The sequence below is a fragment of the Nelumbo lutea genome, chromosome 4, assembly GCF_056320005.1.
Source record: "Nelumbo lutea isolate HS-2025 chromosome 4, American lotus-T2T, whole genome shotgun sequence".
NCBI classification, from domain to species: Eukaryota; Viridiplantae; Streptophyta; class Magnoliopsida; order Proteales; family Nelumbonaceae; genus Nelumbo; species Nelumbo lutea.
Genome location: NC_142687.1, coordinates 64,158,251 through 64,230,339, shown reverse-complemented (window position 1 = coordinate 64,230,339; position 72,089 = coordinate 64,158,251). Strand labels below are relative to the sequence as shown.

The 72,089-nt window shown below is 40.6% G+C and overlaps 1 pseudogene; it reads left to right on the top strand.

Annotated features, from left to right (window-relative positions):
* The first annotated feature begins 70,371 nt into the window (after positions 1–70,371).
* LOC148860873 (uncharacterized) overlaps positions 70,372–72,089 on the top strand; it is a 5,295-nt pseudogene continuing 3,577 nt past the window's right edge.

Below are 72,089 nucleotides of genomic sequence, written 5' to 3'. Positions count from 1 at the left end.
CTGCCATCTGTATCTCGTCTAATTTCTTGCTAAGTGCACCAATTTGAGCGGATAGAGTCGTGTATGAGTCAACATTATGAACGCCATGCTGCTTTCTTACTTGTGTTCTTTCTGAATGCCAATCGTAATTATTGGCTGCCATCTCTTCTATGAGTGCATGGGCCACTTCAAGGGTCTTATTATTGATGGAGCCCCCGGATGCTGCATCTAGGATGGTCTTATTTGAATCGGTTAGACCATTGTAAAAGGTCTACACTTGTAGCCATATCGGAAGGCCATGATGAGGAACCCTCCTCAGCAGCTCCTTATAGCATTCCCATGACTCAGAGAGATTTTCCCTCTTGTTGGAAGAAAGTGGTAATGTCATTTCTCATTTTTGTTGTTTTCGAGGGAGGGAAGTATTTAGAAAGGAATCGGCTAGCCATCTCATCCCAAGTGGCTATAGATCCGACTGGTAATGAATTTAGCCAAGCCTTGGCTTTATCTTTCAATGAAAATGGGAATAACCTCAGCCTTATAGCATCATCACTTACCCCATTATGCTTGAAGGTGTCACAAATTTCCAAGAAATTGGCTATATGGGAATTTGGATCTTCGTGAGCCATACCATAGAACTGCACTGTATTTTGAATCATTTGAATTATGGCTGGCTTGATTTCAAAGTTGTTAGTAGCAATGGCCGGCCTCACAATGCTCGAAGCAGTCCCAGTTAGGGTGGGCTTGGAATAATCCATCATGGTTCTAGGTTCAACCATCTCTTCTATTTCTGGTCTGACTTGTCTAGCAGCTCTTAGGCAGATACGAAGAGTCCTTTCAATCTCCGGATCGTAAAGAATTTCCTCTAGTTCAAGTCTGCTTGTCATAAACTATAAAAGTTAAAGCAATAAAAAGACTAGTATCCACAAAAGAATATGAATAATTTAACCAATCAATGATCCTACTCTAACTGAATTGTACAAAGCAATTAAGAATACAAAATTCCAATCCAAACATCAATAAGCAGATCTGAAATCTACTGCAACCAGATCTGAAATAGGACTAGAATCAAGAGCTTTAAGCTGCTCTTCAAGTTCCAACTTGTATAAACCTTATGCAATCTTCAGCAATGAAAATTACTTTCACAGATCTGAAATCTTAGCTACTGAGAACAGCTGTATACAGATCTGAGATCAGATCTGAAATTTCAGCAGCTACTGCTATTTACAAATTTCTTTCTCCTTGTACCGATCTGTTCTTATTGCTGAAATCAGTAGCTACTGAAGCTATACTATTGCCATTCAATGTATAGGTCTGAAATCAATAGCTAGAACAGCTGTGCTCAGGTCTGAGATGTGATTTCAGCAGTGAGAGTCAGTGTACACAGACCTGAAATCAGTGGTTATACTATGCATGGTAGCAAAGTTTCAGATCTGAATATACTGAAATCAGATCTGTCACAACTTGCTTTGAATTCTGATTTAATCTGAAATCAGATCTGTATTCACCTCTGAAACCTACTTCAATTCAGAGATTTAGCAGGTCTTATTAAATCGGAATTGAAACCGAAATAACATTTGGTATGTGTTCAGATCTGATTGCAGAGGAGATAAGTAATGTAATCAGATCTTAACCACACCATTTTCATAAAGTATGCAGAACAAAAAGAGCAGCTACAGAAACTATAATGAGTTCAGATCTGATTTCTGATGAGTTCAGATCTACCAAATCATTTACACATTAAGATCTGCAATCTTACATTTCAGCAGCTTGTATGGCTGCCATCTACTATGATCAGGGCGAATTCAGCAAGGAGAATTGGCATATACAGATCTGAAATTAGTATTTCAGGTCTGAAATCATGCATATCAGATTTTAGATCGGAAATTTATGAGGGTATATGCATACACATTCAGATCTGAAATTTTAAATTTTAGCAGCTACTTGATGCTAGGACAGGGCTGATATAGAAATTCAGCAATGGGTGCAAGTGTATTCAGATCTGAAATCAGTGGATCAGGTCTGAAATCATGCATAACCTGAGATCAGATCAGTGTATCAGGTCTAAATCATGCATATCCACTGATTCCAAATTAGGTCTGTTCTAGCTTGCTTCCCATAAAACTTGTTTCCCATATACTGCAACCAGATCTGAATTAAGGCTGGAATCAAGAGCTTTAAGCTTCTTATTATTTATATAACTTGTATACATCAGTTAGTTGCAGAGACCTAAAATCGGGTCTGCAACCTATGCTACTGATAGCAGTCGAATTCAGATCTGAGTTAGATGAGTTCAGGTCTGAGTTTAGATGAACTCTAATCTGATTTCATCTAACTCAAATGATTTAAGATCTGCAATTTGAGTTCACACCACCATCCTAATAGGGTACAGATGTTGTACATGATTTCTACACCTTGGGATCTGAAGTTTAGGAGGGTATATGCAAGAATCCTTTACACCTTCAGATCTGTAATTTTGCAATTCAGCAGCTACTGATGTTAAGTTCAGTAGCTAGAACCACAGTTATCAGGGCTAATATGAGAATTTAGCAAGGTGTATTGGTGTATACAGATCTGAGATCAATATATCAGGTCTGAAATGATGCAATACCACTGATCTTAGGTCTGTACAATAGTTGTTCTAGCTTGCTTCTCATCAGTCCTGATGTATCTTTGAATGGGGGTGAGTTACAGATCTGAAATTAGACCTGTACTCACACCATTTTCAGATTTGAAGTTCAGATCTGATCTCAAATATGAAGCTCAGATTTGAAAGCAGACATACCATTTCTTTCTTTTTCTTTTAAGATGGAACAAAACTAAAACAAAAGAAAGTAAACTAACCAAAATCTTTTTAAGTGAGTGCAGATTTGATTGCTGAATTCAAGAAACAACAAGTAATGTAATCAGATCTGTACTCTTTTGAGATAATGAAGCTAAAAAAAGAAAAAGAGAGTGATCAGATCTACATAAACTAAACTAAAACTGAAATTAAAGATGGAGCAATCAAGTATTGAGAGAGGAAACCGGCTCCATCAATGAAGTCATTGCATTCAAAACTGAAATTTAAGATGTAGAATTGAAAACCAACAATGAATGCAAAGCTATAAATCAGATTAAGAATGGCCAATGGTTCCTAATATTGCTACAATAAATCCAGGGCAACGGCGCCAAAAACTTTGTGGGTCATTGTGACACTAGCAAGTGCACTAGTCACTCAAGTAATAAAGAGATGAGTAGAGTATCATTTCCACAAGGATTTAGGTAGCAACTACTAATACTAAACCAGCCAGCTCTTATCTGATTAACCGAATACTACAGTTTATTCAAATATGAAATTCTAAACTACAAACTATCTAATAGGCATTGGTTCAATCACCTTGCATTCAAGTTGAGAGAATAGGCTAAAATTACAAATTCATGATTCAACAATCAGCCCTCTTATATCATTCGAATAGAGTATGATTCAGCCTTGGTTTGGTGAAATCCCAAGGCAATGAACAGCCTCTTTCAAGTGCATGTTCATCCTATGCATGAATGATGATTCTTATATCTCTATCAAGAATCTAATCATTCAACAGCCTCTTTCAAGTGCATGTTCATCCTATGCATGAATGATGATTCTTATATCTCTATCAAGAATCTAATCATTCATGCATGCATTAGATCAAACAATTCAAGGGCATCAATTCAGATTGAATTGATCACCAACTGAATTGTGCAAGTTATCTCTAACCTTGCATTCAATTCAATTCTCGAGTAGCAGATCCGAATTTCTAGAGTCTCTCTCAAGCACTTTAGAAATTCTAAGAGGTTAGAACAGATCGGCCAAGCTGAATAATGAATGTCTGAATTCTTTCTCAAGCAATTCAGACATTACAAATCTCAGATATGAAATTTCAGATCTGGTTTTGTAAGAGAACGATTCAGCCCATTAGTTCTACAATCAATTCTCTAATTCAAGAAACATCAAATGCTGGATCTAATCCATTTGAATGATTGAAGACAACTTAATTACAAAATATGAATTTACAGCATTCAATCTCCATTACAGCAAGAAAGAAAGAAAGAAAGGAGTAGAAATTACATGATCTAAAGCTGAATTTTGAATTCAAAGAAAACAGAAAAACTAAGTAAGAAAGTAACTTAGACCTCTCAATCAAAATTCCCCTCCTTCGAACTCACCTTCTTCTCTCTTAGATTCTTGGATCTCTTCAGCTCCTTCTTCTTCTTGCGCCTAGCTCTCTCCTCGCTTCTTCTTGAATTTCAAAAGGGATTAGAGAGCCTTGAACTCAAGCAAATGAACAGCTCTCCCCCTTCAAGAGACCTCCTTATATAGGCTTTCAAGGAGTCTAGAAGCTAACCCTTCTAGGCTTTCTTGAAGCTTCTAGAATTGGGTGCACTTCACCCCTCTTGAACCTTCTAGAGTGCTGTCCCCTTTCTCCTTCTTGAAGCCACTAGAAGTTGCCACCCCTTGCTCCCTTTGGGATGCACTTTGGGCTGCAACTTAGCTGAGTTTTGAGCATATTTTGACTGCACTCTAGGTTGTTCTTGGGCTGAAATGGACCTCCTCTTTGTTGGGCCGAATTTAACATTCTTGCTAGGCTCTCTCTTTGGGTTCTCCCAAAGAGTGTAGCATGGGCTACATGGACCGATTGCTCTTCCATTGCTCTCTTGGCTAGGCTGGGCTAAATTAATTAAACTTTGGCTCTCTTTTCTTGCTTTATGCCTTTCTTTTCTTGAGTTGGTTTCCCCTGAACTCTTTCTTGAAATCAAGCTAAGATGGGGTGAAATTCAATCAAACTGGCATACAATTCATACAAAAACTGCATAAATTGTAAGTAAACCATGTACTCATAAGACTTCGGCTTATACCAGATTGGAGCTAAGTGCAAGTGGGAGCTGCTAAACAGTGTATGCCCTTAGCTCCAATCAGAATGATGTTCATTATGACATTTAATGTAAATGAATAAAGTACATATTTGGTTCATGTTATTATGGTGTGTTTCTGTGTAAGACCCTTAAACTGGACAGATATGAGACTCGTGTTAGTTCAGAATCTTTAGAGTCGTTAGATAGGTCTAGGGAGATTTATCCTGCCAAGGCTGACACTGATGTGCCGCCAAGTTGGTTGGGGTGGCTTGTCTCAGCTGCCAGGGTGAGACCTGAGGTACATGCAGTGTGGGTTTTCTTGAAACCCTGAACTGGACCAGAATTCCAGTATTGCCCTGGACCTTGGATATAGATGAGCAAAACTGGAATGTTACACCTAACCCCTGTTAGATAGTATGCCCTTAGCTCCAATCAGAATGATGTACATTATGACATTTAATGTAAATGAATAAAGTACATATTTCATTCTTGTTATTGTGGTGTGTTTCTGTGTAATACCCTTAAACTAGACACACAATGAGATTTGTGTTAGTTTAGAATGTTCACAGTCATTGTATAAGTTTGGGGAGATTTATCCTGCTATGGTTGACACTAGTGTGCCGCCAAGTGTTGGGGTGGCCTGTCTCAGCTGCCAGGATGAGACCCGAGGTACATGTAGTGTAGGTTTATTTGAAACCCTGAACCAAACCAGATTTCTAGTATTGCCCTAGACCTTGGTGATTAGTGGGCAAAACTAGAAAGTTACACCTAACCCCTAGACTCAATTATGATACTGCACTAGGTGTCGGATTGGGTTGTCTTTGATATGCCAATCAGTGAGATCCTTAGCGGGGATCTAAACCTGGGTATGTTGGGATAGTTCGAGAATTCATCTAAGTGGGTGATCATAGTGACAAGATCAAACCCTTTGTCGAACAAAGGTAATGATCGGGGATGCACTCTCCTGATGGAAACTAAGACTGCCGGCAATCGATTTCAATCGTTGAAATTTGTTTTGCAAAATATATTTTATATAGGGATATAAATATGTATATTATGATTTCAAAAATGTATGCAAAAGGTTTTAATTCCCAACATCCATATGAGTATAGAGTGCAACACTGTTCCTTGCAGCCGAGGGAGAGTTTCTCTCTTGTCGGGCAGTGTATGATCATTATGGGCTGAGAGGTTAAGTGTAAGACCATTGAGGATAATACCTGATAGGCTAATCTTGCATCTGCACACAGTCCTTGGGCTTTTATAAGGTGGCTTTTCCCAAGGACCACTTAGTGTAAGTGTTGGGCCCATTAAGAGCCCATGTGATGGGCTCAGAGGGTGCACTGTCCATAATAGTGTATTCGGTCAGGCCTTGTAACACAGGCTGGGCTGAACCCATGTGGCTGATGTATAGATCAATGTTTGGGCCCCATGCCATACAAAGGAAGCCCAATTGGGCAGCAGTTTGGAAGCATACTGAGCACTAACACTTCATGGGTCTAAAGCCCATTTTGAACTGGGCTGATTTGATAAGTTAAATAAAGGGGCAGATCTAAGATTAAATTAGCAGATAGGATAGGGTCTTAACCCCACTCAGAGGGTCTAGATCTAAATAAGATTTAGATTTGGAAACCTCCTAATAAGACTAGGAGAGGGCTGATCTAAACTACAGATAAGATAAGGGTCTATCTTTATCACTTAAAGGGAATTCAGATCCAAATATGATTTGGATCAGCAACTCCTAATGGGATTTGGAGATGATCCCTTTAAGGTTATAAAAGGAGGAGGGGGTGGCGGCCTCTTGTACGAACATTGCTGATTCTGCTCCAACATTCACTATGTCATCTTTAGAGGGAGCGGTCTTTGGAGTCTGTCTTTGGGCATCAACACCTTCATTGGGAGATATTGTTTCTCTGTATCAAGTATATCTCTCTCCTACTTCTAGTTTCAAATCTATTTCTGAAGGGATAGGAAATCCATCACATGGACGCCCAAGATTGCGGAATAAAGGGGGCGAATTTCAAAAATTTTTCTTTCCCTTCAACTGGGAATCGAATTCCCTATTTAAAAAATCATATTTTCAAGGATCATTCTTGAATCATAAACTGAACCAGATCTGAACCAAAAAGAGGAGAGAGAGATAGTACCCGATATAGAGAAATAATATCTCTCAATGGAGGTGTTCACGCCCAATGTAGAAACCAAAAACTGCTCCCACTGAAGATGGTGCAGTGCAGGGTGGAGCAGAATCAGCAGTGTCCTTCCTAAGAACTTGATTCTTCCTAAGAATCACCTAGACGGCTTGAGAATACAACTCCTACCAATCTTTTCTACGAAAGATTGGAATCAATATCCAATCTTGATTTCTCCCAAGCAATGGAGATCGAACTGCTATACGCGGCCACTGCAGGAAGGAGGCAGCTAGTGAGAATTTGCAGGGTGTAGAATTCTCTCCTTTGTGATCTCAGCTCTGAAGACAAGACTTGAGTATGTTGGATGATGTGTCTAAAGGCTGCCACCCCCTCTTCCTTTTATAGACTTAAAGCGATCAGCTCCTAATCCCATTAGGAGTTGCTAACCCAAATCACATCTGGATTAGAAGTCCCTTTAAGATAAGGGATAATCCTTATCTTATCTGCAGATTAGATCAGCTAGTTCCTAATCCAATTAGGAAGTTTCCAAATCTAAATCTCATTTAGATCTTGGACTCTCTGAGTGGATAGGGTGTGGGCCCAATCCTATCAGTTGATCTTATCTCAGAATTCGCCCCTTAAAGACTAATCAAATTAGCCCAGTTTGAAATGGGCTTAAGGCCCATTTAGGGTTATGTATTCATTAAGCCTTCCAAACTGCTACCTAGTTGGGCATCCTTGTATGGCACGGGACCCAAACATTGATCTACACATCAGCCACATGGGTTCAGCCCAACCTTTGTTAGAAGGCCTGGCCGAATACACTGTTATGGACAGTGCACCCCCTGAAACCCATCAGATGGGCACTATGGGCCCAACACTTACCCTAAGTGGTCCCTGGGCCAAGCCACCTTGTAACACCCAGGGACTGTAGGCAGATGCAAGATTAGCCCATCAGGTATTATCCTCAATGGCCTTACACTTAACCTCTCAGCCCATAATGATCATACACTGCCCGACAAGAGAGGACCTCTCCCTCGGCTGTAAGGAACAGTGTTGCACTCTCTTAAGTATGGATCCCGGGAATTAAAACCTTTTGCAAATCATTTCGAAACCATAATTTATATACTTTTATATCTCACATAAAATATATTTTGCAAAACAAATCTTAACGATTGAAATCGGCTACCGACAGTCTTGGTTTCCATCAGTGAGAGTGCATCCCCGATCATTACCTTTGTCCGACAAAGGGGCTGATCCTGTCACTATGATCACCCACTCAGATGAATTCTCAGACTATCCCAACATACCCAGGTTTTGACCCCCGCTAAGGATCTCACTGATTGGTACATCAAAAATAGCCCAATCTGACACCTAGTGCAGTATCATAATCGAGTCTAGGGGTCGGGTGTAACTTTCCAGTTTTGCCCATCAATCTCCAAGGTCCAAGGCAATACTGGAAATCTGGTCCAGTTCAAAGATTCAATTAATCCCACACTGTATGTGCCTAGGGTCTCACCTTGGTAGCTAAGACAAGCCACTCCAACCAACTTAGTGGCACCACAGTGTCAGCCTTGTCAGGATAGGTCTCCCCAGACCGACCCACTGGCTGTGAACATTCTAAACTAACACGAGTCTCATTAAGCGTCCAGTTTAAGTGTATTACACAGAAACATACCAAGGGAACATGAATTAAATATGCACTTTTATTCATTTACAATAAATTCATAAAGTACATCATTTTGATTGAAGCTAAGGGCATACAAAATTGTCTAACAGGTTTGATTTGGGTTCAAGATTGACCCTTGAAAATGTAGATTTTCTAAAACAAGGAATGTGATTCACAGATGAGGGGAAAGGAAATTTTTTGAAAATTTTCCCAACCTTCCTGCAGGGTTCGGCCATCCGTATGATGGATCTCTCATTCCTTCAGTGGTATCAGAGCCATGGTTCAAATCTTGAACCAAATTAAATCAGATTTGAACCTGCGCAAATGGGCAGAAGGCGTTCTACGTGATTTGCGCAGATTAGGTTTTTTTCTGGAAATTTGTTTCCTAGATAAAGGGCGATTGATCTGAAATTAATTTTTATAAATCTGAAATTTTATTTAGAATTGTCCTTTATAATTTCTTGATTTATGTGTTGTTCATACAAGTGGAGATCGAAATCTTTTTCTGGCTTCTGACAATCTGCGATTTGCAGTTTCTTGATTTATTTATTACATTTGGTCTGTAAATTTTTTTTATTTTATTTTTAGAGTGAATGTATAGGATTCAATCTGATGGAATATTAATAGAAAATTTTAGGATTTCTATTTTTTTATTTTTGGACCAAAGATGGCGGCATAGGAAGGAGATTTCACAGATGGAAAAATTGCTATCTGCGATTTGCAGTTTGTGAAACTGCATACTGTGATCTAACCTTTGTTTTGCAGGATGGAATGTGCAAACAGCCCTCTTTGACTGATTCTTGTTTTTCTTTGATCAGTATTTAATTTCATATAAGTTTCTTGGATTAAATCAACAATTAAAGATCAAACCCTAGACCCATTCGAACCAGATTGGTCCAAATTGGTTGGACCAAATCTAGGGTTCGATCAAGGCTGATGTCAGCCCTAATTTCTCACTGATGGGCCTAAAGGACTGATATTTAATTAAGAGTCTAATTCGGCCCAACCTGTAAGGCCCAATTTTAAATTGTTAAAACTACTAAAAGCCCACATTTGCAGACAAGCTATATGGGCCGAACTGCTTAACCCTAATTCGGCCCATATACCTAGATAATGTTAATTGTTAATGTTATGGATTAAAATGGGCTTTAATTATGGGCTTTATAGATATTTAATTGTTTGAATCATATTATCCCTACATGTGGTGTATGGATGTGTGATGTGCAACGTTCATGGGCCATTGATGAGAATAAAATTTATCATATTTTTATCCCCTAATATTCTATCTTCTACACTGAATTAGTACTTAATTAGACTTGCAAGAAGAAAAACAAGGCTAATCGAATGGGTTTGCATAGTTTCAGTAGCGGTAAGTAATACGGGCCTAACTTTCATATCCGGGCTCTAATTGGGCTTATTTAAGATTCATTGGAAAGACAAGAGAGAAATCTATAACTTTTATGTTTTGGGCATTCACAGATTCAGCCTACATCAAAGCCAAATCTAGGCCTGAAGACGGAGCAATTTCGTAGTGAGGCCCAGTTCCCAGTTGAAGCCCATTTCGTAGAAAAACCTTGAAGCGGCCCAAGTTATTAAAGCAGCCCATTCAAATTCAAGAATTTCGAGAGTCCTCTTAGATTTAAATTATAAATGTAATTCCAGAAAGATTAGGAAAGATTTAGATCATGAAATAGGAGATAAGATAGGATAGGATAGGAGGAGTTTGGATCAAGGCTGAATTATCCATTCTTGAAATAACTTCAAGTAATTGTAAGCTATGTTAGAGCTGGGCGTACCAACCCAAGGGGGTATCAAGAACGAACTGGATTGTAGTTCTATCAAGAGGAGATCAAACAAATCAAGAAACTTGGGGAGAAGGTGATCAAGAACTCAAGAAACTTCCAGAAGAAGAGATCTCAGCACCATGGGCGAATTCATGAGTTCTTTCTTTCCCTTTGTTTGCTTTAATTCTTTTATCATGAACTGATTTGTTGTTAGCTAGGGCTGTGGAAAGCCTAACCCTATAATGAATATATTTTTATCTTTATGATTTATCTAAGATTGTGATTTCCATATAGTATATGAATTATCTTGCTTAATGCAATTAAGAGCTTGGCCACCTCTTAATTGATTTGGTTTATGTGAATGAACTGAGAGAGGAATTCACATAATTGACTGAATAGTTCATAGAGTGAATTGAATGGTATATAGAGATATATATACATGATTCATCTAAATTTAATGGTTTTTCCTCGGACTTAATGCACTTCCATCTTGAGAACTCTACTCGAGAGATCGAAGGGTTACCTGATGGCTGTAGTTTTAATATATCTCGAGAGAGAATATTAAATAAAATTAGAGAGACTTCAGCTTATAGTAATGAAAAATAATCTTGGTTAATCAAATCCATTAATATTCATTACAAAGGTTAGGTGGACCAAAAGCCCTAGCGATTTCATCCATAGCATATTCGGTTAGTGATCACCCTTGCTTTTATTTTCTTTTTCTAGTTTTTATTTTCAGCAGTTCTTACTCTTAAATCTGAAATTCGATTGTCCAAATAATTAGGGAAGGCTGTATTTCTAATAGTTATTTTGTTAAATCCCCATGGGAACGATATTTTTATACTACTTGATAACTATTGCACTTACTAGGGTTATAATCATAGCTATCAAAGAATTTGGCCCATGCAGATACGACAGTGGCTCTTGTGCACACCATGGCTGAATGCACATCATTGCCATGGTGCCCCTAAAGATCATTGGATGATCCCCCTTAGTGGTGGGCCCCACACCTCCTAAAGAGAATGCGTGTGGAACCTTAGCCGATTAGGGCCCACCAAAATCTGATTTTATGAAAGCCAGTGGGAGCCACTCTGGTTTGACCTAAATTAAGCTAGGGTATAATTTTTGTTCCCTCCAATAATATGAGTGCATGTGATAGGGAGATTCATATGATGGACTCTCTAAAGGCCTTCCATCATTAGCATGAAGTTGGGTCCTTTAGTAATGAGGAAACGCACCAGAAAATGGGCTATCCATTTGCTGTTGGATTTGTCTGAGTGTTTTATAAGATGATAAGTGCATCATAGACCGATGTGAGAGGGGCTTCACCAGAAAATGGGAACTCTCTCACGGTACCTTGGCGTTCATGAATATGATGGGTGAGCACTCACTGGATAGAAAGGTTTAACCTAAAATGGCTCTAAACATTGTTTGATAGAGGCAAAAGGGAAAGTTCATATGATGAGTGGATATGATCCTTCACAGAAAGGTGGTGGGGTTCTCCATGCACCCTATGTGATTTTCCACATTTCCAAAGACAAGTCGATGTCTCCGTCACCGAGATAGGAGGGAAATCTCATAGATGAACAAATGGGAATAGAACATAGATTAAAAGCCATATCTTTGTGGATAACATGAATCAAATTAGGTTGTGGACTGATGTTTACTCTTTTATCAGAAAATGGCAAACGGACAATTTGCATAGTTTCTTGACAACAACAAGCTTAAGGGCCCAAACTATGCCGACTGGTACCGTAACCTTATGTTGGTCTTAACCTCTAAAAATTTAGATAAGGTGGCCAAGAATCCTGCCTTGGAACGTCTGGGAGATAGGGCTTCTGAGGCACGGAGAAGAGACTATCAGGAATGGGAGGAGAAAAACTCCCTCGCCAGATGTTATATCATTGCCTCTCTAAACAATCCGATACAGAGGCAGTTCGATCAGGTCGAACTTGCCAAGGACATATTGGACAGTCTTAAGACAATGTATGAAGAGCATAATCGTTCTACTCGACACAATGTCTTTAAGCAGTTCATGGTCACACAGATGTCCAAGGGGCAACAAGCTCATGACCATTGTCTTCGAATGATGGGCTACATAAATGAGCTTGAGGCTCTTGGATCCGGGCTGGATCATACGACACAGATAGATGTCATTCTCAACTCTTTGCCTCCGTCCTTCAATCCGTTAATAATGAACTACAATATGAATAAGCTGAATGTCAGCGTTCAGGAACTCAGCAATATGTTGCAGAGGACCAAAGAACTGATTAATAAGGATGAGCCCCTAGCCATGCTTGGTGAACCTAGCAAGAAGGGCAAGAAGAGGAGGGCAAAGAGAAAGCCCCAAAAGAAGACCACCAAACCCAAGAAGTAGAGGAAAGACAAGGCATCAAATGCCTGTCATTTCTGTCATCAGGTCGGCCACTAGAAGAGAAAGTGTCCTCAATACCTGGAATCCAAGAAAGGTAATTTTGAATCTTGTGTCATAGAAACCAATTTATTGGTAGCTTCTGCATCCTGGTGTATTGACTCCAAGGCTTCAACTCATGTGTGTAACTCACTGCAGGGGTTCAAGGTAAGTAGAATGATTAGTGAAGGAGAAGTAACGCTTTACTTGGGGACTTCTGCAAGTGTTGCAACTACGACTAGAGGAACCGTAGAATTGATTTTTAGAGAAGGATCTATTGTACTCAAAGATTGTCTTTTTGTACAGAATTTAAGAAAAATTTGATTTCTATCTCAAAACTGTGTGCGGATGGTTATTCTATCTTCTTTAGTAATATGATTACTATTAAAAGAAACAACATATTCATCGCATACATGGAACTGGAGAATGGTCTCTATGTTCTACATCCGTCTCTAGAAACTAATATAGCCGAAACTACATTGGTTGATATCCCCAAGAAAAGGATCCATGATACAGTTAATCCCACATGCCTGTGGCATTACCGACTTGGCCATATCAGTATTGATCGTATCACAAGGTTGGTAAAGGATGGTCCTTTGGATTTTCTAACTGTAAAAGATCTTCCCACTTGTGAGCCTTGCCTTCAGGATAAGATGATGAAATGGCCATTTAACGGTAAGCCTGAAAGATGTACAGGCACGCTTGACCTAATACATATTGATGTATGTGGTCCCATGAGTGTTAGGACTCGTAACCAGCATGTGCATTTCATCACATTTACCGATGATTATTCTCGGTATGGTACATGTACTTAATGAGACACAAGTCCGAATCCTTTGAAAAGTTCAAAGAGTTCAGACAAGAGGTCGAGAAACAGTTAGGAAGAGAAATTAAAGCCCTTCGATTAAGACACAAGCCTGAAAGATGTCCCTGGCGAATTTAGGGACTACTTGAAGGTCAACGGGATAGTATCACAGTTGGCTCCTCCTGCTACACTGCAGCTTAATGATGTTTCAGAAAGGAGGAATATGACCTTATTGGATATGGCCCAGTCACTTCTCATACACTCAAAGTTACCCACATCCTTTTGGGGTTACGTATTAGAGACTACGATATACGTGCTGAATTAGGTTCCAACCAAATCGGTTCCAAATACTCCATACAAACATTGGACCGGAAAGAAACCAAGTGTCAGACACTTGATGATTTGGGGTTGTCCAGCGCACGTTAAAAGAATGAGTGTGGACAAATTGGAATCCAAAACCAGCCATTGCCTATTTGTAGGCTACACCAAGGGCTCTATGGGTTACCTTTTCTATGACCCAAGTGAGCAGAAGGTGTTCTGCAGTCGAAATGCACAATTCTTGGAAAGTGATTATATCCTGAACATCCATCGTCAGGAAATAGTTATTGATGAGGTGAGCTCAGGAGTAGTGGGAGGTGTCCCATAGGTTCCAGGTATTAACCAACCTAGAAGATCTACCCGGGTATCCAGGCCACCAGTCCGTTTTGGCTATGACCAGGATAGTTACTTGGTGGAAGCCTTGACTAGTGAGGAGGATCCCATGACTTATGTGGAAGCTATGTTGGACATAGATTCCTTGAAGTGGGTAGATGCCATGAGAGCTTAAATGGACTCAATGGAGACCAGTGGAGTCTGGACTCTAGTAGATCCGCCCCCCGGGGTAAAAGCAATTATTTGCAAATGGATATATAAGAGGAAGAAGGGCCCCGATGGTAAGGTTGAGACCTACAAAGATCGTTTGGTGGCGAAAGGGTATACTCAGAAAGAGGGCATCGATTATGAGGAAACATTTTCACCCGTGGCCATGCTTAAATCCATTAGGATCCATTAGGAGCCCACAGCCTTAGCTAGCAGGATCCTAATAGATTTAAGCATGGCCATAGGCGAAAAGTTTCCTCATAGTCGATGTTCTCTTTCTGAATGTACCCTTTCGCCACTAGACGAGCTTTGAAGGTCTCAACTCGACCATCGGGGCCCTTCTTCCTCTTTTAAATCCATTTGCAACTGATTGCTTTTACCCTGGAGGGTGGATATACTAGAGTCCAGACTCCATTGGTCTCCATTGAGTCTATCTCTACTCTCATGGCCTCCACCCATTTCTGGGAATCTATGTCCAACATAGCTTCTGTGTAAGTCATGGGATCCTCCTCACTAGTCAAGGTTTCCACTAAGTAACTATCCTGGTCATAACCATAACGGACTGGTGGCCTAGATACCCGAGTGGATCTTCTAGGTTGGTCACTACCTGGAACTTGTGGGACATCTCCCACTGTTCCTAAGCTTTCCTCATCAAGAACAACTTCCTAACGATGGGTGTCCAGGATGTAATTGGTTTCCAAGAATTGTGCATTTCGACTGCAGAACACTTTCTGCTCACTTGGGTCATAGAATAGGTAACCTACAGAGCCTTCTGGTTAGCCTACAAATAGGCAATGGTTGGTCATGGATTCCAACTTGCCTGCACTCATTCTCTTAACGTGTGTTGGACAACCCCAAATCTTCAAGTGTCTAACACTTGGTTTCTTTTCGGTCCAAAGTTCATATGGAGTATTTGGAACTGATTTGGTTGGAACCCGATTCAGCACGTAAATCACAGTTTCTAATGCGTAACCCCAAAAGGATGTGGGTAACTCTGAGTGTATGAGAAGTGACCGGACCATATCCACTAAGGTCCTATTCCTCCTCTTTGAAACACCGTTAAGTTGTGGTGTAGTAGGTGGAGCTAATTGTGATACTATCCCATTGTCCTTTATGTGTCTCATTCAGCACGTAAATCGTAGTCTCTAGTGTGTAACCCCAAAAGGATGTGGGTAACTCTGAGTGTATGAGAAGCGATCGGACCATATCCAATAAGGTCCTATTCCTCCTCTCTGAAACACCGTTAATTTGTGGTGTAGTTGGAGGAGCTAATTGTGATACTATCCCATTGTTCTTTAAGTAGTTCCTGAATTCGTTAGAGAGATACTCACCACCTTGATCTCTCAGTACAATAGTTCATTCTCTAAAAAGTAACTCCACGGTTCCTATGGCCGCGGCTGCAACAGTTGTAGTAGTCCCCAAGTAGAGTGTGACTTATCCTTCACTCAACTTTCTACTTACCTTGAACCCCTGCAGTGAGTTACACGCATGAGTTGAATCCTCAGAGTCAATACACCAGGATGTAGAAGCTACCAATAAATTGGTTTCTATAACACAAGTTTCGAAATTACCTTTCTTGGATTCCAAGTAGGCAGGACAGTTACTTTTCTAGTGGCCGATCTTCTTGCAAAATTGATAGGCATCCGATGCTTTGTCTTTTTTCTGCTTCTTACCCTTAGTGGCTTTCTTCTGAGGCTTCTTTGCCTTCCTCTTTCTCTTGCCTGTCTTGCTAGCTTCAACAAGCATAGCTACTGGCTCATCCTTTCTAATCAGTTCTTCAGCTCTTTGCAACATATGGATGAGCTCTTGCAAGCTGACATTCAGCTTGTTCATGTTATAGTTCATGATGAACGGATTAAAGGAAGGAGGCAAAGAATTAAGGAAAGCATCTATCTGGGTCACAAGGTCCACCCTGGATCCAAGAGCCTCCAGTTCATTGATGTATCCCATCATCCAAAGACAATGGTTGTGAACTTATTGGCCCTTGGTCATTTGTGCGGTCATGAACTATTTCAAGACCTTTTGTCAAGTAGAACGATTCTACTCTTCATACATCATCCTGAGACTGTCCAATACGTCCTTGGCAAGTTCGATCTGATCGAACTGCCTCTGTATTGGGTTGTCCAAGGAGGCAATGATGTAACACCGGGCAAGGGAGTTTTCCTCCTCCCATTCCTGATAGTCTCTCCTTCAAGCCTCAAAAGCCCTATCTCCCAAACGCTCCGGGGCAGGATTTTTTGCCACTTTGTCTAGCTTTTTAGAAGCTAGGACCAGCATAAGGTTCCTGTACCAGTCGGCATAATTTGGGCCCTTCAACTTGTTGTCATCAAGTAGTTTTGCAAATGATCCGTTTGCCATTTTCTGATAAAAGAGCAAACATCAGTCCATAACCATATTTGATTCATGTTCATTACATAGATATGAATTTTAATATGTTCCATTTCCATTAATTCATCTCTAAGATTTCCCTCCTTTCTTAGTGACGGAGACTACAAGTTGCTCTGAAAATGTGGAAAATCACATAGGGTGCATGGAGCCAACTGTTTCAGTTGCATAACCCCACCACCTTTCTGTGAAGGATCATATCCACTCATCATATGAGTTTTCCCTTTGGCCTCTGTCAGACAATTTTTGAGCCATTTTCAGGTAAACCTTTCTATCCAGTGAGTGCTTACCCATCATATTCATGAATGCCAAGGTACCGTGAGAGAGTTCCCATTTTCTGGTGAAGCCCCTCCCACATCGGTCTATGACGCCCCTATCATCTTATGAAACACTCGGACAAACCTAACAGCAAATGGATAGCCCATTTTGTAGTGCATTTCCTCATTACTAAAGGACCCATCCTCATGCTAATGATGGAAGGCCTTTAGAGAGTTCATCATATGAATCTCCCTATCACATGCACTCATATTAGCTGGAGGGAATAGTTAATTACGCCCTAGTTTGATCTAGGTTAAACCAAAGTGGTTCTCACTGACTTTCATAAAGTCAGATTTTGGTGGGGCCCACCACTGAGGGAGGTCATCCAATGACCAAAAGGGACACCATGGCAATGATGTGCATTAAGCCATGTTGTGCACAAGAGCCACTGTCGATTGAGCATGGACCAAGCACTTATGGCCCATGTACGTCGCATATCACACATCCATACATCTCATGCAAGGATAAATTGATCCAATCAATTAATCATCTGCAAGGCCCATTTGAAGCCCATTTTAAATCCATAATATTAACCATTAATATTATCTAGGTATATGGGTTGAATGGTTTAGCCCATATAGCTTTATGTGATTAGTGGGCTTTTAGCAGTTTTAACTATTTAAAACAGGGCCTTTACAGGTTGGGTCGAATTAACTATTTAATTAAATACCAATCCTCAGGCCCATTAGTGGGAAAATTAGGGCTGACTTTCAGCCTTGATTAAACCCTAGATTCGGTCCAAACAGTTTGAACCAATCTTGGTTTGAATGGGTCTAGGGTTTGTTCTTTAATTAAATCTTTAATTCAAGAAAATAATCTAAAATTAAATACTGATAAAAGAAAATCAAGAATCAGTCAAACAGGACTATTCGCACAATCATCCTACAAAACAAAGGTTAGATCACAGTTTGCAGTTTCATAAATTGTAAATCGCAGATTGTAGTTCTACCATCTACGAAATCTCCTTCTCTACGAAATCTCCCTTTCTGTGCTGCCATCTTTGATCAAAAATAAAAATAAATAAAAATCCTATTTCTATTAATGATTACATCAGATCGAATACCTATACATTCAGTCTAAAAATAAAATAAAAAAATTATTTTACAGACCAAATGTAACAAAATAATCCAAAACTGCAAAATCGCAGGTTCCCTGCGCAAATCAAGATTTTGAACTCCTCTTGTATGAATAGCCCATAAATCAAGAAAATCATAAAGAATAGTTCTAAATAATAATCAAATTTATATAAAATTAATTTCAGATTATTCACCCATTAATTTTGGGAACAAATTTCCCAAAACCCATATTTGCGCAAATCGGGTAGAACTCCTTCTGCCCATTTGCGCAGGTTCAGATCTGAAACAAATTGGTTCAAGATTTGAAACCTGTCTCTGATACCACTGAAGGGAATGAGAGATCCATCGTATGGATGCCCAAAGATTGCGGAATAAGGGGCGAATTTCAAAAATTTTTCTCTCCCTTCAACTGGGAATCGCATTCCCTATTTAGAAAATCATATTTTCAATGATCACTCTTGAACCATAAACTGAACTAGATCAGAATCAAAAAGGAGTAGGAGAGGATTATACCTGATACGGAGAAATAGTATCCCCCAACGAAGGTGTTCACACCCAAGGAAGGATCCAAAGACTGCTCCCATTGAAGATGGCGCAGTGCAGGATGGAGCAGAATCAGCAGTGTTCTTCTCCAAGAAATTTGTACTTCACAAGAATCTACAAGATGGCACGTGGGCACAGCTTTCTATCAATTCTTTCTCAAAGAACTGATGTCAAGATCGAATCTTTACTTCTCCCACAACTAGAGATCGAACTGGCAAACAGGGTGGCAAGAATAGGGAGGCAGCAAGAAAGAAATTTGCAGGGATGCTTAATTCTTCCTTCTTGATTTCAGCACCGAAAGAGGATCTAAGTGTGTGTCTTGTAAAGGCTGCCGCCCCCTCCTTCTTTTGTTAGCCTAAAAGATCAGCTCCTAATCCAATTAGGAGCTGCTTATCCAAATCCTATTTGGATCAGCCTTCTCTTTAGGTGATAAGGATAAACCCTTATCTTATTTGAAGATTAGATCAGCTTTCTCCTAATCTCATTAGGAGGTTTCTAGATCTGAATCACATTCAAATCTGGACTCTCTAAGTGGATAGGGTCAAGACCCTATCCTATCAGCTAATCCATCTCAGAATTCGCCCCATAGTTAACTACTTAAATAGTCCAATTTGAAATGGGCTTTAGGCCCATTAGGCTTATGTACTCACTTAACCTTCCATATTGTTGCCCAGTTAGGCTTCCTTGCATGGCATGGGACCCAAGCATTGATCTACACATCAGCCACATGGGTTCAGCCCAGCCTTTGTCATAAGGTTTGGCCAAAGTTATGGACAGTGCACCCCCTGAAACCCATCAAATGGGCTCTATGGGTCCAATACTTACCCTAAGTGGTCCCTGGGCCAAGCCACCTTGTAACACCCGGGGACTGTGGGCAGATGCAAGATTAGCCCATCAGGTATTATCCTCAATGGCATGGGATCCAAGTTTATGTACTCACTTAACCTTCCTTATTGTTGCCCAGTTAGGCTTCCTTGCATGGCATGGGACCCAAGCATTGATCTACACATCAGCCACATGGGTTCGGCCCAGCCTTTGTCATAAGGCCTGGCCAAAGTTATGGACAATGCACCCCCTGAAACCCATCAAATGGGCTCTATGGGCCCAACACTTATCCTAAGCGGTCCCTAGTCCAAACCACCTTGTAACACCCAGGGACTGTGGGCAGATGCAAGATTAGCCCATCAGATATTATCCTCAATGGTCTTACACTTAACCTCTCAGCCCATAATGATCATACACTGCCCGACAAGAAAGGCCCTCTCCCTTGGCTGCAAGGAACAGTGTTGCACTCTCTACTTATATGGATCCGAGAATTAAAACCTTCTTGCAAAAATTTTAGAAACCATAATATATATACTTTTATATCTCATATAAAATATATTTTGCAAAACAAATCTCAACGATTGAAATCGGCTGCCGGCAGTCTTGGTTTCCATTAGTGAGAGTGCATCCCCGATCATTACCTTTGTCTGACAAAGGGGCTGATCGTGTCACTATGATCACCCACTCAGATGAATTCTCAGACTGTCCCAACATACCTAGGTTTTGACTGTTAGATAGATTTGTATGCCCTTAGTTTCAATAAGATTTGATGTACTTTTTTTATTTAGTGGAAATAAATTAAAGTGCATGTTTGATTCATATTGTTTGGTATAATTCTATGTAATACCCTAAAACTGGACAATTATAGAAACTTGTGTTAGTTTTAAATGATCACAACCATTGGATAAGTCTGGGGAGATTTATCCTGCCAAGGCTGATACTGATGTGCCACCAAGTGTTGGGATGGCTTGTTTCGGCCATCAGGGTAAGACCCAAGGCACATGCAGTATGGGATTGCTTGAACCAATGAACCAGACCAGATTTACAGTATTGCCCTAGACCTTGGAGACAGATGGGAAAAACTAGAAAGTTACACCTGACCCCTAGACTCGATTATGACACATCACTAGGTGTCGGATCGGACTATCTTTGATGTGTCAATCAGTGAAATCCTTAGTGAGGGTCAAAACTTGGACATGTTGGGGTAGTCTGAGAATTCATCTGAGTGAGTGGTCATAGTCATAGGATCAGCCCCTTTGTTGGACAATGGTAATGATCGGTAATGCACTCTCTCTGATGGAATCCAAACTGCCGGTAGTTGATTTCAATCGTTGGATTTTGGTTTTGCAAAATAAGATATATATATATATATATATATATATATATATGTGTGTGTGTGTGTGTGTGTGTGTGTGTGTGTATGTACGGTTTCAAAAGATATGTAAAAGGTTTTAATTCCTGGGATCCATGTGAGTAGAGAGTGCGGCACTGTTCCTTGCAGCCGAGGGAGAGGTCTTCTCTTGTCGGGCAGTGCTTGATCATTAAGGGCTGAGAGATTAAGTGTAAGACCATTTAGGATAATAACTGATGGGCTAATCTTGCACCTGCCCACAGTCCCTGGGTTTTTATAAGATGGCTTGGCCCAAGGACCACTTAATATAAGTGTTGGGCCCAAAGGGTCCATGTGATGGGCTCAAGGGGGTCACTGAGTCTTTCAGTGAATTCGGCTGGGCCTTGTAATAAAGGCTGGGCCGAACCAATGTGGCTGGTGTGTAGATCAATGCTTAGATCCCACGCCATACAAAGAAGCACAACTGGGCAGCAGGTTGGAAACTAGTTAAACACTGAACATTTAATGGGTGAAAAGCCCATTTCGAACTAGGCTGATATGATCACTAGTTCATAGGGCGAATCTGAGATTAGTGTTAGTAAAAGGATTGGGTCTTTGACCTTATCCACTCTAAGAGACCAAATTCAAATTAGATTTGAATCTGGTAACCTTCTGATAAGATCAGGAGTTAACTAACTTAATCTGTAGATAGGATTAAGATTAACCTCTATCCAAATACTGATTTGGATTGGGATAACTCCCAAAATATTGGAAGGTTTCTTAATCAAGAAGAAAGAGGAGAAAACCCTAGCAGAAATATCATATTTCGAACTAGGGGGTTTGAGTAAGCAAGAAACACATCCTGCAATCTGAGATTTGATCTCTCACAAACTCCAGAGAGAAGAGACAATTCTGCCCTCTTCGTCCCTGGACTTCTCCTCCTTCAGCCGCCGGCACTACTTGTTGGAAGATTGGATCTTTGCAGCAACAGGAAGTCAAGAAAGCAGTTATTGACAATAGTCTTGCAAGAAAGACACTAGGATTCGGTGTTCATGGTTTCCAGAGGGTTCTTGTGAAGAATCCAGTTGTAGGACGCACCCTGTTGGTTTTGTTCCATCCACAGCTGTGTCATCTTCAGCAGGAGCGGATCTTGGTCACTTCTTTGGGCCTGAACACCAACTTTGGGAGATATTATTTCTCCGGATCAGGTATAATCCTTCCTGTTTCCTTTTGGTTCAGATCTGGTTTGTTTATGGTTCAAGTAGGATCCTTGAATAATGTATTCTAAATTTAGGGAATATGATTCCCAGTTGGAAGAATGTAGGAATTTTTTTTGAAATTCGCCCCCCATTCCGCACCTTTCTTGGCATCCATTAGATGGATCCTACCATTCTTTCAATGGTATCAGAGCCACAGGTTCGAATCTTGAACCAAAAGAAAATCAGATCTAACCCTGATTGCTTTCCTTTTTTTTCAAGAAATGGTTTCTTGTTAAGGGCGTTTGATCTGAAATTAATTTTGTTAAATCCAAAAATTTATTTAGAATTGTTCTTTATTTATTTTTGATTTAATGGACTATTCGAACCTGGAGATCGCAGTGCAGTTTTGGCGCAGATAGTTTTGCGCACCCTTTTTTCTTCCTTTTATTATTATTCGGTCTATAAATAATTTTCTTTTCTAGACTGAATGTATAGGATTTGATCAAGAATATAATTAATTAATAGAAATAGGATTTTTGTTTTTTATTTATTTTCTTGATTAAAGAAGAAGGAAGAAGATGGCGGCGCTAGAGATTTGCAGATGGAGAAATCGCATACTGCGATTTACAGTTTATGAAACTGTAACTTTTGTAATTAACCTCTGTTTTGCAGGTGGTACGAATAGTCCATATTTTTTATTTGTGATTGTCTAAAATAAAAAATTATTAATTTCAGATCTCTCTTGAATTAATTCTTGAATTGAAAATCAGTTTTGGACCTTTTCGGACTAGATTGGACCAAAATTGTTTGGACCGAATCTGAGATTCGAAGGGGGCTGTTTTTCAGTCCATATTTCTCACACTGATTATTCCAAATCTGATGTTCAATTACAGGGATTAATTCGGCCCACCTGTAAAGCCCAGTTTTAAAGGGTTAAAACTGCAAAAGCCCATTGTCGTGAGAAAAGCTGTATGGGCCAAACTGCTAACTGCAATTCAGCCCATACACCTAGTAAACATTAATTGTTAATGCTTTAAGTTTTAAATGGGCCATTCGATGGGCTTTACAGTAGTTAATTGATTGGATCAATTCTTCCTTTACATGTGATGTTTGGATGTATGATGTGCTGCGACCATGGGCCATAAGCACTTGGCCCATGTTAACTCGTTAGTGGCTCTTGCACACACCATGGCTGAATGCACATCATTGCCATGGTGTCCCTTAAGGTCATTGGATGACCCCTCTCCACTTGGTGGGCCCCACAACCTTGAAAAGGGATGCGTATGGAACCCCTAGCCGATTGAGGCCCACCAGAAATTTGGCTTTATGAAAGTCAGTGGGAGCCACTTTGATTTGACCTAAATTAGAACTAGGGCGTAAATTTTGTTCCCTCCAAGCAAATACAAGTGCGTGTGATAGGGAGATCCATTTGATGGACTCTCTAAAGGCCTTCCATCATTAGCACAATGATGGGTCCATCAGTAATTAGGAAATGCACCATAAAATTGGGCTATCCATTTGCTGTTGGATCTGTTAGAGTGTTTCATTAGATGATAGGGGCGTCATAGACCGATGTGGGAGGTGCTTCACCAGAAAATGGGAACTCTCTCACGGTACCTTGGCATAACCTGAATATGATGGGTGTGCACTCACTGGACAGAAAGGTTTACCTAAAAACGGCTCTGAACCTTGTCTGACAGAGGCCAAAGGGAAACTCATCTGATGAGTGGATATGATCCATCACAGAAAAGTGGTGGGGTTATGCAGCTGAAATAGTTGGCTTCACACACCCTATGTGATTTCCCACATTTCCAGAGACATTCCGTCATCTCCATCACTGAGAAGGGAGGGAAAATCTCAGAGATAAACAAATGAGAATGGAACATAGATTAAAAGCCATATCTATGTAGGTAACGTGAATCAATCTAAGGTTGTGGACTAACGTTTTTGCTGTTTTATCAGAAAATGGAAAACGGCCAATTTGCAGAGCTTCTAGATGATAACAAGCTTAAGAGCCCAAATTATGTCGATTAGTACAAAAATCTTATGCTGGTCCTAACTTCTGAAAAGTTAGATAAGGTGGTGAAAAATCCTGCCCTGGAATGTTTGGGTGATAGGGCTTCTGAGGCCCGTAGGAGGGACTATCAAGATTGGGAGGATAAGAACTCCCTAGCCCGCTGCTTTTTCATTGCCTCATTAGACAACTCAATACAGAGGCAGTTCAATCAGATTGAACTAGCCAAGGACATATTGGATAGTCTAAGAACAATGTATGAAGAGCAGAACCGTTCTACTCGACAGAAGGTCCTAAAATTGTTCATAACCGCGCAAACGTCCAAGGGGCAGAAAGTTCATGACCATTGTCTTCGGATGATGGGATACATGGGATACATTAACGAACTTGAAGCCCTTGGATCTGGGCTAGATCTTGGCACGCAAGTGGATGCCATCCTGAATTCTTTGCCCTCTTCCTTCAATGCGTTCATTATGAACTACAATATGTATAAGCTGAATTTCAGCGTCCAGAAACTCAGCAATATGTTATAGAGGGCCGAGGATCTTTTAAAGAAGGATGAGCCTATGGTTATACTTGTTGAAGCTAACATATCGGGCAAGAAAAAGAGAAAGGCAAAGAAGCCTTAGAAGAAAGCTGCCATACCCAAGAAACAGAAGAAGAACAAGGCATCGGATGTCTGTCACTTCTGCAAACGGACCGGCCACTGGAAGAGGAACTGTCCTGCCTACCTGGAATCTAAGAAAGGTAACATTGAAACTTGTGTCATAGAAACTAATATGTTAGTTACTTCTGTGTCCTGGTGTGTTGACTCCGAAGCTTCAACTCATGCGTGTAACTCACTGCAGGGGTTCAAAGTTAGCAGAAGATTGAATGATGGCGAGGTGACACTATTCTTGGAAATGACTGCAAGTGTTGCAGCTGCGGCGATAGGAAACGTAGAATTAGTTTTTAGAGAAGGAGTCATTGTACTTAAAGATTGTCTTTATGTACAGAACTTGAGAAGAAATTTAATTTCTGTTTCTAAACTGTGTGCTGATGGATATACTGTTTATTTTAGTAATATGATTACTGTTAAACGGAATAACAAATTCATTGCATGCGGGGAACTGGAGAATGGTCTCTATGTTCTACATCCTTCTCTAGAAACTAACCTAACCAAAACGACGTCGGTCGAAAATCCCAAGAAAAGGAATCGTGATACAGTTAATCGCACGTGCCTCTGGCATTACCGACTTGGCCATATCGGTATTGACCGAATCACAAGACTGGTAAAGGATGGTCCTTTGGATTTTTCTAACCGTAGAAAATCTTCCCACTTGTGAGCCTTGCCTTCAAGGTAAGATGACTAAGCGGCCATTTGACGGTAAGCCTGAAAGATCTGGAGGCACACTTGACCTAATACATACTGATGTATGTGGTCCCCTGAGTGTTAGGACACAGAATCAACACGTGTACTTCATCACCTTTACAGATGATTTTTCATGATATGGTTACGTGTACCTAATGAGACACAAATCTGAATCCTTTGAAAAGTTCAGAGAGTTTAGACAGGAAGTCGAGAAACAGTTAGGGAGAGAAGTTAAGGCCCTTCGATCGGATCGAGGTGGCAAGTATTTCTCTGACAAATTCGGGGACTACTTAAAGGACAATGGGATAGTGTCACAACTAGCTCCTCCTGCTACACCACAACTCAACAGTGTTTTAGAGAGGAGGAATAGGACTTTGTTGGACATGGTCCGGTCACTTCTCGTACGCTCAGAATTACCCACATCCTTTTGGGGATATGCATTAGAGACTGCTATCTACGTGTTGAATCGGGTTCCAACCAAATCAGTTCCAAAAACTTCATATGAACTATGGACCGGAAGGAAGCCAAGTGTAAGACACTTGAAGATTTGGGGTTGTCCTGCACACGTTAGAAGAAGAAGTGCAGACAAGTTGGAATCCAAAACCAGTCGTTGCCTATTTATAGGCTACCCAAAGGATTCAGTGGATTATCAATTCTATGACCCAAGTGAGCAGAAAGTGTTCTGCAGTCGAAACACCCAATTCTTAGAATTTGAATACATCATGGACACTCACCGTCAGGAAATAGTTCTTGATGAGGAGAGCTCATGAGCAGTGGGAGATGTCTCACAAGTTCCAGGTAGTGACCAACCTTGAAGGTCCACCCGGGTATCCAGACCACTAGTCTGATATTGTTATGACCAGGATACCTACCTGGTGGAAGCCTTGACTAGTGAAGAAGATCCCGTGACTTACGCAGAAGCTATGTTAGACATAGATTCCCAAAAATGGGTGGAGGCCATGAGAGCATAAATGGACTCACTGGAGACCAATGGAGTCTGGACTCTAGTGGATCCGCCCTCCAGGGTAAAAGCAATTGGTTGCAAATGGATCTACAAGAGGAAGAAGGGACCCGATGGCAGGATTGAGACCTACAAAGCTCGCTTGGTGGCGAAAGGGTATATTCAGAAAGAAGGCATCGATTATGAGGAAACCTTTTCGCCCGTGGCCATGCTTAAATCAATTGGGATCCTGCTAGATATAGCAGCATACCATAACTACGAGATTTGGCAAATGGATGTGAAAACCGCGTTCCTGAATGGAGATCTTAGTGAAGATATCTACATGCAGCAGTTGCAAGGTTTTATTGCTACTGGTCAGGAACACATGGTATGTAAATTCAACAGATCCATATATGGACTTAAGCAGACTTCTAGGAGTTGGAACATCCATTTTGATTATGCCGTCAAAACGTTTGACTTTGAGCAGAATCCGGATGAGCCTTGTGTTTACATACAAGAAGTCCAATGGGGATAAGATTACTTTTTTAGTATTGTACGTGGACAATATCCTACTCATTGGGAATGATGTAGGAATGTTGACTTCGGTCAAGGTATGGCTATCACAGCAGTTCTCCATGAAAGATCTTGGAGAAGCTTCCTACATACTAGGTCTTCGACTCTATAGAGATAGATTGAAGCGGATAATTGGATTGTCCCAGGCTGCTTACATTGACAAAATTGTCAAAAGATACAGTGTGGAAAACTCCAAGAAAGGAAATGTTCCTTTCAGACATGGAGTAACTCTCTCCAAGAAGATGTCTCCCAAGACTTCTGAGGAGATTGATGGCATGAGAGACGTTCACTATGCCTCAGCCGTAGGGAGCATCATGTATGCCATGCTGTGCACTCGCTCGGACATAGCTCAGGCGGTGAGTGTGGTAAGCAGATGCCAGGCTAACCCAGGGCAAGAGCATTGGATTGTTGTGAAGAACATACTTAAATACCTTCGAAGGACATAAGAGTTTTGTTTGGTATTCGATGGTAGTTCACTACAAGTTTTGGGGTATACAGATGTCGATTTCTAGTCAGATCCAGATGATAGAAAGTCTATGTCTGGATAAATTTTCACGATAGGATCGTGTATTGTTTTCTAAATGACAACAAATAGAGGTCCTGAGTAGCAAATTATTAGTCCACAACCCAAGCCGAGCGCATTGCCATAAGTGAGGTTGCCTTATGAATGAAGGTGTTCATTTCTGAATTTGGAATTCAGTACATCACCCATTCCACTGTTGTATAACAACACTGGACCTACGGGAGGATGATATTAAGAGGTAGCATCAGCGGACAATGTGGTAGACCCATTGACTAAGCCAATGACACAGAAGGTGTTTGAGAAACACATGGAAAGTATGGTACTCCAGCTTGTACCAGATTGGACCTAAGTGCAAGTGGGAGCTGTTAAACAGTCTTGTATGCCCTTAGCTTCAATCGGATTTGATGTACTTTTATTATTTAGTGGAAATAAATTAAAGTGCATGTTTGATTCATATTGTTGGGTATAATTCTATGTAAGACCCTAAAACTGGACACTTATAGAAACTTGTGTTAGTTTTAAATGTTCACAGCCATTGCATAAGTCTGGGGAGATTTATCCTACCAAGGCTGATATTGGTGTGCCACCAAATGTTGGGATGGCTTGTTTCGGCCATCAGGGTAAGACCCAAGGCACATGCAGAATGGGATGGCTTGAACCCTTGAACTGGACCAGATTTCCAGTATTGCCCTAGACCTTGGAGACAGATGGGCAAAACTAGAAAGTTACACCTGACCCCTAGACTCGATTATGACACATCACTAGGTGTCGGATCGGGCTGTCTTTGATGTGTCAATCAGTAAGATCCTTAGTGGGGGTCAAAACCTGGACATGTTGGGGCAATATGAGAATTCATCTGAGTGAGTGGTCATAGTGACAGGATCAGCCCCTTTGTCGGACAATGGTAATGATCGGTAATGCACTCTCTCTGATGGAAACCAAACTGCCGGCAGTTGATTTCAATCGTTGGAATTTTGTTTTGCAAAATAAGATATATATATATATATATATGTATATGTACGGTTTCAAAAGATTTGCAAAAGGTTTTAATTCCTGGGATCCATGTGAGTAGAGAGTGCGGCACTGTTCCTTGTAGCCGAGGGATAGGTCTTCTCTTGTCGGGCAGTGCATGATCATTAAGGGCTGAGAGGTTAAGTGTAAGACCATTTAGGATAATAACTGATGGGCTAATCTTGCACCTGCTCACAGTCCCTGGGTTTTTATAAGATGGCTTGGCCCAGGGACCACTTAATGTATGTGTTGGGCCCAAAGGGTCCATGTGATGGGCTCAAGGGGGTCACTGAGTCTTTTAGTGAATTCGGCTGGGCCTTGTAATAAAGGCTGGGCCGAACCCATGTGGCTGGTGTGTAGATCAATGCTTGGGTCTCATGCCATACAAAGAAGCCCAACTGGGTAGCATGTTGGAAACTAGTTAAACACTGAACACTTAATGGGTCAAAAGCTCATTTCGAACTGGGCTGATATGATCACCAGTTCATAGGGTGAATCTGAGATTAGTGTTAGTAAAAGGATTGGGTCTTTGACCTTATCCACTCTAAGAGACCAAATTCAAATTAGATTTGAATCATAAACTGAACTAGATCAGAACCAAAAAGGAGTAGGAGAGGATTATACCTGATACGGAGAAATAGTATCCCCCAACGAAAGTATTCACACCCAAGGAAGGATCCAAAGACTGCTCCCATTGAAGATGGCGCAGTGCAGGATGGAGCAGAATCAACAGTGTTCTTCTCCAAGAAATTTGTACTTCACAAGAATCAACAAAATGGCACGTGAGCACAGCTTTCTATCAATTCTTTCTCAAAGAACTGATGTCAAGATCGAATCTTTACTTCTCCCACAACTAGAGATCGAACTGGCAAACAGGGTGGCAAGAACAGGGAGGCAGCAAGAAAGAAATTTGCAGGGATGCTTAATTCTTCCTTCTTGATTTCAGCACCGAAAGAGGATCTAAGTGTGTGTCTTATAAAGGCTGCCGCCCCCTCCTTCTTTTGTTAACCTAAAAGATCAGCTCCTAATCCAATTAGGAGCTGCTTATCCAAATCCTAATTGGATCAGCCTTCTCTTTAGGTGATAAGGATAAACCCTTATCTTATTTGAAGATTAGATCAGCTTTCTCCTAATCTCATTAGGAGGTTTTTAGATCTGAATCACATTCAAATCTGGACTCTCTGAGTGGATAGGGTCAAGACCCTATCCTATCAGCTAATCCATCTCAGAATTCGCCCCATAGTTAACTAATTAAATAGTCCAATTTGAAATGGGCTTTAGGCCCATTAGGCTTATGTACTCACTTAACCTTCCTTATTGTTGCCCAGTTAGGCTTCCTTGCATGACATGGGACCCAAGCATTGATCTACACATCAGCCACATGGGTTCAGCCCAGCTTTTGTCATAAAGCTTGGCCAAAGTTGTGGACAGTGCACCCCCTGAAACCCATCAAATGGGCTCTATGGGTCCAATACTTACCCTAAGTGGTCCCTGGGCCAAGCCACCTTGTAACACCCGGGGACTGTGGGCAGATGCAAGATTAGCCCATCAGGTATTATCCTCAATGGCATGGGATCCAAGCTTATGTACTCACTTAACCTTCCTTATTGTTTCCCAGTTAGGCTTCCTTGCATGGCATGGGACCCAAGCATTGACCTACACATCAGCCACATGGGTCCGGCCCAGCCTTTGTCATAAGGCCTGGCCAAAGTTATGGACAATGCACCCCCTGAAACCCATCAAATGGGCTCTATGGGCCCAACACTTATCCTAAGCGGTCCCTAGGCCAAACCACCTTGTAACACCCAGGGACTGTGGGCAGATGCATGATTAGCCCATCAGGTATTATCCTCAATGGTCTTACACTTAACCTCTCAGCCCATAATGATCATACACTGCCCGACAAGAAAGGCCCTCTCCCTTGGCTGCAAGGAACAGTGTTGCACTCTCTACTTATATGGATACGAGAATTAAAACCTTCTTCCAAACATTTTAGAAACCATAATATATATACTTTTATATCTCATATAAAATATATTTTGCAAAACAAATCTCAACGATTGAAATCGGCTGCCGGCAGTCTTGGTTTCCATTAGTGAGAGTGCATCCCTGATCATTACCTTTGTCTGACATAGGGGCTGATCGTATCACAATGATCACCCACTCAGATGAATTCTCAGACTGTCCCAACATACCCAGGTTTTGACTGTTAGATAGTCTTGTATGCCCTTAGTTTCAATATGATTTGATGTACTTTTTTTATATAGTGGAAATAAATTAAAGTGCATGTTTGATTCATATTGTTTGGTATAATTCTATGTAAGACCCTAAAACTGGACAATTATAGAAACTTGTGTTAGTTTTAAATGTTCACAGCCATTGGATAAGTCTGGGGAGATTTATCCTACCAAGGCTGATACTGATGTGCCACCAAGTGTTGGGATGGCTTGTTTCGGCCATCAGGGTAAGACCCAAGGCACATGCAGTATGGGATTGCTTGAACCCATGAACCGGACCAGATTTCCAGTATTGCCCTAGACCTTGGAGACAGATGAAAAAACTAGAAAGTTACACCTGACCCCTAGACTCGATTATGACACATCAGTAGGTGTCGGATCGGACTATCTTTGGTGTGTCAATCAGTGAGATCCTTAGTGAGGGTCAAAACTTGGACATGTTGGGGTAGTCTGAGAATTCATCTGAGTGAGTGGTCATAGTCATAGGATCAGCCCCTTTGTTGGACAATGGTAATGATCGGTAATGCACTCTCTCTGATTGAATCCAAACTGCCGGTAGTTGATTTCAATCGTTGGATTTCGGTTTTGCAAAATAAGATATATATATATATATATGTGTGTGTGTGTGTATGTACGGTTTCAAAAGATATGTAAAAGGTTTTAATTCCTGGGATCCATGTGAGTAGAGAGTGCGGCACTGTTCCTTGCAGCCGAGGGAGAGGTCTTCTCTTGTCGGGCAGTGCTTGATCATTAAGGGCTGAGAGATTAAGTGTAAGACCATTTAGGATAATAACTGATGGGCTAATCTTGCACCTGCCCACAGTCCCTGGGTTTTTATAAGATGGCTTGGCCCAGGGACCACTTAATGTAAGTGTTGGGCCCAAAGGGTCCATGTGATGGGCTCAAGGGGGTCACTGAGTCTTTCAGTGAATTCGGCTGGGCCTTGTAATAAAGGCTGGGCCGAACCCATGTGGCTGGTGTGTAGATCAATGCTTAGATCCCACGCCATACAAAGAAGCCCAACTGGGCAGCAGGTTGGAAACTAGTTAAACACTGAACATTTAATGGGTGAAAAGCCCATTTCGAACTAGGCTGATATGATCACCAGTTCATTGGGCGAATCTGAGATTAGTGTTAGTAAAAGGATTGGGTCTTTGACCTTACCCACTCTAAGAGACCAAATTCAAATTAGATTTGAATCTGGTAACCTTCTGAAAAGATCTGGAGTTAACTAACTTAATCTGTAGATAGGATTAAGATTAACCTCTATCCAAACACTGATTTGGATTGGGATAACTCCCAATATATTGGAAGGTTTCCTAATCAAGAAGAAAGAGGAGAAAACCCTAGCAGAAATATCATATTTCGAACTAGGGGGTTTGAGTAAGCAAGAAACACATCCTGCAATCTGAGATTTGATCTCTCACAAACTCCAGAGAGAAGAGACAATTCTGCCCTCTTCGTCCCTGAACTTCTCCTCCTTCAGCCGCCGCCACTACCTATTGGAAGATTGGATCTTTGCAGCAACAGGAAGTCAAGAAAGCAGTTATTGACAATAGTCTTGCAAGAAAGACACTAGGATTCGGTGTTCATGGTTTCCAGAGGGTTCTTGTGAAGAATCCAGTTGTAGGACGCACCCTGTTGGTTTTGTTCCATCCACAGCTGTGTCATCTTCAGCAGGAGCGGATCTTGGTCACTTCTTTGGGCCTGAACACCAACTTTGGGAGATATTATTTCTCCGGATCAGGTATAATCCTTCCTGTTTCCTTTTGGTTCAGATCTGGTTTGTTTATGGTTCAAGTAGGATCCTTGAATAATGTATTCTAAATTTAGGGAATATGATTCCCAGTTGGAAGAATGTAGGAAATTTTTTTGAAATTCGCCCCCCATTCCGCACCTTTCTTGGCATCCATTAGATGGATCCTACCATTCTTTCAATGGTATCAGAGCCACAGGTTCGATTCTTGAACCAAAAGAAAATCAGATCTAACCCTGATTGCTTTCCTTTTTTTTCAAGAAATGGTTTCTTGTTAAGGGCGTTTGATCTGAAATTAATTTTGTTAAATCCAAAAATTTATTTAGAATTGTTCTTTATTTATTTTTGATTTAATGGACTATTCAAACCTGGAGAGCGCAGTGCAGTTTTGGTGCAGATAGTTTTGCGCACCCTTTTTTCTTCCTTTTATTTTTATTCGGTCTATAAATATTTTTTTTTCTAGACTGAATGTATAGGATTTGATCAAGAATATAATTAATTAATAGAAATAGGATTTTTGTTTTATATTTATTTTCTTGATTAAAGAAGAAGGAAGAAGATGGCGGCGCTGGAGATTTGCAGATGGAGAAATCGCATACTGCGATTTACAGTTTATGAAACTGTAACTTTTGTGATTTACCTCTGTTTTTTAGGTGGTACGAACAGTCCATATTTTTTATTTGTGATTGTCTACAATAAAAAATTATTAATTTCAGATCTCTTTTGAATTAATTCTTGAATTGAAAATCAGTTTTGGACCTTTTCGGACTAGATTGGACCAAAATTGTTTGGACCGAATCTGAGATTCGAAGGGGGCTGTTTTTCAGTCCATATTTCTCACACTGATTATTCCAAATCTGATGTTCAATTACAGGGATTAATTCGGCCCACCTGTAAAGCCCAGTTTTAAAGGGTTAAAACTACAGAAGCCCATTGTCGTGAGAAAAGCTGTATGGGCCAAGCTGCTAACTGCAATTCAGCCCATACACCTAGTAAACATTAATTGTTAATGCTTTAAGTTTTAAATGGGCCATTCGATGGGCTTTACAGTAGTTAATTGATTGGATCAATTCTTCCTTTACATTTGATGTTTGGATGTATGATGTGCTGCGACCATGGGCCATAAGCACTTGGCCCATGTTAATTCGTTAGTGGCTCTTGCGCACACCATGGATGAATGCACATCATTGCCATGGTGTCCCTTAAGGTCATTGGATGACCCCTCTCCACATGGTGGGCCCCACAACCTTGAAAAGGGATGCGTATGGAACCCCTAGCCGATTGAGGCCCACCAGGAATTTGGCTTTATGAAAGTCAGTGATAGCCACTTTGATTTGACCTAAATTAGAACTAGGGCGTAAATTTTGTTCCCTCCAAGCAAATACAAGTGCGTGTGATAGGGAGATCCATTTGATGGACTCTCTAAAGGCCTTCCGTCATTAGCACAATGATGGGTCCATTAGTAATGAGGAAACGCACCATAAAATTGGGCTATCCATTTGCTGTTGGATCTGTTAGAGTGTTTCATTAGATGATAGGGGCGTCATAGACCGATGTGGGAGGGCTTCACCAGAAAATGGGAACTCTCTCACGGTACCTTGGCGTAACCTGAATATGATGGGTGTGCACTCACTGGACAGAAAGGTTTACCTAAAAACGGCTCTGAACCTTGTCTGACAGAGGCCAAAGGGAAACTCATCTGATGAGTGGATATGATCCATCACAGAAAAGTGGTGGGGTTATGCAGCTGAAATAGTTGGCTTCACACACCCTATGTGATTTCCCACATTTCCAGAGACATTCCGTCATCTCCATCACTGAGAAGGGAGGGAAAATCTCAGAGATAAACAAATGAGAATGGAACATAGATTAAAAGCCATATCTATGTAGGTAACATGAATCAAACTAAGGTTGTGGACTAACGTTTTTGCTGTTTTATCAGAAAATGGCAAACGGTCAATTTGCAGAGCTTCTAGATGATAACAAGCTTAAGAGCCCAAACTATGCCGATTAGTACAAAAATCTTATGCTGGTCCTAACTTCTGAAAAGTTAGATAAGGTGGTGAAAAATCCTGCCCTGGAATGTCTGGGTGATAGGGCTTCTGAGGCTCGTAGTAGGGACTATCAAGATTGGGAGGATAAGAACTCCCTAGCCCGCTGCTTTGTCATTGCCTCATTAGACAACTCAATACAGAGGCAGTTCAATCAGATTGAACTAGCCATGGACATATTGGATAGTCTAAGAACAATGTATGAAGAGCAGAACCATTCTACTCGACAGAAGGTCCTAAAATTGTTCATGACCGCGCAAATGTCCAAGGGGCAGAAAGTTCATGACCATTGTCTTCGGATGATGGGATACATTAACGAACTTGAAGCCCTTGGATCTGGGCTAGATCTTGGCACGCAATGGGATACATTAACCAACACCTATCCTAAGCAGTCCTTAGGCCAAACCACCTTCTAACACCCAGGGACTGTGGGTAGATGCAAGATTAGCCCATTAGGTATTATCCTCAATGGTCTTACACTTAACCTCTCAGCCCATAATGATCATACACTGCCCGACAAGACAGGCCCTCTCCCTTGGCTGCAAGGAACAGTGTTGCACTCTCTACTTATATGGATCCGAGAATTAAAACCTTCTTGCAAACATTTTAGAAACCATAATATATATACTTTTATATCTCATATAAAATATATTTTGCAAAACAAATCTCAACGATTGAAATCGGCTGCCGACAGTCTTGGTTTCCATTAGTGAGAGTGCATCCCCGATCATTACCTTTGTCTGACAAAGGGGCTGATCATGTCACTATGATCACCCACTCAGATGAATTCTCTGACTGTCCCAACATACCCAGGTTTTGACTCTTAGATAGTCTTGTATGCCCTTAGTTTCAATATGATTTGATGTACTTTTTTTATTTAGTGGAAATAAATTAAAGTGCATGTTTGATTCATATTGTTTGGTATAATTCTATGTAATACCCTAAAACTGGACAATTATAGAAACTTGTGTTAGTTTTAAATGTTCACAGCCATTGGATAAGTCTGGGGAGATTTATCCTGCCAAGGCTGATACTGATGTGCCACCAAGTGTTGGGATGGCTTGTTTCGGCCATCAGGGTAAGACCCAAGGCACATGCAGTATGGGATTGCTTGAACCCATGAACCGGACCAGATTTCCAGTATTGCCTTAGACCTTGGAGACAGATGGGAAAAACTAGAAAGTTACACCTGACCCCTAGACTCGATTATGACACATCACTAGGTGTCGGATATGACTATCTTTGATGTGTCAATCAGTGAGATCCTTAGTGAGGGTCAAAACCTGGACATGTTGGGGTAGTCTGAGAATTCATCTGAGTGAGTGGTCATAGTCATAGGGTCAGCCCCCTTTGTTGGACAATGGTAATGATCGGTAATGCACTCTCTCTGATGGAATCCAAACTGCCGGTAGTTGATTTCAATCGTTGGATTTTGGTTTTGCAAAATAAGATATATATATATATATATATGTGTGTGTGTGTATGTACGGTTTCAAAAGATATGTAAAAGGTTTTAATTCCTGGGATCCATGTGAGTAGAGAGTGCGGCACTGTTCCTTGCAGCCAAGGGAGAGGTCTTCTCTTGTCGGGCAGTGCTTGATCATTAAGGGCTGAGAGATTAAGTGTAAGACAATTTAGGATAATAACTGATGGGCTAATCTTGCACCTGCCCACAGTCCCTGGGTTTTTATAAGATGGCTTGGCCCAGGGACCACTTAATGTAAGTGTTGGGCCCAAAGGGTCCATGTGATGGGCTCAAGGGGGTCACTGAGTCTTTCAGTGAATTCGGCTGGGCCTTGTAATAAAGGCTGGGCCGAACCCATGTGGCTGGTGTGTAGATCAATGCTTAGATCCCACGCCATACAAAGAAGCACAACTGGGCAGCAGGTTGGAAACTAGTTAAACACTGAACATTTAATGGGTGAAAAGCCCATTTCGAACTAGGCTGATATGATCACCAGTTCATTGGGCGAATCTGAGATTAGTGTTAGTAAAAGGATTGGGTCTTTGACCTTATCCACTCTAAGAGACCAAATTCAAATTAGATTTGAATCTGGTAACCTTCTGATAAGATCAGGAGTTAACTAAATTAATCTGCAGATAGGATTAAGATTAACCTCTATCCAAATACTGATTTGGATTGGGATAACTCCCAATATATTGGAAGGTTTCTTAATCAAGAAGAAAGAGGAGAAAACCCTAGCAAAAATATCAGATTTTGAACTAGGGGGATTGAGTAAGCCAGAAACACATCCGGCAATCTGAGATTTGATCTCTCATAGACTCCAGAGAGAAGAGATAATTCTACCCTCTTCGTCCCTGGACTTCTCCTCCTTCAGCCGCCGCCACTACCTATTGGAAGATTGGATCTTTGCAGCAACAGGAAGTCAAGAAAGCAGTTATTGACAATAGTCTTGCAAGAAAGACACTATGATTCGGTGTTCCTGGTTTCCAGAGGGTTCTTGTGAAGAATCCAGTGTGTAGGACGCACCCTGCTGATTCCGTTCCATCCACAGCTGTGTCATCTTCAGCAGGAGCGGATCTTGGTCACTTCTTTGGGCATGAACACCAACTTTGGGAGGTATTATTTCTCTGGATCAGGTATAATCCTTCCTATTTCCTTTTGGTTCAGATCTGGTTTGTTTATGGTTCAAGTAGGATCCTTGAATAATGTATTCTAAATTTAGGGAATATGATTCCCAGTTGGAAGAAGGTAGGAAATTTTTTTGAAATTCGCCCCCCATTCCGCACCTTTCTTGGCGTCCATTAGATGGATCCTACCATTCTTTCATTGACTCCCACTAAGGATCTCACTGATTGGTACATCAAAGATAGCCCAAGCTGACACCCAATGCAGTATCATAATCGAGTCTAGGAGTCGGGTGTCTTTCTAGTTTTGCCCATCAATCTCCAAGGTCCAGGGCAATACTGGAAATCTGGTTCAGTTCATAGATTTAATTAATCCTACACTGTATGTGCCTAGTGTCTCACCCTAGTAGCTGAGACAGGCCCACCCCAACCGACTAGGTGGCACCACAATGTCAGCCTTGTCAGGATAGGTCTCCCCAAACCGACCCACTGGCTATGAACATTCTAAACTAACACGAGTCTCATTAAGTGTTCAGTTTAAGGGTATTACATAGAAACATACCAAGGGAATGAATCAAATATGCACTTTTATTCATTTACAATAAACTCATAAAGTACATCATTCTGATTAAAGCTAAGGGCATACAAAACTGTCCAACAAATCTCTCATTCCTTCAACCCCTAGACTCGATTATCATACTGCACTAGGTGTTAGATTGGGCTGTCTTTGATATGCCAATCAGTGAGATCCTTAGAGGGGGTCAAAACCTGGGTATGTTGGGACAGTTTGAGAATTCATCTGAGTGGGTGATCATAGTGACAGGATCAACCGCTTTATCGGACAAAGTGAATGATCGGGGATGCACTCTCTCTGATGGAAACCTAAATTGTTGGCAGTTGATTTCAACCGTTGAAATTTGTTTTGCAAAATATATTTATATAGAGATATACATACATATATATATATATATATATAATGGTTTCAAAATGTTTGCAAAAGGTTTTAATTCTCGGGATCCATGTGAGTAGGGAGTGCAGCATTGTACCTTGCAGCCGAGGGAGAGGTCCTCTCTTGTCGGATAGTGTTTGATCATTATGGGCTGAGAGGTTAAGTGTAAGACCATTGAGGGTAATACCTGATGGGCTAACCTTGGATCTTCCCACAGTCCTTGGGTTTTTATAAGGTGGCTTGACCTAAGGACCATTTAGTGTAAATGTTGTGCCCATTAAGAGCCCATGGTGATGGATTTAGGGGTTCACTATCTCCTATAGTGAATTCGGCCAAGACTTGTAATAGAGATTAGGCTAAACCCATGTGGCTAATGTGTAGATCAATGTTTGGGTCCCACGCCATACAAGGATATCCAATTGGGCAATAGTTTGGAGGGTAAGTGAGTAGATGGACTTAATGGGCCTAAAGCCCAATTCGAATTGGCTTAATGAGATTAATTAAAATGGGGCGGTTCTGGGATTTAGATCAGTAGATAGGATAATGGATTATCCCTATCCGCTAAGAGAGTCCAGATCCAAATAAAGATTTGAATCAGGAAACTCCTAATTAGATTAGGAGGGTTGATCTTTATCTGTAAATAAGATAAGGGATTACCCTTATCTCTTAAAGAGAGTCCAGATCCAAATACAAGATTTGGATTAGGAAACTCCTAATGGAATTAGAAGAACCACTCTTTAAGGCTTCAAATAGAAGAGCAGGGTGAACCCTCAGTACATAACAGAAATCACAGTTTGACTGCATTGTCTCCTTCTCTCCTGCTCTTGCTGCCATACCAGTTCGATCTCCACCTATGGGAGCGATCAAGAAGAGTTCTTGATATTATCTTTTGGCAGAAAAGTTAATATGAAGTCGTGCTCACTAGCTCTCCATCAAATTCTTGTTGAAGAATTTGGTTCTTGCTGAAAAACCATCCTACTGATTCTGCTTCATCCTACACCTTGTCATCTTCGTTGGAAGTAGTCTTTGGATCTTTGAAAATGCAATTTTCAAATCAGTAGGATGTTTCTCTTTCTATCATGTGGGAATCACATTCCCTATTTTAGAAAATTGCATTTTCACATTCCCAACCTACCTATAGGGTTTAGCCATCCATATGATGGATCTCTCATCCCTTCACACACCTCACACCACCTTCAGGACACCCATAGGGAACTTCTATTACAAGATGATGCCCTTCGGTTTGAAGAATGTCGAGGCCACATATCGGAGAGCGATGACTAGTGTGTTCCATGACATTATTCACAAGGAGATCGAGTGTTACATAGATGACATAGTAGTCAAAGCAAGAAAAAGAGAAGACCACACTGAAGTTTTGAGGAAATTACTCACTAGATGCAGAGAGTTCAAGCTGAGATTGAATCCACTAAAGTGCGCATTTGAGGTACAATCAGAAAAGTTCCTAGCATACCAGGTAAATTAGAGTGGGATACACCTCGACGAAAGTAAGGTTAAAGCTATCCTAGACCTCCCACCGCCAGTAAATGTGTCCCAGTTAAAAACGTTCCTAGGAAAAGTCTCATGTTTAAGACGGTTCTTCCCCGGCCTTGCATACACAACTCTGCCATTGATGAAGTTAGTCAAGAAATCTGTTGAATTCAGATGGACTCAGGAGCATCAAAATACCTTTGAGAAATTAAAGACAACACTAGCTAGGGCACCGACGATGTCACCACCCAAAGATGGGCGAGAATTCAAAATATATATCGCAATAGGGGCAGAGGCCATAGGATGCCTATTAGCACAGGAGGATGATAGCAAAGTGGAACTCCCTGTCTATTACGCTAGTAGGACCCTAAAACCAGCGAAAAAGAATTATTCTCACATGGAGCAACAGTGCCTGGCCCTAGTCTTTGCTACACAAAAATTCAGGCACTACATTCTAGGGCAAAGGGTGAGGTTTATCGCACGAAATAATCCAATTAAGTTCTTCATGGACAAACCCCCCCTCTCTAGCAAACTTGCCAAATGGATGGTGCAGCTCAATGAGTATGCCATAGAGTACACATAGCCTAGAGCCATTAAGTGTTAGGCAGTGGCAGATCTATAGGCCACTTTTCCCTTGCACACCAATTTTCCTATATTAGACGAGATCCCTGGAGACATACCCATGGTCGCCCTAGCCTAAAGGAGAGAATGTGTCCTCACTTTCGACGAGAGTAGTACAAGAACATTGGTCGATGCTGGAGTAACCCTAACTTCACCTGAGGGACAAACTTTTGCTTACTCCTTTAAACTTCAATTCCCTTATTCCCACAATATAGCAGAATATGAAGGTCTGGTCCTCTACTTGATCAAGGCAATAAAAGCTAGCACAAAGAAGATAAAGATGATCGACAATGCCAAATTGGTGATCGAACAGCTCAATGGAAGCACAACAATGAAAGAACTAACCATTCTACCATATAGGACCTTGATCCAGAAGCTAATCCACAACCTGGATGTAGACTTCAAACACCAGAATATAGCCAAAAATAGGTTTGCTGACACATTAGCTACCTTAGGATCCAAGATGCAAGCTGTCCAAAGCCATTAGAAATTATTGTGCAATCAGTCGACAAATAATCAACTTTCACCCTGAGGGACGGGGTGGAAGAGGAACATAAAATAGTAGCAGATGATTGGACATACCAAATTATACAGAAGCTAAAGAGTCAGGCCATAGGGACACAAGACATCAAGTTAATCGCAAAAACCCAACTGGTGAACGGGGTACTGTACCATAGAGAATCAGACGACATAAGGATGAGGTGCCTAGGCAAATTGGAGGCCGAGTCAGTGCTGAATGAAGTGCATAAGGGCAGTTGTGGTGATGTTGCAAGCACCCTGTTATGCAAATTACAAAGACTAGGATATTATTAGCCTACGATAAAGTGGGATTCTACCAAGATTCAGAGAGTGCGACAAATGCATCCCATAGATAGATGGCAGAGATGTCTAGTAGTCTATGAAGAAGATTAGAGAAGGATATACGTAGACTACCTATGGGAACACACACTGCCCATTGACATTACATTGAGGAGGAAGTTATTGTCCAAAGTCAAGAGGTTCTATCTCCAAGACGGAGTGCTGTACCAAAAATCGCACGCAGGAAAACCCCTGGGATGCTTAGCTGGTGAAGAGATCAATGATGTATTAGAGGAAGCCCATAGCTCTGAACCTATAGCCCACCAAGGCCAACTCGCTCTACACAACCACATCCTACACCTAGGCTTCTACTGGCCAACTATAATGGAAGAGATGCAATGGCATGTGCGCCAATGCCACAAATGCCAAATCCACGGCGAAAGGATCCACCAACCTGCCAACACCCTTCACCCAGTTATCACACCTTGGTGATGAGAGTGTGAGTGCTATTAGGAGTCTCATTCCTGCAAGCCCATAACCCATAGTATAGGCTACTATGTATTAAAAATTGTAGACACAGGTGAGGATGATGAGACCATAAATGGTTATTGGTTGAAACCTTACTTTGATTAACTATGTACTTTTGTAATCACACAAACAAATGTATATGTTTTATTAATACATTCATGATGTTTTATATAACTCCTTTTTTCTTCAATAACTCATTAACCTATGATGAAGTCTAGCATTATAATTGTGATAAAGTTGTTCTACCCTTGTTAGACAGTGTATGCCCTTAGCTCCAATCAGAATGATGTACATTATGACATTTAATTTAAATGAATAAAGTACATATTTGATTCATGTTATTATGGTGTGTTTCTGCGTAATACCCTTAAACTGGACACATATGAGACTCGTGTTAGTTTAGAATCTTCACAGCCGTTGGATAGATTTGGGGAGATTTATCTTGCCAAGGCTGACACTGATGTGTCGCCAAGTTGGTTGGGGTGGCTTGTCTCAGCTGCCAGGGTGAGACCTGAGGTACATGCAGTGTGAGTTTTCTTGAAATCCTGAACCGGACCAGAATTCCAGTATTGCTTTGGACCTTGGAGATAGATGGGCAAAACTAGAATGTTACACCTGACCCTTAGACTCGATTATGATACTACACTAGGTGACGGATTGGACTATCTTTGATATGCCAATCGGTGAGATCCTTAGAGGGGGTCAAAACCTGGGTATGTTGAGACAGTCCAAGAATTCATCTAAGTGGATGATCATAGTGACAGGATCAGCCTCTTTGTTGGACAAAGTGAATGATCGGGGATGCACTCTCTCTGATGGAAACCTAAATTGCTAGCAATTGATTTCAGCCATTGAAATTTGTTTTGCAAAATATATTTATATAGAGATATACATATATATATTATGGTTTCAAAATGTTTGCAAAAGGTTTTAATTCCTGGAATCCATGTGAGTAGAGAGTGCAGCACTATACCTTGCAGCCGAGGGAGAGGTCCTCTCTTGTTGGGTAGTGTTTGATCATTATGGGCTGAGAGGTTATGTGTAAGACCATTGAGGGTAATACCTGATGGGATAATCTTGCATTTGCCCACTGTCCTTGGGTTTTTATAAGATGGCTTGACCCAATGACCATTTAGTGTAAATGTTGTGCCCATTAAGAGCCCATGGTGATGGATTTAGGGGTTCACTGTCTCCTACATTGAATTCGGCTAGGCCTTGTAACAGAGGCTGGGCTGAACCCATGTGGCTGATGTGTAGATCAATGTTTGGGCCCCACACCATACAAGGATAACCAACTGGGTAGCAGATTGAGGGGCTAGTGAGCACATAGACTTAATGGGCCTAAAGTCCAATTCAAACTGGCTTAATAAGATTAATTAAGAGAGGACGGTTCTGGGATTTAGATCAACAGATAGGATAAGAGATTATCCCTATCCACTCAAAGAGTCCAAATCCAAATAATGATTTGGATCGAGAAACTCCTAATTTGATTAGGAAGGCTGATCTTTATCTGTAGACAAGATAAAGGATTATCCTTATCTCTTAAAGAGAGTCCAAATCCAAATAAAAGATTTGGATTAGGAAACTCCTAATGCAATTAGGAGATGCTCTCTTTAAAGGCTATAAATAGAAGAGTAGGGCGAACCTCCCGATTATCTTACAGACTGATGAATTCTAGAGAGAGACAACACAGTTTGTGTCGTGCTGTCATAGGCACCCAAAAATGAAACCTATACTCCTAAAACAAATGCAATAGCGTGAGTAAGGATCGTTCCCATAGAGAGTATCTAGCCGAGTTTTTGTGTTGCGTGAAAAAGGATGGAGGGAAGGGGGTTTGTATGTAACGAAAACCAGAATTAAAAAGAAAGAAAACCAAATGAGAAGCAATGCAAATCAAGGTACTGAAATTAATCAAAAGTACGAGTCTTGGTCTAACTCAACATCCACCATTAGAATTTCACTACTGCTCATCGATGCAAAGATATATCAATTAAGACTTTGAATATTCATCGTAAGAATTATTTTTCTGTATCTCCCTAATCACAGTTAATTAGAAAACAAGTGATCTTCTTAACCCTTACTACTGAACAATCCCTAAACAACTATTAAAGATTTAATCCAGCAGTAGCCTTAAGCATTAGAGATTGATGAAGCTAAACAAAACAAGCACAAGCGGTTGCATTTAATTTAGTCGAGTGTTCTTCCTAAGATCTAACAATTTCTGATGCAGCAAATCATTAAACCCTAGTTGCTTCGCAAATTAGAGGGATCAAACAATTACGGATCTGATATCTAACCTAGCAATAGATTGCAATGAATAATAAACTAGTAGGCCTCCTAGCAATCAGATGAAACAATCATAAACATGAACATAGAAGAACATTCGATATTCAAAGCTTAAATCAAACAATAAAAATCAAATTAGATCTCATAGTTTTGCTGATTCTAAAGTTTTTGTTTCCTTCGACCAAGTATCAGAATTTAGCCACACAAGGTCATGGTAAAAACTCAAGAAAGAATTGGAGAGGAAGAAGAGAGGGGTGGCAGCCTAAGTCTGATTATCTTCTTTCTTGTTTTTCTTCTCCTCTTTTCTTATCTCTCTACTTCCCCCAAGAGAAGCCTACAAAATATCCTAAAATTTCTCTAGATAACAGTCTCCAAGTCTGACTTATCAAGAAAAAATTCAAAAATAAGATAAAACAAAGTTCTCATGTAAGTGGGAGAGTGGTGATTTCACATATGAAAACTTGCAGGCTAAGGAACGTTTTCAGCACGTCAGCAGTGCAGTTTCTGCTACTTCAAGCCTGATTTTGACCTCGATGCAGTTAGTATCTATCAACACTTAAAATATGAAAGTTGTAGAGCTTTTCCTTATCGTTCCAATTCATCTTTAATCATTTCAATCGGAGTTCGGATGAGAGAGTTATACCAAAATTACCACGCAGTTCCGAAACTATCCAGAATTACCCGATTAACTTTGTTTTTCACTTAACACTTCCATTTGTGCCCTAAATCAAAATATAAGAATAATGACTCTATTTAAGCACTAAATAAGTATAAAAGGATAAACATTAAGGGAGAAAAATATGATATTTTGCATTCTCATCAAATCCCCCCACACTTAGCTTTTGCTCGTCCTTGGGCAAACTCAAATTCACTTTCCCAAAAACACCAAGGTCACAGTGTCATCAGTAAAGAACAACTAAGCTCTTCAATACTCATATCACATCATGAACAAACATTCTTAACAACTTTCAATTACTTAGTAAGCGTTTTCACTTGAAGATGGAATAAACTAAATAGTAGACCCTCACGGAAATAAACACTCTACTCTCATGTTTGAAGGGTATGTGTTTCATTCAAATTCATTCCAATGGAAATGGTCTACCATAGGCTTGCATATCTTCTCATTCTCCACCACTGGGATTACATGCATAAAATGAATCAAAAGGACTTCTCAAGGATTGTAACGGGGCTTAGGATCAAGGTGGGAAATATTTGGGAATGTAGCTCAAAAGCCATCAAAACTAGTAGAGCAAAACTGAATCATCCAAAGCTCGAATGCATAAGACATGTAAAACCAACCACTCCATTCAGCAACTTCTTCAATTTTCCTTTAATGCATTTAAAGCATGTAAAACTCCTTCATTGGAAAAGAGATCATTCAAATGAACACTTTTTGTTTGTAATGAATGCACAAATTACACATATTTTATGAAGCTTTATGTAGGGTTTTTTATGCTAGATTGTGTGAATTTTACCCCAATTGAGTTTAATTTCAGGAAATCTTCAAGGGAAACCAATTCAGGAGAAAGAAAGCATAAAACAAGGAAAAATGAGCTAAATTGAAGGTAATTCAACCCAGCTAGAACAAAAGCCTAGCTGGGAGGTCAAGAGAGGGTCATTCGGCCCATGCAGCCCATGCTGCACTCTTTGGGAGATGCCCAAAGAGAGAGCCTAGCTACAGCCTTTCAAGGGAGCCTATTCGGCCCAGCAAGAAGGAAGCCCATTTGCAGCTCAAGAGCAGCCCAAATTGCAGCCCAAGAGAAGGTAGGGGCGGCAACTTCTAGAAAGTTCAAGAGAAGCTAGGGGCAGCAAATTTTAGAAGGTTCAAGAGAGGCTAAGGGTGGTAGCTTCTAGAAGTCTTGGAGTGTTGAAGGAAAAACTAATTAAGGAGGTTTCTTGGATGGAAAAAGGGGTTCAAACACTTTGAGACTTCAGCTATTTGGGGAGAAAACTCCTTGAGTTCAAATTCTTGGAGGGAGAAGAGAGAGATAGACGCAAGAGAGGAGAAGAAAGGAGATTCAAGCAAATTCAAGAGAAGAAGCTGAATTCAAGAGGAGAAGAAGCCATTGGAGATCTAGGCTGTTTCTTCCTTGATTTTGGTAATCGAATTCAGCTAGGGATGATATGTATTTTTCTCCATTAATTTTTCTTTCTTGTTGTAATTGAAGCATGAATTCTATAAATTCAGATTTGTAATTAGCTTTCTATGTAAATTCGAATAGAGTAGATGCAATCTTAATGTTTCTTGATTAGGAATTTGATTGTAAAATTGCTAGCTGAACTGTTGTTTTGTAATTTCTAATCTGTAACTTCAGATCTTGATTTTATAATGTATGAATTGCTTGAGAAATAGATTAAGCAACATTAATTCTGTTTGGTCGAACTGTTCTTAATTCTTTGAAGTTCTAGAGTGCTTGAGAAAGACTCTAGAATTTCGGATCTGCTAATCAAGAACCGAATTGAGTGTGTGATTAGAGATAACTTGCACAATTCGATTGGTGTTCATTTAGCTGAAATGATACCCTAGAATTGCTAGATTTTAATGCATGCATGAGGATTAGATCCTTGATAGAGATATAAAGACCATCACTCTTGCATAGATTGAACATGCACTTGATATAGGCTGTTCATTGCCTTGGGGTTTCACCAAACCAAGGCTGAATCCTAATCTACTCGAATGGCCTAGAGAACTAATTGCTGAATTGTTTCTGTTGAAATACTCAAACAAATCCAACAACAAATGGATAAACCATTTTCTGGTGCATTTCCTCATTAATGGACCCATCTTCATGCTAATGATGGAAGGCCTTTAGAGAGTTCATCATATGAATCTCCCTATCACATGCACTCATATTGCTTGAGGGAACAAGAATTATGCCCTGGCTTAATTTAGGTCAAACCAAAGTGGCTCCCACTGACTTTCATAAAGCCAGATTTCGGTGGGCCCTAATCGGCTAGGGTTCCGCACATATCTTCTTCAGGAGGTGTGGAGCCCACCACTGAGGGAGATCACCCAATGATCTTTAGGGACACCATGGCAATGGTGTGCATTTATCCATGGTGTGCGCAAGAGCCAATGTCGTATCTACATGGGACAAGTACTTATGGCCCATGAACGTTGCACATCTCACATCCATACATCACATGCAGGGATAAATTGATCCAATCAATTAAATATCTGTAAAGCCCATAATTAAAGCTCATTTTAATCCATAACATTAACAATTAACATTATCTAGGTATATGGGCCGAATTAGGGTTGAGTAGTTCGGCCCATATAGCTTTCTTGCAAAAGTGGACTTTTAGTAGTTTTAACAGTTTAAAATTGGGCCTTACAGGTTGGGCTGACTTAAAATCTTAATTAATTATCAATCCTTAGGCCCATCAGTGGGAAATTAGGGCTGACAATCAGCCTTGATCGAACCCTAGATTCGGCCCAACCATTTTGGACCAATTTGGTTCGAATAGGTCTAGGGTTTGATCTTTAATTAAAGATTTAATCCAAGAAAATGATCTGAAATTAAATACTGATTAAAGAAAAGCAAGAATCAGTCAAAGAGGGTTGTTCGCACATCACATCCTGCAAAACAGAGGTTAGATCATAGAATGCAGTTTCATAAACTACAAATCGTAGATAGCGATATTCCCATCTACAAAATCTCCTTCCTACACCGCCATCTTCGATCCAAAAATAATAAAATAGAAACCCTAAAAGTTCTCTTAATATTACACTAGATTGAATCCTATACATTCAGTCTAAAAAATAAAAAAAAAAATTATTTTACAAACCAAATGTAATAAATAAATCAAGAAAGTACAAAGTCGTAGTTTTTTGCACCAATCAAGATTTCGGTCTCCAGTTGTACGAACAAAACATAAATCAAGAAAATTATAAAGAACAATTCTAAATAAAATTCAGATTTATAAAATTTAATTTTAGACAATTTGCCCTCTATCTGGGAAACAATTTTCTAGAAAAAACCCTAATCTGCACAAATCGGGTAGAACGCCTTCTGCCCATTTGCGCAGGTTCAGGTCTGCATTAATTTGGTTCAAGACTTGAACCTAGCTCTGATACCACTGAAGGAATGAGAAATCCATCATATGGATGGCCGAACCCTGCAGGTAGGTTGGACGAAATTTCAAAAATTGTCTCTCTCCTCATCTGGGAATCACATTCCCTGTTTTAGAAAATCTGCATTTTCAATGATCAATCTTGAACCATAAACTGAACCAGATCTGAAACCAGAAGCAGGAGAGGGATATACCTGATACGGAGAAATAGTATCTCCCAATGGAGGTGTTCACACCCAAGGAAGGAACCAAAAACTACTCCCACCGAAGATGGCGAACTATAGGATAGAGCAGAATCAGCAGTGTTCGTCCAACGAACCAAACCCTTCACAAGAATTTACTAGAGGCTATGAGCACAACTTCAAATCAGCCTTTCTCCAAAGGCTGATATCAAGATCCAATCTTGATCATTCCTGCTTGAAAGAGGAGATCGAATTGGCAGTTATGGCAGCGGAAAGAAGGAGGCAGCAAGGAGAAAATAACGCACTCACTGGATGCTATTTCTCTCTCTAAATTTGAGAATGTGTTATTCTAAAGGCTGCCACCCCCTCCTCCTTTTATAACCTTAAAGGGATCAGCTCCTAATCCCATTACGAGTTGTTGATCCAAATCATATTTGGATCTAAATTCCCTTTAAAAGATAAGGATAGACCTTTATCTTATTTGTAGACTAGATCAGTCTTCTCCTAATCTTATCAGGAGGTTTCCAGATCCAAATCTGTATTCAGATTTGGACTCTTTGAGTGGATAGGGTAAGACCCGATCCTATCTACTAATCTAATATCAGATTTGCCCCTTCATTTAACTGATCAAATCAGCCCAGTTCAAAATGGGCATTAGGCCCAATAAGTATATGTGCTCACTTAGCCTTCCAAACTGCTACCCAGTTGGGCTTCCTTGTATGCCATGAGACCCAAGCATTGATCTACACATCAGCCACAAGGGTTCAGCCCAGCCTTTGTTACAAGGCCTAGCCGAATTCACTGGAAAACCCAATGAACCCCCCGAGCCCATCACATGGACTCTATGAGCCCAACACTTACACTAAGTGGTCCCTGGGCCAAGCCACCTTGTAACACCCAGGGACTATGGGTAGATGCAAGATTAGCCCATCAGGTTTACTCTCAATGGTCTTACACTTAACCTCTTAGCCCATAATGATCGAACACTGCCCAACAAGAGAAAACCTCTCCCTCGGCTGCAAGGAATAGTGTTGCACTCTCTGCTCACATGGATCCCGGGAATTTTGTAAAACAATTTTCAACGATTGAAATCGACTACCGGTAGTCTTGATTTCCATTAGAGAGAGTGCATCCCCAATCATTACCTTTGTTCGACAAAGGGGCTGATCCTATCACTATGATCACCCACTCAGATGAATTCTCAGACTGTCCCAACATACCCACATTTTGACCCCCTCTAAGGATCTCACTGATTGGCATATCAAAGACAACCCAATCCGATACCTAGTGCAGTATTATAATCAAGTCTAGGGGTTAGGTGTAAGCTTTCAGTTTTGCCCATCAATCTCCAAGGTCCAGGGCAATACTGGAAATCAAATATGCACGAGTCTCATAAGTGTCCAGTTTAATTGTATTACACAGAAACACACCACAAGAACATGAATCAAATATGCACTTTATTCATTTACAATAAATGTCATAAGTATATCAATCTGATTGGAGCTAAGGGCATACAACTGTCTAAAACTACCTAGATCAGCAATAGTAGTTAATGCACACAAATCTGAACTACAATGCATAGAGTTAGAGATCAGATTAATAGTGGCTAATAGTTCCTAATATTGCTACAATAAGTCATCGGCAATGGCGCCAAAAACATGATGCTTATTTGCTACACTAACAAGTGCACTAGCCGCTCAAGTAATAAATTGATGAATAGAGTATCATTTCCCACGAGGACTTATGTAGCAACTACTAGTAGTATATCAACCTACTCTTATCTGATTAGCCGAATTGTAAATCTAATGCAAATCTGAAATCCTAACTACAAAACTATCTCTAAGGAATTGGATCAAACACCTTGCATGCAAGTTAAAAAGCAAACTAATTAAGCATATAATTGATTCAGCAACTAGATCTCTAGGTCATTCGATTAGATTAGGATTTAGCCTTGGTTTGGTGAAATCCCAAGGCAATGAATAGCCTCTCTCAAGCGCATGTTCATTCTATGCATGAGTGGTGATTCTTCTATCTCTAGCAAGAATCTAATCCCCATGTATGCATTAAGATCTACAAATTCTAGAGCATCATTTTAGATTGAATGGTCACGAACCGAATTGTGCAAGTTATCTCTAACCTTGCACTCAATTTGATTCTTGATTAGCAACTCTAAATTTCTAGACTCTTTCTCAAGTAATCTAAAATCTCCAAGAAAGAAGAATAGTTTGGCCAAACAGAATTGAGATTTCCTAAGTTCTTTCTCAAGCAAGAAGCTAAAAAAAGACAAATCATCGGATGCCCGTCACTTCTGCAAGAAGACCGGCCACTGGAAAAGGAACTGTCCTGCCTACCTGGAATCCAAGAAAGGTAACTTCGAAACTTGTGTTATAGAAACCAATTTGTTGATAGCTTCTGCGTCCTAGTGTATTGACTCCGAGGCTTCAACTCATGCTTGTAACTCACTGTAAGGGTTCAAGGTAAGCAGAAGGTTGAGTGAAGGAGAAGTCACACTCTACTTGGGGACTACTGCAACTGTTGCAGCCGCGGCCATAGGAACCGTGGAGTTAATTTTTAGAGAAGGAACAATTGTACTAAAAGACTGTCTTTATTTGCAAAATTTAAGGAGAATTTTGATTTTTGTCTCAAAACTGTGTGCAGATGGTTATTCTGTCTTCTTTAGTAATACGATTACTATTAAAAGAAACAACAGATTCATCGCATACGGGGAACTAGAGAATGGTCTCTATGTTCTACATCCTTCTCTAGAAACTAACATAACCAAAACTACGTCGGCTGAAATCCCCAAGAAGAGAGCCTGTGATATAGTTAATCCCACGTGTTTGTGGCATTATCGACTTGGCCACATCGGTGTTGACTGAATCACAAGGTTGGTAAAGGATGGTCCTTTGGATTTTCTAACTGTAGAAGATCTTCCCACTTGTAAGCCTTGCCTACAAGGCAAGATGACAAAACAGCCATTTAACAGTAAGCCTGAAAGATGTACCGGCACTCTTGACCTAATACATACTGATGTATGTGGTCCCCTGAGTGTTAGGACACGAAATCAACACGTGTATTTCATCACCTCCACAGATGATTTTTCATGATACGGTTACGTGTACCTAATGAGACACAAGTTAATAGATCCATTTATGAACTTAAGCAAGCTTCTAGAAGTTGGAACATTCATTTTGACTCTGCCGTCAAATCGTTTGACTTCGAGCAGAATCTGAATGAACCCTGTGTCTACAGGAACTACAGTGGAGATAAGGTTACCTTCTTGGTTCTGTATGTAAATGACATTCTACTCATTGGGAATGATGTAGTTATGTTAACTATGGTGAAAGTATGGCTATCACAGCAATTCTCTATGAAAGATCTTGGAGAAGCCTCCTATATACTGGGTCTTCGACTCTATAGAGATAGATCGAAGCGGATAATAGGATTATCCCAATCTGCTTATATTGACAAAAAAGTCAAGAGATACAGCATGGAAAACTCCAAGAAAGGAAATGTTCCTTTTAGGCATGGAGTCACTCTCTCCAAGAAGATGTCTCCCAAGACTTCTGAGGAGATTGATGACATGAAAGATGTTCCTTATGCCTCAGCCGTAGGAAGCATCATGTATGCGATGTTGTGCACTCGTCCTGACATAGCTCAGGCAGTGAGTGTAGTAAGCAGATTTCAGGCCAACCCAGGGCAGGAGCATTGGACTGCTGTGAAAAACATACTTAAGTACCTTCAAAGGACAAAAGAGTTTTGTCTAGTATTCGATGGTAGCTTACTACAGATCCAAGGGTATACAGATGTCGATTTCCAGTGAGACCCAGATGATAGAAAGTCTACATCTAGATATGTTTTCACGATATGATCGTTTGCTTTTTGTTGGAAAAGCAGCAAACAGGGGTCCTAAGTTGCAAATTAATAGTCCACAACCCAAGCCGAGCGCATTGCCGTAAGTGAGGCTGCCTTATGAATGAAGGTGTTCATTCATGAATTTGGAATTCAACACATCACCCATTCCATTGTTGTATGACAACATTGGACCTATGGGAGGATGATAGTAAGAGGTAGCATCAACAGAGAATGTGGTAGACCCATAGACTAAGCCACTGACATAGAAAGTGTTTGAGAAACACGTGGAAAGCATGGGACTCCGGCTAGTACCTGATTGGACCTAAGTGCAAGTGGGAGCTGTTAGACAGTTTTGTATGCCCTTAGCTTCAATCAAAATTGATGTACTTTATGAGTTTATTGTGAAAGTGCATATTTGGTTCATGTTCCCTTGGTATGTTTCTATGTAATACCCTTAAACTGGACACTTATTGAGACTCGTGTTAGTTTAGAATGTTCACAGCCAGTGGGTCGGTCTGGGGAGACCTATCCTGACAAGGTTGACACTGTGGTGCCGCCAAGTGTGAGATTAATTGAATCTTTGAACTGGACCAGATTTCCAGTATTGCCCTGAACCTTGGAGATTGATGGGCAAAACTGGAAAGTTACAGCCGACCCCTAGACTCGATTATGATACTGCACTAGGTGTCGGATCGGGTTGTCTTTGATGTACCAATCAGTGAGATCCTTAGCGGGGGTCAAAACCTGGGTATGTTGGGACAATCTGAGTGGGTGATCATAGTGACAGGATCAGCCCCTTTGTCGGACAAAGGTAATGATCGGGGATGCACTCTCACTATTGGAAACCAAGACTGCCGGCAGACGATTTCAATCGTTGAGATTTGTTTTGCAAAGTATATTTTATATGAGATATAAAAGTATATATATTATGGTTTCTAAAATATTTGCAAAAAGGTTTTAATTCCCAGGATCCATATAAGTAGAGAGTGCAACACTGTTCCTTGCAGCCGAGGGAGAGGTCCTCTCTTGTCGGGCAGTGTATGATCATTAAGGGCTGAGAGGTTAAGTGTAAGACCATTGAGGATAATACCTGATGGGCTAATCTTGTATCTGCCCACAGTCCCTGGGTGTTACAAGGTGGCTTGGCCCAGAGACTACTTAGGGTAAGTGTTGGGCCCATAGAGTCCATTCGATGGGTCTCAGGGGGTGCACTGTCTTTAACAGTGTATTCGACCAGGCCTTGTAACAAAGGCTGGGCCGAACCCATGTGGCTGATGTGTAGATCGATGCTTGGGTCCCACGCCATACAAGGAAGCCCAACTGGGTAACAGTTAGGAAGGTTAAGTGAGCACATAAGCTTAATGGGCCTAAATCCCATTTCGAACTGGGCTATTTATTTAGTTAATTAAGGGGGTGAATTCTGAGATGGATTAGTAGATAGGGTAGGGTCTTAATCCTATCCACTCAGAGAGTCCAGATCTAAATGTGATTCAGATCTAGAAACCTCCTAATGGGATTAGGAGAAAGCTAATCTAATTTGCAGATAAGATAAGGGTTTATCCTTATCACTAGAAGAGAAGGCTGATCCAAATAGGATTTGGATAAGCACCTCCTAATGGGATTAGGAGCTGATCTTTTAAGTTAACAAAAAGAATGAGGGGGCAGAAGCCTTTAGGAGATATACATCAGATCCTCTTTAGTGTTGAAATCAAGAAGAGAGAATTTTGCACCCTGCGAATACTCTCTTGTCGCCTCCCGGTTCTTGCTGCCCTGTTTGCCAGTTCGATCTCCAGTTGTGGGAGAAGTCAAGATTGGATCTTGACATCAGTTCTTTGAGAAAGGATTGAAAAGAAAGCTGTGCTCATGTACCATTCTACTGATTCTTGCGAAGGACAGAGTTCTTGGGGAAGAACACTGCTGATTCTGCTCCATCCTGCACTGCGCCATCTTCAGTGGGAGCAGTCTTTGGATCCTTCCTTGGGCGTGAACACCTTCGTTGGGAGATATTACTTCTCCGTATCAGGTATAATTCTCTCCTATTCCTTCTGGTTCAGATCTGGTTCAGTTTAAGGTTCAAGAATGATCATTGAAAATATGATTTTCTAAATAGGGAATGTGATTCCCAGTTGAAGGGAGAGAAAAATTTTTGAAATTCGCCCCCTTATTCCGCAATCTTTGGGCGTCCATGGGATGGATCTCTCATCCCTTCAGTGCCTATCTTTCTCTTCTCCCCAAAAGGACCCCTATTCCCCTCTTTCTCTTCTCCTTTTATAGCCTTCTCTTCAGCCCCTTTCTCTCTTCAAGAAAGTTTGGCACCTTTAGCTTCTCTTGATCCTTCTAGAAGTTGCTCCCCCTAGCTTTTTTTGGGCTACAATTTGGGCTGCTCTTGAGCTGCAAATGGGCCTCCTCCTTGCTGAGCCGATTAGGCTCCCTTGAAAGGTTGCGGCTGAGCTCTCTCTTTGGGCTCTCCCAAAGAGTGCTGCATGGGCTTTAAGGGCCGAATAGCCCTCCTTTGACCTTTCGGCTGGGCCTTGCTCCTAGTTGGGCTGTATCACCTTCAATTTGGCCTCCTTTAGCATGGTTGTATGCTCTTTTTCCCTAGACTTGTCCCCTTTGACAATTTTCTGAAATCAAGCTCAATTGGGATAAGAATTCACACAAATCAGCATCAAAACCATGCATAAACACCAGAATTTATATTTAAATTATGCACACATCACTGCAGGTCAGGAACACATGGTGTGCAAATTTAATCAATCCATATATGGACTTAAACAAGCTTCTAGGACCTAGAACATCCGGTTTGACTCTACTACCAAACAGTTTGACTTTGAGCAGATTTTGGATAAGCCCTGTGTTTACAGGAAGATTGTGGGAGATAAGGTTATGTTACTGGTTCTGTATGTAGATGACATTCTACTCATTGGGAATGACGTAGGGATGTTAACTACGGTGAAAGTGTGGCTTTCACAGTAATTCTCCATGAAAGATCTTGGAGAAGCCTCCTACATCTTGGGTCTTTGGCTCTATAGAGATAGATTGAAGAGGATAATAGGATTATCGTAGTCTACTTACATTGACAAGATTGTCAAAAGATATAGTATGGAGAACTCCAAGAAAGGAAATGTTCCTTTCATGTATGGAGTCAATCTCTCCAAGGGTATGTCTCCCAAGACTCCTGAGGAGATTAAGGGAATGAGAGAGGTTCCCTATGCCATAGGGAGCATCATGTATTCTATGCTGTGCACTCAGCCTGACATTGTTCAGGTAGTGAGTGTGGTAAGTAGGTTTCAATCTAACCCAGGTCAGGAGCACAGGATGGCTGTGAAAAAATATTCAAGTACCTTCAAAGGACAAAAGAGTTTTGTTTGGTATTCGATTATAGTTCACTACAGATCTAAGGGTATACTGACGCCAATTTCCAGTTAGACCCAGATGATAGAAAGTCTACATCTGGTTACATCTCTATGATGGGGTTCTGTGCAATTAGCTGGAAGAGCAACAAACAGGGGTCCACTGCAGATTCCATAACCAAGGCCGAATACATTGCCGCAAGTGAAGCTGCCAAGGAAGCCATTTGGATGAAGTACATTCAAGAATTAGGAGTAGTTCCATCCAGTACATAACCCATTCCACTGTTGTGTCATAACACTAGAGCCATTGCTCAGGCTAAGGAGCCACAAGCTCACTCTAAGTCAAAGCACATTGAGAGGAAGTACCATGTACTGCAGAAGATTGTTGGTAGAGGGACATCTAGATTTATCTGGTAGTGTCAGCAGAGAATGTAGCAAACCCATTAACTAAGCCACTGACACAAAAAGTGTTTGAGAAACACATAGAAAGTATGGGACTCTAGCTTGTACTTGATTGGACCTAAGTGCAAGTGGGAGCTGTTAGATAGTTATGCCCTTAGCTACAATCAGATTGATGTCCTTATTGACATTTATTGTAAATGAATAAAGTACATAATTGATTCATGTTATTTTGGTGTGTTTCTGTGTAATACCCTTAAACTGGACACTTATGAGACTTAAGTTAGTTTAGAATCTTCATAGCCGTTGGATAGATCTGAGGAGATTTATCCTGCTAAGGCTGACACTGATGTGCCGCCAGGTGGGTTGGGGTGGCTTGTCTCAGCTGCCAGGGTGAGACCAGAGGTACATGTAGTGTGGGTTTTCTTGAAACCCTGAACTAGACCAAATTCTAGTATTGCCCTAGACCTTGGAGACAGATGGGCAAAACTGGAATGTTACACTTAATCCCTAGACTCGATTATGGTTCTGGACTAAGTGTCGGATTGAACTGTCTTTGATAAGCCAATCAGTGTGATCCTTAGCAGGGGTCAAAACCTGGGAATGTTGGGACAGTCCAAGAATTCATCTGAGAGGGTCATCATAGTGACAAGATCAGCCCCTTTGTCGGACAAAGTGAATGATCGGGGAATGCACTTCCTCTGATGGAAACCTAAATTGTCAATAGTTGATTTCAAACTTGTTGAAATTTGTTTTGCAAAATATATTTATACAGAGATATACTTATGTATTGTAGTTTCACAAAGTGTTTGCGAAAAGGTTTTAATTCCCAGGATGCATGTAAGTAGAGAGTGCAACATTGTACCTTGCAGCCGAGGGAGAGACCTCTCTTGTCGTGCAGTGTTTGATCATTATGGGCTGAGAGGTTAAGTGTAAGACCACTGAGGGTAATACCTGATGGGCTAATCTTGCATTTGCCCATAGTCCTTGGACCTCTTCATAAGGTGGCTGGACCCAAGGACCATTTTGTGTAAATGTTGAGCCCATTAAGAGCCCATACTAATGGACTTAGGGGTTCACTATGTTCAGTAGTGAATTCGGTTAGGCCTTGTAATAGAGGCTAGACTGAACCCATGTGGCTGATTTGTAGATCAATGCTAGGGTCCCACGTCATACAAAGAGAGACAAGCTAGCCAGCATTTAAAAGGGAAAGTGAGCTATGTGACTAAATGGGCCTAAAACCCATTTCAAATTGGGCTTAAATCAATTAATTAAAAGGGGGCTAAATCTGATTTATAACCTGATCAGGATTAGCTAAAGGATAAGATAAGTCTTATCCATTTAAGAGTCCAAAACCAAATATCAGATTTGGATCAAGAAACTCTTTCCTAATTGGATTAGGAAGCTGATCCAAAGAAGGCTATAAATAGGGGGTGAATTAACCAGTTTAAACACTTTTAGAAATCTGCAGACTTCTTCCCCAGTTCTTGTTGCCCTACCCAGTTTGATCTCCACTCTCGGACCTGATCAAGAATAGTTATTGATCTTGTTTCTGCTAGAAGAAACAATCTAAAGTCATGCTCACCAACCCCTTGCGTGATTCTTGCTGAAAAATTAGGGTTCTTGCTAAAGAACCACTTTGTTAATCTTGCCTCATCATATGCTGTGTCATCTTCAGTGGAAGCGGATTTTGGTCACCTCTTTGGGCGTGAATACCAACATTGGGAGTTACCATTATTTCGTATTAGGTATTTCCCTACTTGCTTAATTTTGGTTTTAGATCTTGTTTGATTTGTTGCAAGGACGAACATTGAAAATGTTTTCTAAATTAAGGAATAGGATTCCTGGATGGGAGAAAGAAACTTTTTGAAATTTCACCCAGCCACCCTACATGGTTCGGCCATCCATATTCTAATATATTTTAGAACTGATCTGAATTATTTTTTTATAATATTCTGATATATTTTAGAATTATTCTACTATGATTTCTTTGGTTCTTGGGTTGATTGTGTGATGCAGATCGAATTCTTTGTGGCACCAAGATCTGTGCATCCGAAAAATTATTATTGGATTATTTGGTCTGTAATAATTTTTTTTCTTTTTAGAAAAAATGTATTAGGTTATTTCCTGATGTAAGTAATAGAAATTAGGGTTTTTTTGTAGAAAAGGCAATCTGCGATTAACAATTTTTGTAGGGTTGTAGTTCTTCCAGATCAGATTCGGACCATCACACTTTCAGCTCTAGCTTATTATTTGTTTATTATCTACTGTGTTGATTTTGAATCTTGGCTAAAAATTTCAGATCATATTCTAGTGAATTGTTGCTTGTTTTGGACACCAAACTCTAGGCCAATTTGACCTAGTTTGGTCTAAACTAGTTGGGACGAACCTATGGTTTGATGGAGTCTAATCACAGCCCCTTGACTCACGTTTTTGGTCACTCAAAATAGGTTTTGGGGCAGGGGTTTGATGGCCCATTACATGAACCAATTCGGCCCTCTTGAAAACCCCATTTGTGTTAGGTTAAAGCAGAACTAGCCCATTTCAGCCAGGACTACTATATGGGCCGAATTGCTTTTTGCAGTTTAGCCCATATACCAAGATAAAATTATTGGATAATTTTGGACCATTAATGGTGTTGGACAATTTTTGTATGCCCATACCTTCAATCAGTTTTGATGTACTTTTGATATTTAATGTAAATAAATGAAGTACATGTTTGATTCATGTTGTGTGGTATACTTCTGTGTAAGACCCTAAAACAGGATACTTAATGAGACTTGTGTTGGTTTTAAATGTTCACAACATTTAGTGTGTTGCCAACTGTTGGGGTGGCTTGTCTGGGGGGATTTGTCCTGCCAAGGCTGACACTAGTGTGTTTCCAACTGTTGGGGTGGCTTGTCTCAGCCGCCAAGGTGAGACCCAAGGCACATGTAGTGTAGGATTATTTGAACCCTTGAACCAGACCAGATTTACAGTATTGCTCTAGACATTGGAGATTGATGGGCAAAAACTGGAAAGTTACACCTGACCCCTAGACCCAATTATGATACTGCACTAGGTGTTGGATTGGGCTGTCTTTGATATGCCAATCAGTGAGATCCTTAGCGGGGGTCAAAACCTAGGTATGTTGGGATAGTCTGAGAATTCATCTAAGTGGGTGATCATAGTGATGGGATCAGCCCCTTTGTCAGACAAAGGTAATGATCGGGGATGCACTCTTTCTGATGAAAACCAAACTACCGACAGTTGATTGCAATCGTTGGAATTTTGTTTTGCAAAATTTATATAAATGATATATATTTAAGTATGGTTTCAAAATGTTTGCAAATGGTTTTAATTCCTAGGATCCATGTAAGTAGAGAGTGCAGCATTGTTCCTTGCAGCCGAGGGAGAGGTCCTCTCTTGTCGGGCAGTGCTTGATCATTATGGGCTAAGAGGTTAAGTGTAAGGCCATTTGGGATAAAACCTAATGGGCTAATCTTGCATCCGCCCACAGTCCCTAGGTTTTTATAAGATTGTTTGGCCCAAGGACCACTTAGTGTAAGTGTTGGGCCCATAGGGTCCATGTGAAGGGCTCAGGGGGTTCACTGGGCTCTCCAGTGAATTCGGCCAGGCCTTGTAACAAAGGTTGGGCCAAACCCATGTGGCTGGTGTGTAGATCAATGCTTGGGTCCCACGCCATACAAAGAAGCCCAACTGGGCAGCAGTTTGGAAGACATTTGAGCACATAACCTTATTGGGCTTAAAGCCTATTTCAAACTGGGCTGATTTGATCAATCACTATTAAGGGGCGGATCTGAGATTAGGATGAACCCAAAAAGCTTATCTAATTTGCAGATAAGATTAAGAAGAGTTCTGTTTCACAGTTGCTGTGTCATCTTCAGTAGGAGCAGATCTTGGTGCCTTCTTTGGGCATGAACACCAACTTTGGAATATATTATTTCTCTGGATCAGGTATAATTACTCCATTTTCTTTTTGGTTCAGATCCGGTTCGGTTCTGGTTCAAGTAGGATCCTTGAATCTTGATTCTAAATTTAGGGAATGCGATTCCCAGTTGAAAGGTAGGTAGAAAATTTTTGAAATTTGCCCACCCATTTTGCATCTGTTTTGGCATCCATATGATGGATTCTACCATCCTATTCAGTGCTATCAGAGCCACAGGTTCGAATCTTGAACCAAGAATTTAGATCTGAACCTGCGCAATTCGGTAGAAGCTGTTCTATCCGGGTGTTGCACAGTTTGCTTTTTTTTCAGGAAGCTGTTTCTTGTTGAGGGCGATTGATCTGAAATTAGCTTTTTTTAAATCTGAAATTTGTTTAGAATGGTTCTTGATTATTTCTTGATTTAATGGACTGTTCATACCTGGAGATCCAAGTGCAGATTTGGCACAGATTGTCTGCGCATTCTCTTTTGTAATTTCTATTCAATTTGGTTGGTAAAATAATTATTTATTTTATTTTATTTTTCTAGACTGAATGTATAGAATTCAATCAAGGATGTAATTAATTAATAGACATAGGATTTCTTTTTTATTTTATTTTCTTGATTGAAGAAGACGACGGCGCTGGAGATTCGTAGATGGAGGGATCGTATTCTGCATTTTGCTGTTTATGAAACTGCAACCCTAGTGACTAACCTCCGTTTTGCAGGTGGTGTGAACAGTCCATATCTAATTTATGATTGTCTAACAAATCAGAAATATTAATTTCAGATCTTTCCTTAATTAATTCTTGAATTGAAAATCAGTTTCGGACCATCTCGGACCAGATTGGACCAAATCTGTTTGGACTGAATCTAGGGTTCGAAAGGGGACAGTTTTCAGTCTAGTTTTCTCACACTATCAGGCCCGAATCTAATGTTCAATTGCAGGAATTAATTCAGCCCACCCTATAAAGCCTAGTTTTAAAGAGATAAAACTGCAAAAGCCCATTTTTGTGAGAAAAGCTATATGGGCCGAATTGCTGACTGCTATTCAGCCCATACACCTAGATGATATTAATTGTTAATATTGTGTTTCTGTTGGGCTGATTAATGGGCTTTATAACTTGTGATTGATTGGATCAATTCTTTCATATCATGTGATGTGTGGATGTTTGATGTGCTGCGACCATGGGCCATAAGCACTTGGCCCATGATGACTTGTTAGTGGCTCTTGCGCAAACCATGGCTGAATGCACATCATTTCCATGGTGTCCCATAAGGTCATTGGATGACCCCTCTTTGCTTGGTGGGCCCCATAACCCTGAAAAGGGAAGTGTGTGGAAACCCTAGCTGATTTAGGCCCACCACAAATCTAACTTTATGAAAGTTAGTGGGAGACACTTTGGTTTGACCTAAATTAGAACTAGGGTGTAATTTTTGTTTCCTCCAGTAATATGAGTGCATGTGATAGGGAGATCCATATGATGGACTCTCTAAAGGCCTTCCATCATTAGCACGATGATGGGTCCTTCAGTCATGAGGAAACACACCATAAAATTGGGCTATCCATTTGTTGTTAGGTCTGTCAGAGTGTTTCATAAGATGATAGGGGCGTCATAGACCGATGTGGAAGGGGATTCACCAGAAAATGGGAACTCTCTGACGGTACCTTGGCGTAACCTGAATATGATAGGTGAGCACTCACTAGACAGAAAGGTTTACCTAACAATGGCTCTGAACCTTGTCTGACAGAGGCCAAAGGGAAACTCATACGATGAGTGGATGTGATCTGTCGTAGAAAGGTGGTGGGGTTATGTAGCTGAAACTGTTGGCTCTATTATGCACCCTATATGATTTCCCACATTTCCAGAGACATCTCGCCATCTCCGTCATTGAGATAGGAGGGAAATCTCAGAGATGAACAAATGGAAATGGAACATAGATTAAAACCCATATCTATGTAGGTAACATGAATCAAACTAAAGGTTGTGGACTAACGTTTTGCTGTTTTACCAGAAAATGCAAATAGATAATTTGCTAAGTTGCTTGGTGACAAAAGCTTAAGGGACCCAATTATGCTGACTGGTATAGAAACCTTATGCTGGTCCTGGCTTCAAAAAAACTGGATAAGGTGGCTAAAAATCCTACTCCAGATTGTCTGGGGGACAGGGCTTTAGAGGCCCGAATGAGATAATACCAGGAATGGGAGGACAAAAACTCCTTGGCCCGCTGCTATATCATAGCCTCTTTGGACAATCCGATACAAAGGCAATTCGATCAGATCAAACTCACCAAAGACATATTGGATAGTCTGAAGACTATATATGAAGAGCAGAATCGTTCTACTCGATAGAAGGTCTTGAAACAATTCATGACCGCGCAGATGACTAAGGGACAGCAAGTGCATGACCATTGTCTTCGGATGATGGGCTACATAAACGAGTTGGAGGCCCTTGGTTCCAGGCTAGATCTGGACACATAGATCGATGCTATTCTCAATTCTCTGTCTCCATCCTTTAACCCGTTCATTATGAATTATAATATGAACAAGTTGAATGTTAGCGTCCAAGAGCTCAACAATATGTTGCAAAGAGCTAAGGAATTAATAAGGAAGGATGAGCCGATAGCCATACTTGTTGAAACTGGAAAATCTGGCAAGAAGAGGAAGGCAAAGAGAAAGCCTCAGAAGAAAACCACAAAATCTGAGAAACAAAAGAAAGACAAGGCATCCGATGCCTGCCACTTGTGCAAGCAGGCCGGCCACTAGAAGAGGAAATGTCCCGCCTACCTGGAATCTAAGAAAGGTACTTTTGAAACTCGTGTCATGGAAACTAATTTATTAGTAACTTCTGTGTCCTGGTGTGTTGACTCCGGGGCTTCAACTCATGTGTGTAATTCACTATAGGGGTTCAAAGTAAGCAGAAGGTTGAGTGAAGGAGAGGTGACCCTATACTTGGGGACTTCTGCAAGTGTTGCAGCTACGGCAATAGGAACCGTAGAATTGAATTTTAGAGAAGGGATTCTTGTACTGAAAGACTGTCTTTATGTACAAAATCTAAGAAGAAATTTGATTTATGTTTCTAAACTGTGTGTGGATGGATATACTGTCTCTTTTAGTAATACGATTACTATCAAAAGGAACAACAAATTCATCGCATGCGGGGAACTGGAGAACGGTCTCTATGTTCTACATCCTTCTCTAGAAACTAATCTAACCAAAACTACATCAGTCAAAATCCCTAAGAAAAGGACTTGTGACATGGTTAGTCCCACGTGCCTATGGCATTACCAACTTGGCCACATCGGTATTGACCGAATCACGAGATTGGTAAAGGATGGTCCTTTGGGTTTTCTAACCGCAGAAAACCTTCCCACTTGTGAGCTTTGCCTTAGAGGCAAGATGACAAAGCAGCCATTTAACGGTAAGCCTGAAAGATGTACAGGCACACTTGACCTTATACATAATGATGTATGTGGTCCCCTGAGTGTTATGACATGCAATCAACACATGTATTTTATCACCTTTATCGATGATTTTTCACGATATGGTTATGTGTACCTAATGAGACATAAATCTGAATCCTTTGAAGAGTTCAAAGAGTTTAGACAAGAGGTTGAGAAATAGTTAGGGAGAGAAATAATGGCCCTTCGATCAGATCGAGGTGGTGAGTATCTCTCTGACGAATTCAGGGACTACTTGAAGGCCAATGGGATTATCTCACAATTGGCTCCTCCTGTAACACCCCAACTTAACGGTGTTTCAGAGATGAGGAATAGAACATTGCTAGACATGGTCCGGTCACTTCACACATGCTCAGAATTGCCCACATCCTTTTGGGGATATGATTGGAGACCGCAATTTACTCGCTGAATAGGGTTCCAACCAAATTAGTTCTGAAAACTCCATATGAACTATGGACCGGAAAGAAACCAAGTGTCAGACACTTGAAGATTTGAGGTTGTCCTGTGCATGTTAAAAGAATGAGTGCGGACAAGTTGGAATCCAAGACCAGTCGTTGCCTGTTTGTAGGCTACCCAAAGGATTCAGTGGGTTATCTTTTCTATGACCCAAGTGAGCAGAAAGTGTTCTACAGTTGAAATGGCATGTTCTTAGAGATGGATTATATCTTGGACACACATCGCCAAGAAATAGTTCTTGATGAGGAGAGCTCAAGATCAGTGGGAGATGTCCCACAGGTTCCAGGTAGTGACCAACCTAGAAGATCCACCCGGGTATCCAGGCCACCAGTCCATTATGGTTATGACCAGGATAGTTACCTAGTGGAAGCCTTGGCTAGTGAGGAGGATCCCGTGACTTACGTGGAAGCTATGTTGGACATAGATTCCCAGAAGTGGGTGGAGGCCATGAGAGCTGAGATGGACTCGATGGAGGCCAATGGAGTTTGGACTCTAGAAGATCCGCCCTCCGGGGTAAAAGCAATTGGTTGCAAATGGATCCATAAGAGGAAGAAGGGCCCCGATGGCAGGATTGAGACCTACAAAGCTCATTTGGTAGCAAAATGGTACACTTAGAAAGAAGGTATCGACTATGAGGAAACCTTTTCGCCCGTGGCCATGCTTAAATCCATTAGGATTCTGCTACCTATTGTAGCATACCATGACTACGAGATTTGGCAAATGGATGTCAAAACCATATTCCTGAATTGAGATGTTAGTGAAGATATCTACATGCAGTAGCCGCAAGGCTTCATTGTTGTTGGTCAGGAACACATGGTATGTAAACTTAATAGATCCATATAAGGACTTAAGTAGCCTTCTAGGAGTTGGAACATCCATTTTTACTCTGCCGTCAAATCGTTTGGCTTTGAGCAGGATCCGAATGAGCCCTGTGTTTACAAGAAGTGCAGTGGGGATAAGGTCACCTTTTTGGTGTTATATGTGGACGATATCCTACTCATTGGGAATGATGTAGGAATGTTGACTTTGGTCAAGGTATGGCTTTCGTAGCAGTTCTCCATGAAAGATCTTGGAGATGATTCCTATATACTGGGTCTTCGACTCTATAGAGATACATTGAAGCGAATAATTGGATTATCCCAGGCTACTTATATTAACAAAATTGTCAAAAGGTACAGCATGGAGAACTCCAAGAAAGGAAATGTTCCTTTCAGGCACGGAGTCACTCTCTCCAAGAAGATGTCTCCCAAGACTTCTGAGGAGATTGAGGGCATGAAAGATGTTCCCTATGCCTCAGCCATAGGGAGCATCATGTATGCCATGCTGTGCACTCGCCCTAACATTGCTCAGGTGGTGAGTGTTGTAAGCAGGTTCCAGGCCAACCCAGGGCAGGAGCATTGGACAGCTATGAAGAACATACTTAAATACCTTCGAAGGACAAAAGAGTTTTGTCTGGTATTCGATGGTAGTTCACTGCAAATTCTAGGGTATACTAATGCCGATTTCCAATCGGATCTAGATGATAAAAAGTCTACATCTGGGTATGTCTTCACAATAGGATCATGTGTTGTTTGTTTGAAAAGCAGCAAACCGGGGTCCATGGAAGACTCTACAACCGAAGCCGAGCACATTGCCGCAAGAGAAGTTGCCAAGGAAGCTATGTGGATGAAGAAGTTCATTCACGAATTAGGAGTGATTTCGTTTAGCACATCACCCATCATGTTGTTGTGTGACAACAATGGAGCAATTGCCTAGGCTAAGGAGCCTCGGGCCCTCTCAAAGTCAAAGCACATTGAGAGGAAGTACCATGTACAGTGGGAGATCGTTGGTAGAGGAGACATCCTAATTCAGAAGGTAGTATCAGTGGATAATGTGGTAGACCCATTAACTAATCCACTCACACAGCTTCGAGAGGAAGTACCATGTACTATGGGAGATCATATGGGACTCCGGCTTGTATCAGATTGGACCTAAGTGCAAGTGGGAGCTATTGGACAATTTTTGTATGCCCTTAGTTTCAATCAGTTTTCATGTACTTTTGATATTTAATGTAAATAAATGAAGTACATGTTTGATTCATGTTATGTGGTATACTTCTGTGTAAGACCCTAAAACTGGACACTTAATGAGACTCGTGTTGGTTTTAAATGTTCACAGCTGTTGGATAAGTGTGAGGGGATTTATCCTACCAAGGCTGACACTGGTGTGCTACCAACTGTCGGGGTGGCTTGTCTCAGCCGCCAGGGTGAGACCCAAGGCACATGTAGTGTAGGATTATTTGAACCCTTGAATTGGATCAGATTTCCAGTATTTCCCTGGACCTTGGAGATTGATGGGCAAAAACTGGAAAGTTACACCTGATCCGTAGACCCGATTATGGTACTGCACTAGGTGTCAGATTGAGTTGTCTTTGATATGCCAATCAGGGAGATCCTTAGCGGGGGTCAAAACCTGGGTATGTTGGGACAGTCTAAGAATTCATCTGAGTGGGTGATCATAGTGACGGGGTCAACCCCTTTGTCGGACAAAGGTAATGATCGGGGATGCACTCTTTCTGATGGAAACCAAACTACCGGCAGTTGATTTCATTTGTTGGAATTTTGTTTCGCAAAAGTTATATATATGATATATATTTAAGTATGGTTTCAAAATGTTTGCAAATGGTTTTAATTCCCAGGATCCATGTAAGTAGAGAGTCCAGCACTATTCCTTGCAGCCGAGGGAGAGGTCCTCTCTTGTCGGGTAGTGCTTGATCATTATGGGCTGAGAGGTTAAGTGTAAGGCCATTTGGGATGATACCTGATGGGCTAATCTTGCACCTACCCACAGTCCCAGGGTTTTTATAAGATGGTTTGGCCCAAGGACCACTTAGTGTAAGTGTTGGGCCCATAGGGTCCATGTGAAGGGCTTAGGGGGTTCACTGGGCTCTCCAGTGAATTCAGCCAGGCCTTGTAACAGAGGTTGGGCCAAACCCATGTGGTTGGTGTGTAGATCATTGCTTAGCTCCCACGCCATACAAAGAAGCCCAACTGGGCAGCACTTTGGAGGACATTTGAGCACATAACCTTATTGGGCCTAAAGCCCATTTCGAACTGGGCTAATTTGATCAGTCAGTATTAAGGGGCAGATCTGAGATTAGGATGAGCCCAAAAAGTTTATCTAATTTGCAGATAAGATTTAGAAGAGTTCTAATCCAAATACAAATTTGGATAAGGGCAACTCCTTATATGATCAGGAGATCTTTTTCTTAATCATTAAACAACTAGAGGAAACCCAATTCGAATAACAAGAATTTGAACCCTAGGGACACAGAACACACATCCTACAATTTTGTGAGATAGGATCTCAGAAGCCCTAGAGAAGAAAAGTAGTTCGCCGCCTTCTTCTCAGTTTCCTCCAGTTGCAGCCACCACCATCTGTCACAGTTCATTTTTCTCTATCAGAGAAAGATCAAGAAAAGTTCTTGATATCAGTCTTTGTTGAAAGGCTGATTCGGTTTAGTGCTCATTGTCATCCAAAGGATTCTTATGAAGGATTCAGTGTGTAGGATGCACCCTACTGGTTCTATTCCATAGTTGTTGTGTCATCTTCAGTAGGAGCAGATCTTGGTGCCTTCTTTGGGCATGAACACCAACTTTGGGGGATATTATTTATCTAGATCAGGTATAATTACTCCCTTTTCTTTTTGGTTCAGATTTTGTTCTAGTTCGAGTAGGATCCTTGAATCTTGATTCTAAAATTAGGGAATGTGATTCCCAATTGAAAGGTAGGTAGAAAATTTTTGAAATTCGCCCACCCATTCCGCATCTATTTTGGCGTCCATACGATGGATTCTACCATCCCTTTCAAATGGGATGATTATGTGCTAAGCTAAATAAATTAGGGTTTTATAAGCTTTAATTGATTTGGATCAATTTATTTAGGTTTGTGATGTGCTGAATGAATGTGATTCGTTCATGGGCCATAAGTGCTTGGCCCATGTTTAGACTTATGTGGCTCTCTGTGAACATCATGGATGAATGTACATCATTGACATGATGCCCTTATATCATTGCATGATCTCCCTTTTTTGATGGGCCCCTAATCAGCTTCCTCCCCAAGAGGAACCTTGTGGAACCCTAGCCCATTAGGGGCCCATTCAAATCTGACTTTATGAAAGTCAGTGAGAGCCACTATGGTATGACCTAAATTAGACCTAAGGATTGTTTTTCACGTTCCCTCTAGATTAATATAAGTGCAATGAGATAGGGAAAATCATAGGATGAATTCTATAAAGGCCTTCCGTTATTAGCATGAAAATAGACTGAATTGGTGGGTGGAGATGCACTACAAAATTGGGTTATCCATTTTGTTGATGCAGTTGGTGGGATTGCTTCAAGAGATGATAGGGGCATCATAGACCAAGGTGGGAGAGGCCTATCCTAAAATGGAAGACTCTTTTACAATACCTTGGGTTCCACAATATGACGGATCAACACTTACCAAACATAAAGGTTTAACCTAAAATGGCAATGAATCTTGTTTGATGGAGGCCAAAGGGAAAGCTCCTTGGATGGGTGGATACTTGATCCTTCACAAAAAGTGGTGGGGTTATTCGGCTGAAATAGTTGGCCCCATGCACTTATGTGATTTCCCACATTTCTAGGGATATGAACCATGTCCTCATCACTGAGATAGGAGGAAAGTCTTAGAGATGGAACATAGATAAAAGTCCGTTCTATGTGAGATAACATGAAACAATATTCAGGTCGTGGACTAATTTTGTTGCCTTTTATTAGAAATGGCACACGGATAGTTCACTAAGTTGTTAGACAACAACAAGTTAAAAGGACCTAATTATGCAGACTAGTACTGTATCCTTAATCTGGTTCTCACATCCGAGAAATTGGACAAGGTTGCTAAGAACCTAGCATTGGACATCTGGGTGATAGGGCTTCTAAAGCACGTAGGAGGGAATATCTGAAATTAAAGGAGAAGAACTTTGTTGCCCGGTTCTACGTCGTAGCCTCCTTAGACAACTCTATCCAGAGGCAATTTGATGAGATCAAAATCTGCAAAGATATTTTGGATAGTCTAAAGATGATGTATGATGAGAGTAGAATTTATCATATTTTTATCCCTAATTATTCTGTCTTTTATATTAAATTAGCATCTAATTATACTCATATCTCTTGTATTTTGGTCTAGGGTATGAAAGAAGACATCAAGAGCAAAGAAAGACGAATCGGATGATTTTTCACAGTTTCGATATCGTTCAGTGATCTGGGCCTAACTCACGTCTCCGAACTCCGAATGAGCTGATTCAAGATCCACTGAAAAGAAAAGAGAAAAAGCCACAACTTTTATGTTTTGGAATTTTGCAGATTCGGCCTGCATCAAAGTCAAATCCGGGCCCGAAGTCGGGGTAATTTTGTAGGAAGGCCCAATCCGCAGCTGAAGCCCAACTCGCAGAAAAGCCTGGCTGAAGCCCAATTCGCAGAAGAGGTCTATTACGAATCCAAGAACAAGAAACTAAGAAGAATCCTTCTAGATCTAAATTCTTGATATAATCGTAGAGTGAAAAAGGGATTGAGTTCAAGAGATAAAGAGATATGATTAGAATTAGGATAGGACTTTCTATTTCTTGTAAAGATCAACTTCAAGAGAAAGTAGGAGACCACCCTCTCCCCTTTAATCTATAAGAAGGAGGGGGCGGACCAGCTTGAGGTATCACTTGATAACTAAATCATTCAATCATTCAACTTCTGATCTGAATCAAGAAGCAAGGAGCAATCAGTCAAGAAGGGTTCAAGAAAGGTTCAAGAATTCAAGAAACTTCAAGAAGAGGAGATCTCAGCACCATGGGCGAATTCAAGAGTTCTTTCTTCCCCTTTGTTTATTTTAATTCTTCCATCATGAACTGACTTATTTCTTGCTAGGGCTATGAAAATCCTAACCATGTTAATGAATATATTTTTGACTTCTTGATTTATCCAAGATTGTGATTCCATATAGTCTATGAATTATTGTGCTTAATGCAATTAAGAGCTTGACCACCTCTTAATTGATTTGGGTTATGTGAATGAATTGAGAGAGGAATTCACATAATTGACAGAATAATTCACAGTGTGAATTGAATGGTATATAGAGATATATATACATGATTCATCTGAATTTAATGGCTTAATGCACTTCCATCTTGAGAGCTCTACTCGAGAGATCGAAGGATTACCTAATGGGCATAGGTTTAGTATATCTCGAGAGAGAATATTAAATAAATTTGTGAAAATCTCAACTTATGGGAATAACAATTAGTCTTGGATAATTGGACCCATCAAGATTCATTACATTGGTTAGGTGGACCTAAAGTCCCGATGATTACATCATTTGCATATTCGATTAGTGATCACCCTTGTTTTTATTTTCTTTGTTCCAGTTTTTAATTTTAGTAGTTCTTGCTCAAATCCTAAATTTCGATTGTCCAAACAATTAGGGAAAACTATGATTCTAATACTTATTTTGTTAAATCCGTGTGGGAACAATATTATTATACTACTTGATAACTAGTACACTTGCTAGAGTTATATATTTATAGCTATCAAGTTTTTGGCACCGTTGCCTGGGATTTAATCCTAAAATAATATTAGAATTTGTTAACCTTGATTAGTTTGGACTTTTTATTTCTGTTATTATTTTTATTATTATTCTATTTTCCTATTTCTTTTTATTTTTGTTATTATTTTTATTTTTATTTGTTTGTTCGAATTCTTGTTAGTTCAGAATTACTAGTGCATGGCACGCACTAGACAGGAAGGATTATCAGAATTCGATCCTGAGATTGAAAGGACCCTTCGTTTGTTGCAAAGGGCCAATAAAGGAAAAGCAAGAGAAGAGATTGTTAGTTGCGAACCAGCCATAGAGATAGAAGGAGAGATGGCGGAAGAAAATCACACCCTCTTGGATTATGCTTGTCCAAACATTGATGGGGCGACATCTAGCATTTGCAAGCCTACCATCCATGCCAATAATTTTGAAATAAAGCCAGCAATAATTCAAATGATCCAAACTAGTATTCAGTTTAGTGGATTACCAAGTGATGACCCTAATGCACACATCATTAACTTCCTTGAAATATATGATGCATTTAAACACAATGGAGTTAGTGATGATGGAATTAGGTTAAGATTATTTCCTTTTTCATTGCATGATAGAGCTAAAGATTGGTTCAATTCACTCCCTGCAGGAAGAATCACCACTTGGAATGATTTAACCCAAAAAATTTTGGCTAAATATTTTCCACCCTCCAAAATAGAAAATTTAATTAATGATATTACCACTTTTGCTCAATTTGAGAGGGAGTCCTTGTATGAAGCATGGGAATGATTCAGAAGGGAGTACACCATATCGATCTATTATTGATGCAGCCGTAGGTGGTACGATAATGAGGAAACACCAGAGGAAGCTTATGACCTAATAGAGGAGATGGTGTCAAACAACTACCAGTGGAGCAATGGTCAAACCAATCAGAAGGGAGTACACCATATCGATTCCCTTGCAGCCATATCTGCGCAACTTGCTAGTCTGAATAAGAAGTTTGATGCTTTTAATATTGTAGCCATTAATACACCATCTAGCATCTCGTGCAATTTATGTGGTCAAATATGACATACTAATTCTAATTTTACCTCTCATGCTGGCAGGTCAAACTTCAACCAATACTCCAATACATACAACCCAGGGTGGAGGAGTCATTCCAACTTCTCTTGGAGCAACAATCATCAAAAGGCACCCATGGGATTCCAACCACAACCGCCCCCACAAGAGAAAAAAAGCAATCTGGAGGAGATGATTTCTAAGTTCATCAACACTGTTGAAGCAAAATTCCAAAGCCATGAAACAACAATTAAGAACTTAGAAGCTCAAATAGGGTAGGTTGTGAGCATGTTATCAAAGAGGAAAGAAGGAAGGCTGCCCAGCAACACAGAAAAAAATCTCAGAGAACATGTGAATGCCATAGCCTTAAGAAGCGGGAAGACAATCAGTGAAACCCAAGAAGACAACAAGGAAGCTGAATTGGCCAATCTACAAAAGGAGAATGAAGGAAGTACCCCTAAACTAAATTTACATGAAATCCAAATCCCTATTCCCTACCCAATAAGAGTTTTGAAGGTCAAATTAGATAAACAAATTGAAAAATTTTTGGAAGTATTTAAAAAGATTCACATTAGCCTTCCTCTTCTTGATGTGTTATTGTAGATGCCCAAGTATGCAAAATTCCTAAAGGAGGTGATGTCCAACGAAAGAAAATGGGAGGATTGCGAGATGGTAAAATTAAATGAAGAATGTTCAGCCATTCTTCAAAATAAGCTACCACCAAAACTGAAGGATCCAAGGAGTTTCTCTACACCCTGCACCATAGGAAATGCTGAATTCGATAAAGCCTTGTGTGATCTTGGTGCTAATATAAATTTAATGCCTTACTCTTTTTTTAAGAGACTAGGATTACATGA